This window comes from Bos javanicus, chromosome 26 (assembly GCF_032452875.1).
Source record: "Bos javanicus breed banteng chromosome 26, ARS-OSU_banteng_1.0, whole genome shotgun sequence".
Lineage (NCBI taxonomy): Eukaryota > Metazoa > Chordata > Mammalia > Artiodactyla > Bovidae > Bos > Bos javanicus.
Window position 1 is genome coordinate 41,616,774 of NC_083893.1, and position 72,089 is coordinate 41,688,862.

At 39.6% G+C, this 72,089-nt stretch overlaps 1 protein-coding gene across 16 annotated transcripts; it reads left to right on the forward strand.

The window, feature by feature from the left end:
• The first annotated feature begins 2,521 nt into the window (after positions 1 to 2,521).
• PLEKHA1 (pleckstrin homology domain containing A1) lies at positions 2,522 to 56,997 on the forward strand. 16 transcript variants are annotated; one of them, XM_061403738.1, is made up of 13 exons: positions 2,522 to 2,612; positions 21,844 to 22,004; positions 27,656 to 27,712; positions 30,023 to 30,068; positions 37,850 to 37,947; positions 43,750 to 43,875; positions 45,055 to 45,198; positions 46,726 to 46,794; positions 49,483 to 49,547; positions 50,153 to 50,216; positions 51,878 to 51,967; positions 53,205 to 53,275; positions 54,548 to 56,997. In XM_061403738.1, exons 2-13 carry the CDS (start codon positions 21,864 to 21,866, stop codon positions 54,756 to 54,758), a joined length of 1,182 nt encoding a protein of 393 aa, XP_061259722.1. In that variant the 5' UTR covers positions 2,522 to 2,612; positions 21,844 to 21,863; the 3' UTR covers positions 54,759 to 56,997. The 16 variants fall into 16 exon arrangements, 14 of the variants coding, with proteins under 14 accessions (XP_061259722.1, XP_061259725.1, XP_061259720.1 ...); XM_061403741.1 differs by having other exon boundaries at positions 53,205 to 53,245; XM_061403744.1 differs by having other exon boundaries at positions 2,589 to 2,679; positions 54,472 to 56,997.
• The last annotated feature ends 15,092 nt before the right edge of the window (positions 56,998 to 72,089 follow it).

A 72,089-nucleotide genomic window follows, 5' to 3' on the forward strand; every position in this document is an offset into this window, starting at 1 on the left:
TCCAGAGCCTTCCACACAGAAGGATGCTGACAGGTTCTGGTTATACTGCAGCCTCAGAGTAGCCCCGAGCTTACTTTGTTGTGTGTGTTTGGACAATTTGAGTCACCTCTCTGTTTTTCCTCATTGTCTGTAAAGGTGACTGTCAGAATCAAACCACCTTTGGGGCTTGTTACCCAAAAAGAGCAAAGGAATAATTTAAAACCACTCAGTCAATGATGTCAAATGAGAATAACCATCAGGAGAAAGAGTTGCTCTGGGTCCCATCTGGAGGGAGTGAGAGCTCTCTGCTTTAGTGGTCTGATCTCTGAGCCAGGATTTTCAGATCAAACACAAGATGTTATGTTTGAATTTCAGATAAACAAAGGAATATTTTTCATAAGTTTAAATATGTCCAGTCTAGAATCTTCTAGGATTCTGGAGCTGGAGACCCTTCCAGACCCTCTAGCCAGGGACAACAAGCTCAAATGCCCAGAGAGATCAGGCAAATGACATCTGGTGAAATCTCCCTATTTTTAAATGTTAGCCACCCATTCAGTTAAAAATAAAACCCACTGTGTGGACAAAAGGAAATAGCTCTGGCCAGTTTATAAACTACGATGAGGCCAAATCCTTTCAACCATTGTAAAGATGAGGAAATGCGGCCCTGGGAAGACAGGTGTCAGCAAGGCGACCCAGCTAAGGTTTCTCAAAAGATAACAGAACAGTCATCTTGGAAATGCTGAAGACAAGCAGCCTGAAAGAGCCAGGGCGGGAGCATTCCATGCAGTCTAAAGAGCACTTTCCTCTCTATCAGCTTAGAGGACTCTGAGAACATTTTGGAAGGTGAGCAGTTGAGGTCACTGAGCATCAGAAGGGTAGAGTGTCACTAAGGTCATACAGGGGAATGTCCACAGGTAAGTCTAGGGCTATTTTTAACTCCACCTCTGATTCAGATGAGATAATACCTAAGTTTCCTCAAGGATCCTAAGGAAGGCAAACTCCAAATCTGGTTCTCTGCCTCATAAACAGAATTGAGTCAGGAGGCCAGCCCAAGTGCTGAGACTTTTGACCCAGTCCACAAATAAAGAAGGGGTTAAGTCATCAAGGTTCCATTCGTGTCATCAGGCTCGTCCGCACGTACCTTGTGCCTTTTGCCCCAGCAGCTTGATTTGTCTTCTGGACTTCTTCACATAAGGAAGGATGTTCTGAAAGGTGTTGCTAAAGATTTTGATGGGGGAAGGATGTGATCTAAGGCTGGGCAGGAGAAGGAAAGGAAAAAGGACACAAACGGAACAAATATTTATTGAGAGCCTAATGTTTGCCATGTGCTGCGAAAGCCGTGGCATATAATCCTTTGCCAGCTCTTTGCGTGTCTGAATGATTTTTTTTCCCCTCAGGTTTCAGCTCAAAATTCACTTCCTCAGAGAGTTTTCCTTGACCATCCTGTCCAAAGAACCTCTCCGTCTCCCCGATCCCTCTCTTTTTAAATATATAATTTTATTTGTTTATTTTTGGCTGTGCTGGGTCTTCCTTGTTGGATGGGCTTTTCTCTAGCTGAGGCAAGTCAGGACTGCTCTCCAGTTGCTCTGTGCAGGCTTCTCATTTCAGTGACTTCTCTTGTGGTGGAGCAAGGGCTTTAAAGCCTGAGGGCTTCAGTAGCACGTGGGCTCTAATGCACAGGCCTAACTGCAGAGAAACTCGTCCCCACTACCTATCTCTTTAATTTGCTTGATTTCTCCGTTTCCTAAACAGGGGTGTATATCCTACGGGTTTAAGCACTAGCTACTAACCGCAGGCTCCCTGAGGGCAGGACGACCCTCAAGCGTGTGCCTAATGCCTCTCAAGAGATTTGGCATGACATGGTAGGTTTAGGAACAAATATTTATGATAAGACATCTATGTTCCAACTCGTCAACTAATTGAATACCGACTAACTGAATTTTGACTAATCATTCTTTAAGTTTCCCTAAGCCTCCTGTCCTAGTAAGTAGGAGGCGGAGCTAGTTCTAGGAAGAGAGAAATTCTTAGGAGAAAGAATAATTGGCATGAAGAGCTGGTAAAGCAATTTTTCCCTCAGGTCACCCAGCAGCCTTTGAATTTTACATTTCCCGGACTGATTTATGGGATTGCTTGCAAACAAATTGTCTGCCGCGAATGAAGCCTATTTTTAAAGATCCCTGTGCCTGGGAGTTCTCGGCGGTGACACAAGAGAACCCCGAGCTCCACTCGCGAGCCAAGCCCCGCGTTCCTCCAAAACTACGGATCCCAGGATGCAACGCAGCGCGAGGGCCCAGAGCTCCGCGCGCGGCCCTCCCCTTGGAACCCAGGAGACGCCCAGAGCCCGGCGCGCCACGCCTCCGGGGGTCCGCGCGGTGCCTGCTGGGACATGTAGTCCTCCCCCCGCCGGCTGGGAGTGCCCGCTCCGGAATCTCGGCCGCCGTCTGGGGGGCTGAGGCGGCGCGGGCACGCGTGCGCAGTGCGCGGGCGGGCCGTCGTGGGCGCCGCTCCCGGCAGCTGTGGGTGCGTGTGGGACACCCCGCCTCCCAGGACCGTGGCGGTGCGGGTGCTCCGGGGGCCGAGGGCCGCCCGTGAAGTTCGGCGTGAGGAGTGTGAGGAGCGGCGCCGGGGCAAGGGTGAGCGGGGCCGGGCTCCCGGAGCGCGGCGCCTACTGAAGCGAAAGCTGGGAGGCTTGAGGGGCCGGTGAGTGCGGGGCGGCGGCGGCGGGCGGCGGCGCGGGGTCCCGGGCCCCGCGAGGCGTCTCCTCAGGCGGGGTCGGTCGGCCGGCCAGCGCGGCTGCACCTGGGCGAGGCCGCGGGGGGCCCGGGCTCACCTGCGCGCGCGAGGTCAGGGGCGGCGGGGGTCTCTCTTCCCGCGCAGCTCCCGAGCCCTCATTGTTTTCCTGACCTCGGCCCTCGGCGGCGTCCGGCCGAGGAGGGTGTGGGGAGCGCCCCGGGCGGCCGTCGCCGAGGAGCTCTGTGGTGGCTCCGTTCAAAAGTACCGTCGCGCCCTCGCCTCCCGGTTGGCCCGGCCGGCCGGCCAGCTGTCGGGGGTGGTGGTGGGGATTCCCGGCGGGCGACGCCTGTCGAGCAGGGGTGACTTTCGGGGCTGTGCCTACCCCCACCCCCGGAGGGGGTGCTCAGCTGCTTTGGGCACGGTTTTCTATTCTTTTTCCTGCGCTTTCGCTTTAGGACTCGCCGAGTCAGAAGTCGACTCCGCCCAGTGTCCCCCCGCCGGCATCCTGCAGTATTCGTGCCTTTTTTACCCTCGCACCTTCGTGGTGCGATGACCATAGGGCGGTAAAAGTTGGCAGTGACTCGTCCAGGGTCACGCAGGTAGGACGGATGAGGCAAACTCAGGTCTTGAAAGCTTAAGAGGCCAGCAGCTGCCAGTCGCACCGCTTTGGGACCTGCTTGAATGGTTTGTGGTTTCTTTCGAATGCTTTCTATTGACCGCCCTGGACAGACCATCAGAGGGGAGAGTGTTGTCATAATGAAAGTGGTGTTTGGTAGAATTCTAGTTGTGTTGTGTCCCACGGCTGAGCGTCTGACCCCGCTGGGCACCTCAGCAATGAAACTAGATCGCTCTTGTTTGGGGGCAGATCTAAGAGGAAGTTATAGAAGATATAGCCAGGCAATTTGTGCCATTTTTCCCCCTCCTATTTCACCGTCCAGTCTTAAACTGCTCGTTTTCTTACTTTACGGTTGATCGTTGTCAGTTTTGTTACGATTTTCTTTGCTTTAACGAAGCCATTGCCGTTTGTGAATTAGTTTTTCAACTAGAAAAAATCTTATTTCCTGTGTGCTTAATGACTGGAACCAATAGCGCACTATGCGGTTTATACCTTTGTCTTTTGTCCTAGAACTACTCATCAGTCGGCTTTATTTCCCCCAGGCACTCGGCTTCCAAACTTTCTGGGTTAGTTTAATGCCGTTGAAATACTTCTGAGTAAAATTTGGGTACCCTTTATATGATTCAGACAAAAATTTGAAAAAGTAATTTTGTAAAACTGTTTTTCTTCGCAAAAGACTTTGAAGAATTGTTATTTAAAAAAATAGTAAGATTCTTTCTGAATAAAAAGCCTATTTTTTTCATACTCAAATTTTCATATTAACATGTTTGTGGCAAAAAATATTTCCCCAAAGAGTTTGTTTAAAATATTCCTTAATTTGGTCATATCTCCCCAGGGGAAATGACATGTTAGAATATTTGTAGATTTAAGCAAGAATAAGCTTAGCAGAATTTGAGTTAATAGTCAATTTTGTAGAGCTGTAAACCCTACAGTGTATCCACTGACAGGGTTCTCTTGAAGAGTATACCCATATCAAAGGATATGGCCATGACTTTGTGGTAAGCAGAGGATAACTTTAGTGACATTGAGAAGATGTGATTTGTATGAAACTGCTTTCTACCTCACTTTATCTTGTTAATTAGTATTTTTATTGTTGCTTTGGCTAAAGGCGGGAAGTAGCAGGTTTGTATCCCCCCTCTCCTAAGTTTTAGCAACATAGCAAAATAGGAAAGAACTGGTGTGTAAATTTGAGTTTGTCATAGATTAGGAGAGACAGTGAAACAGGATAAGTAAACAATTGTTAGGAAACTGCCATGAGTTCATAAGCCGGAAGGACCTTTTTAGAATTGTTTAAGGACATTAAGAATACCATTGAGTTATTTAAAAAGTCACTGTGGGCAGTACTCACAGGTTGGTTGTTAATATATAGGATGTGATATTGAAGACTCCTTGAAAAGTACTTGGGAAAGGTGGAAACATTTTATCTTTTTATAGGGCATTTTCTCAAAAAACATTTAATGCACCTTAAAAAAATAAGACTTTTATTTAAGCCTGAAAGTTTTTACAGCCCTACTGCCAAACCCACAGTGAGTTCTGCTGATGACAATTTGTAATCCAGAATAAAATCTGTCAAGTAATTTATTAGTGTAATTTAACTTGGGCTTTCACATTGATGCACTGCTTGATGTTAAATAATTATTCTTGTTTAAATAACTGTCATTTAAGAATGAGGGAGATAAATAGTTTTCTGAACAAAATGTAGTAATTAGTCAGATGTGACAGTAGTTACATTCTGCCTTTATTAGAAAATTCCAAGTTCTGTGGCAGTAACTGCCAAAGCTGTGAACTAAGGTAATATACAAATATTGCTTTTTTACATGCTTGAGCATTTTATTTTTGATAATATTAAAATTTGATTTTAAATTTCAAAATGATTTGCCTCACATTTAGATCTACAATAATACAATAAAATGGCTTTGGTAGGAGATAAATATTAAAATTTAGCTTTATTTCTTTTGAGCATTTGTAAGTCCATAGCATTTGGAAATTTTATTGACTGGTATCAGGAAAGACTTCTTAGAGTAGAAACTTTCTGTGGCCTTAGACACTTGTCTGTAATGCTTAATTATTTTTAGAAATATAAAAGTGTAGGATTTTTCAAATATAAAAATAAAAATTGTTGGTATTTGCTGTAGCCATAGGACTTTGTTGTGCTTAATGAGTGACATCAAACCATTTGAATTCTGAGTGATTTCTTTTCCTAGTAGCTGCTGTATGATAAAGAACATGTGAGTTTGTAATTCCTAGAAGATATTTAAGCAAACATGTGTTTGCTGTTTATTTTGGTAAGCCTTTGATTAGCTGAGTTGCTTTGATTCAGGAAGATGGTATTTTGAGGATTTTATATTGTAAACATTCTTTGAACTGGAATTTCTGTTGAATATAAAAGAAAATCAAAGTCATTTAGGATTTTTTTAACACTTCAATCTATTTAAGTCATGAGAGTTTTAAAAATATTGAAGTCAAATATTTTTTCCTTCATGAAACTCTTATCAGACTTATCAATCTGAGAGTTTTATTGTTCAAAAAGTTGCGGTTTTACTCTGTTGGACAACCTCGCCTTTAATAGTTTAACTATTGAAATCTGGATTCTGGATTCAAGAAGTTTAACCTCTTTTTGAAGAAAGGAGAGTCACAAACGCTTAGAATTGGAAGCACTCTCAGAGGACTTCTAATGTAGCGTCTTACCGGGTACAGTAAATCCCCCTTGGGAATTTCCACATCAGGTGTTGCTCTCATTAGTTGAGGGCAGTGATGCTGTTCCATGTGTCCTCAGGTCATTGAGCAGTCTGAGCTTGGTGAGAACCAGACTTAAGACGATTATATTTTTCAGCATCGACTGCTTTCAACCATGCTTTGTTGGATCTTCCCTCTTGCTACCTCATGACTCCATGGGCAAGTGGTAGTTTTTCTATCATTTACAGCTTTTAAAAGCTCCAGTCTAAACTATTTCAGTTTATACCTTCAGTCTATGAAAGCCCCTCTTCTTTACCCCAGTATCTGGCCACATCATCCCCGAAGCACTTGCAGTGGGGAGGGGTTGTTACATGCTCCCTGGATACCTCTTTTCCCTCTTTGTCGGTCTATTTGGACAGGGACTAGTTAGAAGAAAAATGGGAAAAGGCAACTATTTCTCACCATCTTAATAAAGTTCTTTTTTGATTAACAATGGCAGGCTGTTAATGTTGACTGGTAGGCTTCCAAACTGGAAATTTTGGTGAGATCTTGCAGGGAAACTCCCCACTGCACAGTCCTTGGGTATGACATTTGCTGTGGGTAGACCTTTACTAACCTACACTCCGTCCTCCTTGTTCCTGTCCTCTCAGTCTGCCTGCTGACCGTATGAGTGTTTGGGGATGAGGTGGGTTTCGCTCTGCCATCCAGATTTTTTGATAACAGAAAGACAGCTCAAGTCCAGCTACCTTCTGTAATTTTCACTTAACTCACTGGAAGCTTATTTCCTCTTGATGTCAGATGTCAGCATTCAGGCTGCTTAAGTCTGCTCCCTTTCTGTGCACTGCCTGCCATTTCTCAACAATTCTCCTTGTCCCCCTGCTCATGTAGGCCCTGGGACAGTCACTCAGTCTCCCTCATAAGCCGACATCTAACTGGAGAATGGGGTGATGCTCTCTTCTCCTCGTGGGCACTTCTGATCTTGGTGAATGATTCTCTTGGGGCCCCCTTCTGCAGTTTGTGGGTAGACAGCATCTTCAATTCCCTGTGTTCTTCCTGAACACTGAAATACTTTTCATTTTTTCCCCTGTCTTCTGTCAAGTGATTGTATGGAGTGGAATGATGGTAAGGCATCAGTTAGGGTACCACAGCCCTGGGTTGTGTGTGTGGGGGGGAGGGGGCGCGGGTGTTGGTGCCAGACTTCACGAATGTTTGATCCTTGATCTCTGTATATCTTTGGCTTTGTGTTTGTCAACAGTTTTGGGACAAGAGTACTTCCACTCAACTTCTAATCAGCAAATAGTACTGAAGTCCTGTGGGCCTCATGAAGTCTCACTATGCAGAATTTAATTTTTCTTTTCTTTCTTTCTTTCTAATTTTTGTTTTATTTTTATTTTTTACTCACTTCATGGTTCCTGACTGATGAAGTGTTTTTAACTGTGTGTGTCAATTTATGAGTGTTTGTATGCTCTAACTACTCCTAAGAGCACAAGTAAATCTGAAGGATAGACTTTGTTTTAATACAATTTTATCTGTTTCATCATCTAAGCAAATCAGTTAAATCTAAACAATTTCTCATCAGATGAGGAAAAAGGAGCTTTCTGTCTGGAAACTTAAATGTTAATATTTAATGCAATAATTATGGATTCCTTAATATTTCATTCAGCAAATTGTTACTTAGTCCCTTCCATATTCCAGCCACTGTTTTAAGCACTGGAGAAACAATAGTAAATAGGAAAAAAAAAATGTTGCTGTCATGAAGCCTACTTTCCAGTGTCGGGAAACAGACAAGAAATAGATAAATAAGTAAATGATATTGTTTGTTAGCATTAAATACTAAGAAGAGGAATGAAGCAGAGAAGGGAGATGGGAAGGGGCAGGACAATTTGGAGCATTTTCAGTTTTCAATAGGATGTCAAGAAGGCTTCACTAAGAGAGTGATATTTGAGTGAAAAGGCTTTGAGTGGGGAGCTTGTCTAGTGTAGCAGGCATCCAGTGGCCAGATGTGTAGCTAATCAAGGGCGTTTGGGACAGGTTGAGTGGGGTAGGTGAAGCCTGTGTATCTTTGTAAGAGCTATGGTTTTTACTTTGAATGTGATGGGATTGAGTTAAAACAATGATTCTTAACCCTGGCCGAACATGGGAATTATTGGGGAAGCTATAAAAATGTATCGATGCTTAGATCCCATCTCCAGAGTTTCTGATTTAGTTGGTCTGGATGCCCTAGTCTAGGCATCAGGTAATTCTAATAAGCAGCTGAAGTTGCAGAGTTTTTTTGAGCAGAGTGACATTATACAGTATTGAAGAGCATGGGCTTTAGAGCCAGATTCCCCTGGTTTGGATCCTGGCTCTGCTACTTCTTAATCATGTGACCTTGGACAAGTTATTTTTAAAACCTTCTGTGCTTTGAAAGAGATCTTAGAGAAAGGAATTCCCTGGAGGTCCAGTGGTTAGGACTCCACACTTCCACTGTAGGGGACCCGGGTTCAATGGAACTAAGAGACTCATGGAACTAAGAGACTCATGGAACTCTGCTCAGTGTTACTTAGCAATCTGTTTGAGTTTGGGGGAAAATGAATACATCTATATGCATGGCTGAGATCCTTTGCTGATCACCTGAAACTGTCATATTGTTAGTCAGCTATACCCCAATACAAAATAAAAAGTTAAACAAAAAATCTTCTATTCTTTGGTTTTCTCATCTGTAAAATTGTTGTTATAAGGATTAAATGAAATGAATGTTTAATTGCAGATATTGAATAAACACTTGACTATGTGTTTTAATGAGATCACTGACAGCTTTATGGAGAATGGAGTGAAGTGGGAGGGGAGCCCTTGGAGTAATCCAGCTGAGAGGTAATGATAGCTTGGGCCACAATGGCAGCAATGCATCTGGTGAGAAGTGGTGGGATTCTGGATGTATTTAGAAGATGGAGCAAATAGGATTTGCTTATGGATTGGACATGGAACGAGAGAGGTCTTGATCCAGTGTGACTCCAGATTTTGCCTGAACAGCTGGAAGAAGTGAATGACTGTTTACTGAGATGGGAAGGACAGAGGGGAACAGATTGCCAAGGGGGTATATCTGCACCCAGTTTGTTAAGTGTGAGATGTCTCCACTATCTCCCGAAGTTTGCTCAAATTCATGTCCATGGGGTCAGTAATGCTTTCCAACCATCTCATCCTCTGCCACCCCCTTCTCCTTTTGTCTTCAATCTTCCCCAGCATCGGCATCTTTTACACTGAGTCAGCTCTTTGCATCAGGTGGCCAAAGTATTGGAGCTTCAGGTTCAGCGTTAGTCCTTCTGGTGAATATTCAGAGTTGATTTCCTTTAGGATGGACTGGTTGGATCTCCTTGCAGTCCAAGGGACTCTCAAAAGTCTTCTCCAATACCACAGTTCAAAATCATCAATTCTTCAGTGGTCTGCTTTCTTTATGGTCCAACTCTCACGTCCATACATGACTACTGGGAAAACCATAGCTTTGACTATACAGACCTTTCTCAGCAAAGTGATGTTTCTGCTTTTTAATATGCTGTCTAGGTTTGTCATGCCAGTCCATTTTACTTTGCTGATTCCTAAAATGTCAGTGTTCACTCTTGGCGTCTCCTCTTTGACCACTTCCAATTTGCCTTGATCCATGAACCTAACATTCCAGGTTCCTACACAATATTGCTCTTTACAGCATCGGACTTTGCTTCTGTCACCAGTCACATCCATAACTGGGTGTTGTTTTTGCTTTGGCTCTGTCTCTTCATTCTTTCTGGGGTTATTTCTCCACTGATCTCCAGTAGCATAATGGGCACCTACCGACCTGGGGAGTTCATTTTTCAGTGTCCTATCTTTTTGCCTTTTCATGCTGTTCATGGGGTTCTCAAGGCAAGAATACTGAAGTGGTTTGCCATTCCCTTCTTCAGTGGATCACGTTTTATCAGAACTCTGCACCATGACCCGTCTGTCTTGGGTGGCCCTACACAGCATGGCTCATAGTTAATCACTGAGTTAGACAAGGCTGTGGTCCATATGATCAGATTGGTTAGTATTCTATGATTGTGGTTTTCAGTCTGTCTGCCCTCTGATGGAGAAGGATAAGAGGCTTATGGAAGCTTCCTGATGGGAGAGAATGACTGAGGGGGAAACTGGGTCTTGTTCTGATGGGCGGGAATCATTTTAGGAATCAGCAAACTAAAATGGACTAGAATGGGTGAATTTAACTCACGTGACCATTATATCTAATCTACTACTGTGGGCAAGAATCCCTTAGAAGAAATGGAGTAGCCATCATGGTCAACAAAAGAGTCCAAAATGTAGTATTTGGATGCAATGTCAAAAACGACAGCATGATCTCTGTTCATTTCCAAGGCAAACCGTTCAATATTACGGTAATCCAAGTCTATGCCCTGACCAGTAACGCTGAAGAAGCTGAAGTTGAACAGTTCTATGAAGACCTCCAAGACCTTCTAGAACTAACACCCCCCAAAAGGTGTCCTTTTCATTATAGGGGACCGAAATGCAAAAGTAGGAAGTCAAGATAACACCTGGAGTAATAGGCAAATTTGGCCTTGAAATACAGAATGAAGCAGGACAAAGACTAATAGAGTTTTGCGAAGAGGATGCACTGGTCATAGCAACAACAGAGAAGACTTCCAACAACAGAGAAGACTCTACACATGGACATCACCAGGGGGTCAATACCAAAATCAGATTGATTATATTCTTTGCAGCCAAATATGGAGAAGCTATATATAGTCAGCAAAAACAAGCCCGGGAGCTGACTGTGGCTCAGATCACGAACTCCTTATGGGCAAATTCAGACTTAAATTGAAGAAAATAGGGAAAACCACTAGACCCTTCAGGTATGACCTAAATCAAATCCCTTACAATTATACAGTGGAAGTGACAAATAGATTCAAGGGTCTAGATCTGATAGAGTGCTGAAGAATGATGGATGGAGATTCATGACACTGTACAGGAGACAGGTATCAAGACTGCCCCAAGAAAAAGAAATGCAAAAAGGCAAAATGGCTGTCTGAGGAGGCCTTACAAATAGCTGTGAAAAGAAGAGAAGCAAAAGCAAAGGAGAAAAGGAAAGATACACCCATTTGAATGCAGAGTTCCAAAGACTAGTGAGGAGAGATAAGAAAGCCTTCCTCAGTGATCAGTGCAAAGAAATAAAGGAAAACAATAGAATGGGAAAGAATAGAGATCTCTTCAAGAAAATTAGAGATACCAAGGGAACATTTCATGCAAAGATGGGCACAATAAAGGACAGAAATGGTATGGACCTAACAGAAGCAGAAGATACGAAGAAGAGGTGGCAAGACTACATAGAAGAGCTATACAAAAGAGATCTTCACAACCCAGATCATCACGATGGTGTGATCACTCACCTAGAGCCAGACATCCTGGAATGTGAAGTCAAGTGGGCCTTAGGAAGCGTCACTAAGAACAAAGCTAGTGGAGGTGATGGAATTCCAGTTGAGCTATTTCAAATCCTAAAAGATGATGCTGTGAAAGTGCTGCACCTAATATGCCAGCAAATTTGGAAAACTCAGCAGTGGCCACAGGACTGGAAAAGGTCAGTTTTCATTCCAATCCCAAAGAAAGGCAGTGCCAAAGAATGCTCAAACTACTGCACAATTGCACTCATCTCACACACTAGTAAGTTCAGTTCAGTTCAGTCGCTCAGTCATGTCTGACTCTTTGTGAACCCATGAATCACAGCATGCCAGGCCTCCCTGTCCATCACCAACTCCCAGAGTTTACTCAAACTCGTGTCCATCAAGTCAGTGATGCCATCCAGCCATCTCATCCTCTGTTGTCCCCTTCTCCTCCTGCCCCCAATCCCTCCCAGCATCAGAGTCTTTTCCAATGAGTCAACTCTTCGAATGAGGTGGCCAGAGTATTGGAGTTTCAGCTTTAGCATCATTCCTTCCAAAGAACACCCAGGACTGATCTCCTTTAGGATGAACTGGTTGGATCTCCTTACAGTCCAAGGGACTCTCAAGAGTCTTCTCCAACACCACAGTTCAAAAGCATCAATTCTTCGGTGCTCAGCTTTCTTCACAGTCCAACTCTCACATCCATACATGACCACTGGAAGAACCATAGCCTTGACTAGACGGACCTTTGTTGGCAAAGTAATGTCTCTGCTTTTGAATATGCTATCTAGGTTGGTCATAACTTTGCTTCCAGGGAGTAAGCGTCTTTTAATTTCATGGCTGCAGTCACCATCTGCAGCGATTTTGGAGCCCCAAAAAATAAAGTCTGACACTATTTCCACTGTTTCCCCATCTATTTCCCATGAAATGATGGAACCAGATGCCATGATCTTAGTTTTCTGAATGTTGAGTTTTAAGCCAACTTTTTTCACTCTCCTCTTTCACTTTCATCAAGAGGCTTTTTAGTTCCTCTTCACTTTCTGCCATAAGGGTGGTGTCATCTGCATATCTGAGGTTATTGATATTTCTCCCGGCAATCTTGATTCCAGCTTGTGCTTCTTCCAGTCCAGTGTTTCTCATGATGTACTCTGCATATAAGTTAAATAAGCAGGATGACAGTATACAGCCTTGACGTACTCCTTTCCCTATTAGAAAGCAGTCTGCTGTTCCATGTCCAGTTCTAACCGTTGCTTCCTGACCTGCATATAGGCTTCTCAAGAGTAAAGTAATGCTCAAAATTCTCCAAGCCAAGTTTCAATAGTACGTGAACTGTGAACTTCCAGATGTTCAAGCTGGATTTAGAAAAGGCAGAGGAACCAGAGATCAAATTACCAACATCTGCTGGATCATCAAAAAAGCAAGAAAGTTCCAGAAAAACATCTATTTCTGCTTTATTGACTATGCCAAAGCCTTTGACTGTGTGGATCACTAAAAACTGAAAAATTCTGAAAGAGATGGGAATACCAGACCACTTGACCTGCCTATTGAGAAACCTGTGTACAGGTGAGGAAGCAACAGTTAGAACTGGACATGGAACAACAGACTAGTTCCAAATAGGTAAAGAGTACGTCAAGGCTGTATACTGTCACCCTGCTTATTTAACTTACATGCAGAGTACATCATGTGAAATGCCCGGCTGGATGAAGCACAAGCTGGAATCAAGATTGCTGGTAGAAATATCAATAACCTCAGATATGTAGATGACACCACCCTTATGGCAGAAAGTGAAGAAGAACTGAAGAGCCTCTTGATAAAAGTGAAAGAGGAGAGTGAAAAAGCTGGCTTAAAGCTCAACATTCAGAAAACGAAGATGATGGCATCTGGTCCCATCACTTCATGGCAAATAGATGGGGAAAGAGTAAAAACAGTGTCAGACTTTATTTTTTGGGGCTCCAAAATCACTGCAGATGGTGACTGCAGCCATGAAATTACAAGACACTTGCTCCTTGAAAGAAAATTTATGACCAACCTAGATAGCATATTCAAAAGCAGAGACATTACTTTGCCAACAGAGGTCTGTCTGGCCAAAGCTATGGTTTTTCCAGTAGTCATATATGGATGTGAGAGTTGGACCATAAAGAAAGCTGAAGCGCTGAAGAATTGATGATTTTGAACTGTGGTGTTGGAGAAGACTCTTGAGGGTCCCTTGGACTGCAAGGAGATCCAACCAGTCCATCCTAAAGGAAATCAGTCCTGAATATTTGTTGGAAGGACTGATGCTGAAGCTGAAAGTCCAATACTTTGGCCACCTCATGTGAAGAACTGACTTATTTGAAAAGACCCTGATGCTGGGAAAGATTGAAGGCGGGAGGAGAAGGGGACGACAGAGGATGAGATGGTTGAATGGCATCACTGACTCAACGGACATGAGTTTGAGTAAACTCTGAGAGTTGGTGATGGACAGGGAGGCCTGACGTGCTGCAGTCCATGGGGTCGCAAAGAGTTGGACATGACTGAGGGACTGAACTGAACTGAACTGAGGTTTGTCATAGCTTTCCATCATACTAATTCAGATGCATTGTGTCGAATTTTTCCTTTTGTGTTGCATTTGTATATTTTTTCTTTTACTCTGAAAATCCAGATTCCTAATAACAAATAAAAATTGTTTTATTTTAAATATAATCATAGCATCAATATGTTTGCATTGTCCTATTGTTGAAGTACATGAAATACTATCATTCAAATAAAAGAGTTTGAGAATTACAATAGCAAGTAGGATTGTCAGTCATAGGAGAAATGCACATTTGATTTTGTTAAATGATGTCAAATTCACCTCGGCAGGGCTGTACCATTCTGCATTCCCACCAGCAATTTAAGAGAGTTCCTATTTTCTCACAGCCTTACTGTTATAGCATATTGTCAAACTTTTGAATTTTTGCCAGTCTCATAGATGAGAAATGGTATCTCTGTGCAGTATAGATTTTGGGGGGAACTTTTGTTTTTGTAATGAAGAGCTGTGATATCCACAGATATCACACTCAGATATAACACTTTGTGTAAATAAATATCTCTAGATTATAAGGATCCATTTTCTTAGTAATATAACCACAATGTCATTGCACTGGAAAAAAAAATTAGCTATTTCCTTAATATCTTGAGGCAGTATTCAAATATCCAGTTTCCTTAGATAAGCCAGTGTTGTTGTTATTAACAAGATTTAAATAAGGTCCACATGTTGTGATTACATCTTTTCAGGTCTTTTAATCTATAGGTTCTTCCTCCAGTTTCTTTGCCGCTGCTCCTTTCTAATTTATTTCTGAAGAAACCATGTTGTTTGTCCTGAGAAACTTCAAGAGTTTGAATTTTTTCTATTTGAATCTCTGATATAGTTGAACATGTTCTTTTCTCTGTCTTCTCTGTTTCCTATAAATTGGTAGTTAGATCTTGATTCGGGTATTTTTTACACTTTTTTTCCCCCATAAATGATAGATGGTATATAAATTCCACAAGGAGGCACATGAAGTCTGTTGCCTTTTTTTGTGATGTCAGTAGCAATGGCTATATCTCTGTATGTTATTTTGGGATTTTGTTATATGAGTGAAGTTGAGCATCTCTTCATATATTTAAGGGTCATTTTTATGTTTTTTCTTGTGGAATATGTGTTCATGTCTTAATTGATTTTTCTATTGAAGTTTTGATATATTTCCCTTGACATTTTTTGCAAGCTAAATTTTAGGGAGATTAGCCTTTTGTCATGTAAGGTGCAAGTATTTTTTACTGGTTTTGACTTACTATCAGGACTTGCCACACAAAATATTTTTTAAAAAATTATTTGTAGTCACATTTATCAGTGAATTTTTTGTTCTGGATTTAAAAAAATTTTTGGAGTTAAATCACATACACTAAACTTTTAAAGTTAACAATTGATGAGTTTTGACCATTTTGTTGCATGCATTACGAGTTCCTTTATATTGTAGAGTGCTATTCCATACTATAAATATACTATATTTTCAAAATCTATTCACCTTTTGTGAATACTGACATTTGTGTTGTTTCTGGTTTGGAGCTATTATCAATCAAGCGGCTATGAATATTTATGAATTACTCTTTGCATGAATATACTTTCATTTCTCTTGAGTAATACTTAGGAATAGAATGGCTGGGTTAGGTGTATGTTTGGTTTTATTGCCAGAACTTTTCCCACAGTGCTTGTACCATTTTACATTCTCATCAGCAGTACATAAATTCTGGATGCACCACACCTTTGACAATATTTGGTGGTGTCAGTCTGTTTTAATTTTAGCCATTCTGGGTGAGTGTGTATGTTTCAAAAACATATCACCATTATTGAGGTATAATTTTACATACAGTAAATTTTACTCCTTTTAGTGTACAGTTCTATAAGTTTTGATGGATGCATGTAATTGTTTAAGCTGTACCACAGTCTAGATATGCAACATCTGTGTTGCCAAAAAATTTTTTCTCTAGTGTTCTTTTGTAGTCAGGCCTATGACAAGCCCTAGCAACTGTTGTCTGCTTTATATCACTGTAGGTTTCTTTTTTTTTTTTTTCCTTCATATGCAGTATAGCTCACTCTGTGTGGTATGTGAGCCTACTATTTTTGATAAATGTATGGTTGTGTATCTTATCACAATCATGATCAGAACAGTTTCGTCACTCCATAAATTACCCTTTGAAGTCAGCCACTCTCACTGATCTGTTCTCTATCCCTGTAGCCTTTTGGTCTGACTTCTCTCACTTAGCAAAATGCATCTGGCATTTACACACTTTGTATATATCTCTACTTTGTTCCTTTATTTTGCTAGGTAGTATTCCACTGTATTGGATGTAACACAGTTTCTTCATTTACCAGTTAAAGAACATTTGGATTGTTTCTGCTTTTTGCCAATTATGAATAATGTCGTTTTAAACATTTGCATATACATGGGCTTCCCTGTGGCTCAGCTGGTAAAGAATCTGCCTGAAATGCAGGAGATCTGGGTTCCATCCCTGGGTTGGGAAGATCCCCTGGAGAAGGAAAAGGCTACCCACTCCAGTATTCTGGCCTGGAGAATCCCATGAACTATATAGTCCTTGGGATCTCAAAGAGTTGGACATGACTGAGTGACTTTCACTTTCACTTCACTTTGTGTAAAGGTAAGATTGCAATTCACTTGGATTAATACCTAGGAGTGGGATTGCTGGGTTGTATTGTTAAGGGTAGTATAACTTTCTAAGAAACTGCCAAAGTGTCTTCCCAAGTTGCTTTGCCATTTTGCATTCCCTTCAGTAATATGAGAGAACGTGTTCATTTGCTTCACATTCTTGACAGCATTAGGTATTGCCAGTGTTTTCTTTGTTTTTGTTGTAGCCATTTTAGTAGGTGTGCAGTGGTATCTCACAGGTTTTATTTGTAGCATCTTCTTGACTAATGATGATGAGCATCTTTATATGCTTATTTATTATTTGTATGTCTTTTTTCTTTTTATTATTTTTAAAAAACCATTATATCTTCTTTGTTGACTTGTCTGTTCAGATTTTTTTTGCCTATTTTCCAGTTTTTTTGTTTGTCTTATTGTAATAGTTCCTTGCCTATTTTTGGATATGTGTTATGTGATAGATACATGTGTACTGAATTTTTTCTCATGTTCTGCAGCTAATCATTTGACTTGTTAACTGGTGTCTTTCAAAGAGCAGTTTTTAATTTTTATTAAGTCCATTATATTAACCATGTCTATGGTTTAGGCTCTTCGTGTCTTACCTAAGAAATCTTTATCTAACCCTAAGGTCATGAAGACTTTCATTCATATATGTATATATTCATGTATGTATGTGCACTCTCAGTCGAGTCCGAGTCTGTGTGACCCCACAGACTGTAGCCCTCCTGTCCTTGGGATTTTCCTGGCAAGGATACTGGAGTGGGTTGCCGTTTCCTCCTCCAGGGGATCTGCCCAACTCAGGGATCCAACCCACATCTCCTGAATCTCCTGCATTGACAGGTGGATTCCTTACCACTGAGCCACCTGGGAATCCCATATATTCATAAAATATATATCGGTATATATTTTATATATGTGTATATATAAATGTATTAGAATTTTAATCGTATATTAGGTTTCCAATCCATTTCAGGTTAATTTTTTTTTGACATGACTCACTAATTGTTCCAACATCATTTATTAAAGATGTTTGGAATTGCATTGACATCTGTTGAAAATCTGTTGACGGTATATATATGAGTCTGTTTCTGCATGCTATTCTGTTCCCTGTATTTATTGTTATCTTTTCACCAATCCTACACTATCTTCATTGCTGTAGCTCTATGGTTAGTCTTGAAATCAAGTAGTATAAGTCTGTTCTTTGAAAATAGATTTAGCTTTTCTAGATCTTTGCATTTCAACTTACAGAATAGAATCACCTCATCAGTGTTTATAAAATATCTTGGAATTTGACTGAAAGTATTGATAGCTCATTCCTTTCTGTATCTGGATAATGTTCCATTGTATGTATTATACATGTTGATGGACATGGGTTGTTTACACTTTTTGGCTCTTGTGGTTAGTATTGCTGTCAACGTTCATGTATAAGTGTTTGAGTATAAGTTGAGTATAAGCATAAGTTCATGTATAAGTGTTTTAATTCTTTTGGATATATACCTGGGAGTGGAGATGCTGAGTCACATGGTAATTCTGTGTTTAACTTTTGAGGAATCACTAAACTGTTTTATGCAGCTGTTGTGCCATTTACATTCCCACCAGCAATGTAGGAGGGTTCTAATTTCTCTCCTTCCTTGCCGATACTTATTATTTTCCTCTCTTAATTATATTCATTCTAGTGGGTGTGAAGTGGTGGCTCATTGTGCTTTTGATTTACGTTTCCCTAGTGACAAATAATATCGAGCATCTTCTTGTGTTCTGGTTGGCCATTTGCTTCTCTTCTTTGAGAGAAATGTCTTTTTAAGTCCTTTGTCCATTTTTAAACTGGATTTGTACTTTTGTTGTTGAGTTTAAGAGGTTGTTTTTTTTTTTTTTGTATATTCTGGATATTAGATTGTGACTTCAAAAGTTTCCTCCCATTCTATATACAGTTTTGTTTCATTTTCCTGATGTCCTTTGATGCAAAAAATTTTTTAATTTTTGTGAAGTCCAATTTGTCTTATTTTTTCTTTTGTTGCTTGTGCTTTCAGTGTCATATATAAGAATTCATTGCCAAAGCCAAGGTCACGGATTTTCTTTTGTTTTCCTAAAGTTTTATAGTTTTAGCTGTTATATTTTGATTAATTCATTTTGAGTTATTTTCATTCATTTTGAGTAAGACAATTAATTCATCTTATTCAATTCATCTAATTCAACAATTCATCTAATTCAACTGAAAATGAATGATTAATTCATTTTGAGTAAGATGTGAAAGTGAAAGTTGCTCAGTCATGTCCGACTCTCTGTGACCCCATGGACTATACAGTTCATGGAATTCTCCAGGCCAGAATACTGAAGTGGGTAACCTTTCCCTTCTCCAGGGGATCTTCCCAACCCAGGGATCAAACCCAGGTCTTCCTCATTGCAGGCGGATTCTTTACCAGCTGAGCCACAAGGGAAGCCCAAGAATACTGGAGTAGGTAGCCTATCCCTTCTCTTGCAGATTTTCCCAACCCAGGAATCAATCTGGGGTCTCCTGCATTGCAGGCAGATTCTTTTTTCTTTTTTAATTAATTTATTTTAATTGGAGGCTAATTACTTTAAAAAACCTCTTGATGAAAGTGAAAGTGGAGAGTGAAAAAGTTGGCTTAAAGCTCAACATTCAGAAAGCAAAGATCATGGCATCTGGTCCTATCACTTCATGGGAAGTAGATGGGGAAACAGTGGAAACAGTGTCAGACTTTATTTTTTTGGGCTCCAAAATCACTGCAGATGGTGACTGCAGCCATGAAATTAAAAGACGCTTACTCCTTGGAAAGAAAGTTATGACCAACCTAGATAGCATATTCAAAAGCAGAGACATTACTTTGCCAACAAAGGTCTGTCTAGTCAAGGCTGTGTTTTTCCTGTGGTCATGTATGGATGTGAGAGTTGGACTGTGAAGAAGGCTGAGCGCCGGAGAACTGATGCTTTTGAACTGTGGTGTTGGAGAAGACTCTTGAGAGTCCCTTGGACTGCAAGGAGATCCAACCAGTCCATTCTGAAGGAGATCAGCCCTGGCATTTCTTCGGAAGGAATGATGCTGAAGCTGAAACTCCAATACTTTGGCCACCTCATGTGAAGAGTTGACTCATTGGAAGAGACTCTGATGCTGGGAGGGATTGGGGGCAGGAGGAGAAGGGGACGACAGAGGATGAGATGGCTGGATGGCATCACTGACTCGGTGGACATGAGTTTGAGTGAACTCCGGGACTTGGTGATGGACATGGAGGCCTGGCGTGCTGCAATTCATGGGGTCACAAAGAGTTGGACATGACTGAGCAACTGAACTGAACTGAACTGAATTACTTTACAATATTGTGGTGGTTTTTGCCATACATTGACATGAATCAGCCATAGGTGGACTTGTGACCCCCATCTGCAGGCAGATTCTTTACCAACTGAGCTCTTAGGGAAGCTCTATAAGATAAGGGTCCAGTTTAATTCTAAAGCATATGAATAGGGCTTCCCTGGTGGCTCAGGTGGTAAAGAATCTGCCTTCAATGCAGGAGACCTGGTTTCAATCCCTGGGTTGGGAAGATTCCCTGGAGGAGGGCATAGCAACGCACTCCAGTATTCTTGTCTGGAGACAGAGGAGGAGTTACAAAGAGTTTGACATGACAGAGAGTAAAAAATATAACAGTTTCATATGAATAGCCAGTTGTCCCAGCACTGTTTGTTAAAGAGGCTTTTCTTTCCCATTGAATGGTATTGACACCCTTGTTGAAAATCAGCCACAAATGTATGGGTTTGTCTCTCGTCTCTTAATTCTGTTCCTTTGGCCTGTGTCTTTCTTCATAGCAGTATACCACACAGGTTGATAGTTTTTACCTGTTAATATGTGTTAGTATAGTGTATTGATTTTTCAAGTTTTGGTTACATTTTAGAAGTTTTTAAAAACTTTGGGTATGTTTATGAAAAAATTGTCTCCAAGTGTCAGATTTATGATAACACATGTATACAAACTTAATGGATAGTTTTTTTTTAAACATTTTGGTGTGTGTCATCATTTCTCTAGCTGCATACAGTTAAGTGATTTAGATAGGCAGTGTATCAGGGCATATTCTAACTGAATTTTCGCCATGAGTTTAATGAAGAACTAGTTACGTAAATAATTCAATCCGTCACAAGATGTTGACACTGGCTCTAGAAGGACCAGAGTAAGAACAATCTAGAGATTTGCATCACATCAGGAGGGAATCACATATCTATAGTTCTAGAGAAAAATGGATGGAAACACTGCCTTTTACCCAAGTCATGATTTTTAACTTTAATCAACACAGCAAAAATTTCAGTCCTTCAGAATCAAAATATGATATACCTCTGAAGTTTCTTTTCATCTGTAACTTCTCTCTTCTTTTTCCTTTAATAATTTATTTGCTGAAGAAAATGGACTTTTGGTCCTAATGTTTCCCACTTTTGCAGTTTGATATGTTCCTCTGTGTTCTTTATTTCCTATGAATTATGAGTTGACCTTATGGAAATCTAGAGACTTGATCAGATTGTGATAAAACATTTTTGTTGTTGTTGTTATATGCACTTCATTGCTGATGTTTGTGTCTTCTGTTAGGAGGCACATAATACCTGCTTCACTGGTGACTCAGACAGTAAAGAATCCACCTGCAATGCTGCAGACCTGTATTTGATCCCTGGGTTGAGAAGGACTCCTTGAGGAGGGCATGGCAACCCACTCCAGTATTCTTGCCTAGAGAATCCCCATGGACAAAGGAGCCTGGTGGGCTGCAGTCCATGGTATTTCAAAAAGTCAGACATGACTGAGTGACTAAGCATAGAATACCTGCTTATCTCTCTTTTTATCATGTTAGCTTACTTTATTTTGATTCGTTTTGGTTTAATAATTCTAAGGGTTTTAGATGGGAAGGTTAAGATACAAGCTCTAGAGTCCAAGAATCTTGGTTCATGTTTTGTTTCATTACCTACTAGTTCACTAATTTTGGAAAGTCACTTCCCCTACTCAGTGTTAAATTTCTTATCTGTTAACATGAAGAGGGGATGATGGTGCCTACTCTTGGGGAAAAAAGTAAGTAAATTATTCAGCTGAGATGAATAGTTCTCCTTTGTCCCCATCAGTGTACAGTTGCATATAGTAACCACTCACAGTAAACTTAATTGCAGGTGATTTTTGCCCTTGCTTTTATGTATTCACATTGATCAGCTCCCAACTAATGTTGGAAAGTAGGCTCTTTGTTGAATAAATTGTACCATAGCATATTTTGTGCTTGAAGTCCACTGAGAAGTACTTACTGCTAATTTTTTTTTTTTACAGTGTAATGTTCAAGCTCAGAAATGCCTTATGTGGATCGTCAGAATCGCATTTGTGGTTTTCTAGACATTGAAGAAAATGAAAACAGTGGGAAGTTTCTTCGGAGGTACTTCATACTGGATACCAGAGAAGATAGTTTTGTATGGTACATGGATAATCCACAGGTTTGTAAAATCCAAAAGGTTCCCTCTTCAAAAGCATATGAATTTTAATTATTAATTATTAAAGTATTTGATATACTATTCAGGTGTTAGGATTTGTCTCCTAAACAACATATATTTAAATTTATTTCTACTGACTACTTATTTCTACTATTCTCCTTGCCCTGTATACCCCCAAATCCTACTGTGATAAAGTTCAGAAGATGAAGCTCAGTTTATTTGATAAAAATTTAGGCATGTGTTTGTTTTTCCTTCCTTGGGAGAAACAACTCTAACTCTGGTAGAAAGTTTTTGGATTATTTAGATTTAAGATACTGTCTCTAAGATAGAGACTACTGCTGCTCTGCTAAGTCGCTTCAGTCATGTCCGACTCTGTGCAACCCCATAGACGGCAGCCTAGCAGGCTTCCCCATCCCTGGGATTCTCCAGGCAAGAACCCTGGAGTGGGTTGCCATTTCCTTCTCCAATACATGAAAGTGAAAAGTGAAAGTGAAGTCGCTTAGTCATGTCCGACTCTTCGCAGCCCCATGGACTGCAGCCCACCAGGCTCCTCCGCCCATGGGATTTTCCAGGCGAGAGTACTGTCTTCTGGTAAATAAGCTGCTTAACCAAGTTGACACTCTTGCACTTGTGTAGTCCTTTCATTTTTTAGTGTCAGATTTGAGTGACAGCCATTTGTGAATTTGGTTGTTGTTGTTGTTGTTGTTGTTGTTACCTTGCAAATTATTGGGGGCAGATGTCATCTATTAAAAATTAGAATACCATTTTTATCATCTTTGAGAGGCCTTGGCCTGGAGATCATCTGTTGAGAAGTTTTAAATTTTCTTTACCCGTGAAACTCTTAATTCAAATTGAGATGTATATTGCAAGAAAGTAAGTGCAAAGCAAGAGATGAGTCCCTAGCAAACTTCTAAGCTGATCTGGTCTAGGGGATGACCTCTACAGGTGAGGAATGAAAAGTTGAGGAGAGCAGGGACTGGTAGGAGGTTCTGTTCTGTTTCACAGAGAAGGAACCAGAGCCCCTAACAACGAGTGTGGTGTTCTTTTCTCTTCAATATTGATTTTAGATTAGGCAAAATGCATATTGCTAATACATTTATATTTGTTCATATAGAATTTGAGTTGTGGGGAACTATATTTAATACTTTCAGATAAACCATAATGGAAAAGAATATAAAAATGAATTCATTTTCTTTCATTTTCTTCATTTATGCAGAAAATATGTTCATTTTGTGCACACGTGTGTGTGTGTGTGTGTGTGTATATATATATATATATGCAGCAGAAATTAACACAGCATTGTAGATCAACTACACTTCAGTAAAAAAAAATCAAAGAAAAAAGAGAATAAGATAAATACTTGATAACTGAAGAAGTAGTAAGTCAGGAGTACCCTTGAAGGCCACAGGGTGCTGAGTAATCCCAGCAGGACTTTGTGAAAAGCAAGTCCAGTCCGGAAGCAAACATCCCCTCATCGTCTCTTCTGCTGGGGACAGACCAAGGAGAGATGGTGAATTGGACCTTGATAGTGATAGGTTTTTTAAAAAATTCTCTTATATGAAAGGTAATAAGATGATAATCAGGGCCTCTAGGGGTTTACAGTGTACACAAGCTCACACAGTGTAACTGGAAGTTGATCATCAGCCATTATTTTAGAAAATATAATGTCATATATCTTGGGTTTGAAGTTCATCCATTTATCATTTACTATACCAGATATTACTGACAACTTCTGCTGATAATTAAAAGAAATTATAAACTTCAAACTAATTTTTTTGAGTTGTAAGGGATCTTAATCCTTAGTATTAATTCAGTCTCCTCCTTAATGCAAGAGACCCATTTATCCCTGATGTTCACTATGTTGTTTGAACTACACATTACTAAAAGGTATTTATTATATTTGAGACAGCTTTAATTATTGTTTTGCATGCCAAAATCTAGTTCTTTGTATCTTCTATTTATTGATCTACTTTACCCTCTGATTCTCTATACATTTGGTCCTGTATCCACATGCAGCCTTTCAAATTTTGGAGGATTATTTGTATTTTAATTCAGTTTACATTATTTGATTGCTGACCTTGTATGAGGCTTTTTTTTTGCTAGGAACTGTGTCTTCTCTACCCTTGTCCTTATTGAACTTATCGATACCCTGTTTTACTCTCTTATCTCTGAGTATGACCAACTTCCTTGGGTGACAGTAACCTGTCTGTGCAGCTACATGATTAATACCTTTATTTACTTGATCAGAGTCATTGGGAGAAGGAACCAGTCAGCAGAAATCAGAAGTTCATGTTTACCCTTTTTTCCCTTTTTTTTAAAAACATGAATCCAGTTCTCCTTTTTATTGCCCATCTCTTAATCTGTAGCACAATCCCACTCCATGTTTCCAAGGTGGGGAGTAACTTGGCCCCTCTTGACTCCCTCTGATTACCGTTTACTAGATTCCAGTTTCTGATTTTCCTTCCCACACAAGCCATTGCTCAGTTCTACCTATGAGCTTCCCTTGATTTGTCTCTTTCATAAGATCTGGTTGACTCTTGTACAGTTTCTCCTGAATGTTATTTACAACTGCTTGATTGTTTCTCTGTCTTTATATAATAGGTTCTTCTCCTTAGAATTTCTCCTTTTGTCAGTACTTCCCACTTAAACAGAACTAAAGGAAAAGAACAAAATAGATTATGTATATTACACCAAAGGAACAATAAACTTGGATTTCAGAGGAAAGCTGTGATTGTAGCTAGCAGAGGGAGTGAAGGTCCTCCCAGAAGTGGTAGTAACATTTGGAATTGACCTGGAAGAAAGAGTATGATTTTGGCCAGGATGTGGAGAAATGGGTATTCAGTGCTCACCCAGTAGTGTGGGGCAGGAAATCAAAGTAAGGAACCCTGTGGCGTACCTGGAAAACAGTTGGCTTTGGCTGTAGCAGGGAGGGTATATGTTAAAGTGTGTACTTAGCTAGATCTTTTTCACGTTAACTCTTTTTTTAAAGCCAGATTTCTGTGGTGTAATTAATTAGCCCATTAGTTTTTTTGAATGGAGTGCAGAATTTTAAATTTGTCTTTTTATTCAGTTTGTTCTTAATAATTTTATCTCTTCATTCCAACTGATAAGAATCTTTTACAATCTGTGTTCTATCATCCAGTGTATTAGCCTTCAATACCAGCTTTAAAGTGTCACTTTAAAATGTATTAAGACATATCTCTTTATGAAAACTTTAGTAAAATGTCTTGCTAACATTATTGTGGTTGAACCACATGAAATTGTCATTTTACTACCATTTTGATCTCCTAAAAAAAAAAAAAATGGCGATTTCATATGATTCAACCTGGTTGCACACTGTTCTACTGATTTAATAGCCTGTACTTAGGGAGCCATTCTTCCTCTGATCACTGCTTTCTTTACATTAACCATTGGTTTAAAAATCCGTTCTAGAGTATTACTAGGGAATCAGTTTGGGGCTTTCTGTGTTTTGTTGATGGTGTGAGAAATGGTGGAGAGTTAATTAAGTAGCTTTATTAGAAAGTGAATTTGAAAAAACCTGAAAGAGGATTTTCGCAAAATGAGTAGAGGAACTCATAAGAATAGTTTGTTTCTCTTTTTATCTTAAATGTCATACTAGTTTATTATTTCTTGTTCATTGTCAAATAACAGATTTGAAACCCATTTCTTTCCTGATTGAAATTGGCAGCAATCATACCACTTTGTAGAAACTAGGTATTTTGAATATCCTTTATCTGCCAGGTACTTATATTTCATTGTACCGTGTCACTAATTTATGACCCTTTATGTCATGCAGTCAGGACATAGTTGCTCATTTCTTTTTCTCACCCATGGGATTAGAGCTGTAGTCACCTAGTTCAAATGATAGAATTATGGAGGACTTGAAAAATAATGATTTCAAATTGTGGAATAGCAGTATTTGGGGAAAAAAACTGTTTGATAGTGGTTAGAAGAGCTTGAAGACATTTTAACATTTCATTTCCTTATCCAAATTGAAAAGAAAAAACCCTTTAAACATAAAACATTTTGTATAAGGACAACCATTTAAAGATACACATTAAAAGTTATAATTTTATGTACATATTTATGATATAAATTTAGAAGCTTGTATCAATATATAGTCTGGAGTTTAAAGCAAAACATAATGCAGTTTTACTTTGCATAGAAGTGAGTTTTGAAAAGACATGCCCCTATAAACAATAATCAGTTTGTGTTTGAGAATCCCATCTTTTAAATGTCTAGGCTTCCATATCATTAACTGTTTCCACTAAGCTTACAGAGGTTTGAGACAGGTACCTCCTAATCATTCATGAGAATAAACCCATAGATTTTTTTCTTTAATGTACATTATTATAAAGGAAGTTAAAAATTGATCCTTAATCTATAGTGGAGGAAACTTTCAAAATCAGGATTGTTTTACTTTTACTTTTGAAATCATCTATCAGTCTTTATGTTTATTACTTTTTTGCAGATTCTTCTGTCTGGTTTTCCCATCTCCATCTTCCCTGATTATTATAGTCCAGTACATTTTAATTAAAGCACAGTTTTCGTTACAGAACTGCTTAGAAGCCTTCTTTAATGGTGTATGTATGTGTGTGTGTGTATATATATATATAATTTTTTTTTTTTTGGCTGCTTGCAGGATCCTAGTTCCCTGACCAGGGATTGATACCCAGCTACCACACTGAAAGGACTGAGACCTAAACACTGCATGCCTAGGGAATTCCCTCCAAGTCTTAACAGTATAAATTCCTTGCTACTTTGTTTCTTATTTAGGTCCTCTATAATTAGGTTGTTAGTTTAAGTTCCTAAACCACTGTTTCCTACTTCAACCCTGTGTGACTCCGTTTTACAGCCCAGCACAGTCTCTTTCCCTTTTCAGTACAGAACATCCTCATCCACTTGGTGAAACTCATCTGTTTCTCTGCCTGGAATATTCGCTGTCCTGTTCTTTGTGTTTCGAACTTTTTCTTTATAAAGTCTAGCTTCAATGCTTTTCATTCTTCCACTGAGTCTTTTCTGATAGCCTCAGGCAGAAATGATTCTCCTTCTTTTAAGACACATACCATATCCCAAACTTGGAAGGGAAGAATAATTATATTTTTAATGAATGTGCCAATATATACATTCCCTGTTTTAAAAGTGTCAATAATTTTCTTGAAAAATGGTATCAATGTAGATTAGTAATGGTATAATAAATACTAACATAATTTAAATGGGGGAAAATCCAGTCTTTTTAAAGCCATATATGTGATTTAATAATTTTAATAAAACAAAGTAGTATATGTACTTTTTTGAAATTTCTTACCTGTTTGTTTTATGTCTAAATATTTTTTCCCCATTGCTTTCTGAAACAAAATCTGATCTTGTTTATGGTTTGTTAAGCTCATGAAAAAAGTTTAGATATAATGATAACAAGATAGCCTTTAGCTATAACAGAATGTGTTGTGGTGGAACAGAAAGAGTTCATTGTTGTTATCCTTGTTGTCCACTTGATTTCAAACCTAGTGAATACTTGAACTGAAAAGTTAACTTGTAAAGTGTGACATCTAAACATCTGATTTCTTAACTTTTTTTTAGTGTGTATAGGATATTTTATGTTAAATAAATTTGTAATGTTGGATATTAATTACATGTTAATAATTTGTTTACAGAACCTACCTTCTGGATCATCACGTGTTGGCGCCATTAAACTTACCTACATTTCAAAGGTAGTCTCTGTGTATTGTCTTACATTCATGCTTGAATGAAGATCCCTAAGAATGAGAGTATGAATAAAGGGAGCCGACTCTTCTCTTTGTCATTTAAGATGATGATGTAGTTCATATCACACTGAAAACACTACCTGATTACTACGTTTAGGAAGTTCTTTGGTAAAATTAGGAAATTTCATCAAATTTAGAAAGAGTACAGAGTTAAATTATAGAATGTAGCAAATTGGGAAGTTAACATTAACTTTTATGATTAGGCATATGAATGTCAGAAGTGGATTGATCTGTTAATAGTTAGGTTCTGTCTTTGGGAAATCTGGTTAAGATTTTTCTAAATCTGTGTTTATTTAAACTAATTTTTAATCTCATTACCTTTGACTTTTTGTTTCTTTACATCTTACTTTGAGGAGAATACGAACTATCTTCATGATGAAAGATGATTTTTCCCTCATTTGACTTTGTCTCTACTGATTTCTTTTCATGTTTGTTGACTTCTCAGAAATTTTTGCAATACTATTTTTCTTTTCAAGAATTTAGATTTGTATTAGGTAGTTTTCCCCCTCTTATTATCTTTTATTACTGTTTTGGGAACTGAGATAGAGAGATGCTGAGGAACTATTAATAGCTTTGTTTTACAGAAAGTAATAAGCTTAGTGATGACTTGAGATATGAAAGTAGCAACACAGTATGATTAAATAATATGCATATACATACTATTATGCATATATTGGGATTTGTTAGCAAAGGTCTTCATCAGAGGACCAGTTTACAAGAATGCCTCTGTTTAAAAGAAAAAGATATTTTTGATAAATAAAAAGCTTTGTATTCAGTATTATAATAGAGCTATTCATTCTCATTGACCAAAAAATAAAATAGTCCTTGGACAACAAAAATTACATATTTAAAGGGAACCATTTTACTTTAAAATCGTTATTATGTAAATTTGCAGAAGACAAATTTTAAGTATACCTCAAGTGTTCCTATAAATTTAAGACATTTAGTAATACTTCAGGGTGGCTTGCAACTTAAATTCTATAACTTTTGTTAGGAAGTGTAGGATTCCATTGTGGAATAAACTGTAGATGCCCCCCAACACCCCACCCCCTCATCAGTTTACTTGATTGCCTGCAGTATACATATACTGCAGTGTAAACGTGCTGCCAGGGATTTTTGACTCTTAGTGAAATGATGTGGAAAGGCCTATTTTATTGGAATAGGCAGTTGAGGTAGAAATTGCCTATGTGCCTGTGTCTCTTCAGTTGCTTATTGCCTGGTCTTTTTAAAAACGGGAGGTCTTTTTAAGGATTAAGATATTAATTCAATAAAACAGGCAGACTGACTGGCCACTGCTTTCCCCTCTTCCATTGCTTCCTTTTTTAAATATAACCTTCTCTATGTGGTGAAGTTTCACCTCTGCCCCATAGCGTACTGAAGTTTGAATTGTACCCTTGTACTCTACTTTAGACTTGCCACTTCTCCCTCAGAATTTATCCCTGGAACAAATTTCATTGTGATTCAGTGCTCTGAATTTGTAGTTGGGATCAGTCAGGACACCTAAACTTAGAATTCCTTCTGAAGGTACAGAACAGATGCTACAATTCTAAGGGCACTGGGCCCTTAGACACTGGGCAGCAGCGTGGCAAACAGCCCTGGATGGTGGCAAACAGCCCTGGATGGGCTTCCATGTGAGCTGCTTTATAAAGGCTAGCAGCAACCAGGGGCAGCTAGTTGTTCACTTTCCAGATGGAACCACGTGCTGCATGTAGTAAAAGGGGTCCCTTATCCTAGGGTATTCTAATGTACAAGTGAGGATCCAGTGCCGTTGGTTTCCTCATTGCAGATGAGTGTCTTCTGGATTTTTGGCCTTTATTAAATATACAATCTGGCCCTTACCCACCACCATTTCCTCATGCAGTTAATTTAGAAATATGCAATTTGGGAAGAATTCGTGGTTTCTTTGGAGTATTCCTTGAGGGTATTTTGAAAATTACATGAAACCAAAAATGTTTATATGTGTGACATAAAACTTACTGGTTTATTTTCAGTTTCTTCATACTTCTTTTGAAGAAAAAACAATTTTGTTAAAAGAGAGCATGGAAGTATCATTTGTTTTTGCGTATCTTACATTTGGGACCCATGTTCTAAATTTAATTTATAGTTGTTTTTCATTTGCCTTAAAGTTTAACTTTAGATCTGTGTTGCTAAATGTGTGTGAGTACTGGGAAATTGTACATGTGGAAGTTCACAGTGTTTAAGGTTGATTATAATAGCATATGAAGAAGTGAGTGATTCATTTCTCTCTCTTGGTAGGTTAGCGATGCAACTAAACTAAGGCCAAAGGCTGAGTTCTGTTTTGGTGAGTAGCTGTATTTTATATATTAGTAATTTTAAGTTAGACTAATATAATTACATCATATTGCAAGAGAAAACAGTCACAGAAGGCCCACGACTTAGTCCTGCGGGTTAATGAATTATTCTAAGGCAGATTGCCTTGAAACTACAGTCTGGTGAAGAAGTAAAACTGCTCCCCTACCCCTGAAGCCTCTTCCTGTGTCCCATCCCAGTCACAACCTCCTCCCACTCTGCCCATGTGTAATCATTATCAGCGATTATGTGTAATCATTATCAGTGATTACAGTGATCACATCCAGCAAGATTAATTTTATTATCATTTGATGTTCAGTGCTTAAATAATGGAAAGGATTTAGTTTACAGCTTATGGGAAATGAGAAGTTCACAGCTTGGGAGCAAGGTAGTTAAGGGTATTTGATTAAGTGCTCAGTAAACATTTAATGAAGGTCCAGTATATATGCACTTTGCTTGGCACTGGGGGCTGTGAGAGTAATAAGAAGCAGTTGTTGCCCTTAACAGTCTCCAGGCTGCAATCTCACAGACGGGTACAGTTCAGTTCAGTCACTCAGTCGTGTTCAACTCTTTGTGACCCCGTGGACTGCAGCATACCAGGCCTCCCTGTCCATCACCAACTCCTGGAGTTTACTCAAACTCATGTCCATTAATTCAATGGTGATGCCATCCAACCATCTTATCCTCTGTCATCCCCTTTTCCTGCCACCTTCAGTCTTTCCCAGCATCAGGGTCTTTTCCACTGAGTCAGTTCTTCACATCAGGTGGTCAAAGTATTGGAGTTTCAGCTTCACCATCAGTCCTTAAGGATGGTCTGGTTGGATCTCCGTGCAGTCCAAGGGACTCTCAAGAGTCTTCTCCAACACCACAGTTCTAAAGCATCAATTCTTCAGCGCTCAGCTTTCTTTATAGTCCGACTCTCACATCCATACATGACTCCTGGAAAAACCATAACTTTGACTAGATGAACCTTTGTTGGCAAAGTAATGTCTCTGCTTTTTAATATGCTGTCTAGGTTGGTCATAACTTTTCTTCCAAGGAGCAAGCATCTTTTCATTTCATGGCTGCAGTCATCATCTGCAGTGATTTTGGAGCCCAAAATCAGGTACAGGGCCAGGGAATTATCATTGCATTTATCACAGGTGGTAGATAAAGGGGTGGCAATCTATTTAGTAGAGTCACAGAAGAAGAGCTTCAGATCCTTTTTTGGGGATCTTGGGAGTCAAGGGAGCCATACTACATGAGGCTAGTGTGATCATCCTTTATCACACTAGGGATAAAAGGTGGGAGGACCCCTGGACAGAGGGGTACAGGGGAGAAGAACGTGGTGTATGGGGGGATCTGAACACTGAATGAAGCTAGAGAGAGTGGTGAGAGACTGAAAAGTGAAAAGGCAGGAGTTAGGGTGTAATATGTTGACAGGTGATTTTTTTCTTGATGTGTTTTGGAAAATGAGAGGTAAGAGATTAGAGACCATCTAGAGAGATGATTGGAGAAGGCAATGGCACCCACTCCAGTACTCTTGCCTAGCAAATCCCATGGACAGAGGAGCCTGGTAGGCTGCAGTCCATGGGGTCACTAGGAGTCGGACACAACTGAGTGACTTCCCTTTCACTTTTCACTTTCATGCATTGGAGAAGGAAATGGCAACCCACTCCAGTGTTCTTGCCTGGAGAATTCCAGGGACGGGGGAGCCTGGTGGGCTGCCGTCTATGGGGTCGCACAGAGTTGGACACTACTGAAGTGACTTAGCAGCAGCAGCAGAGAGAAGATAGAAGGTGAAGGAAGTTTTGTTGTGTTGATAGGAGAGTTTGATGCAAGGAGATGGGTTAAGTGGTTTTTAAACTACTGTTCCTAACATGAGCCTGAATTAGGATAATGGCAATTGAGGAAAAGAGGAGGAGTGAAGAACATTAGAAGGAAAAGCACAAGGACTTGGTGACTGGACCTGTGGGAACTGAAGGGAAGACAGAGATATCAAATAGGTTTGCTTCAAGGAAAGAAATCGAGGATCTAGGAGACCTGATTTGATAGGTTGAAATATTTAATATGGGGTGAAATATTTAGTGTGGAGTTTGAATGGTGGAGAAACATCCAAATGGAAATACTCTGGTGACAATAATTAGGGACGAGATGGAGCTTGAAGATCAAGAATAGAGAACGTTAGAATCTGTTATTATAGTGGGTATAGTTAAAACTGGGAGAATCTGTATGCCCTCAGTGTGTTAGTGGACATTAGTGAGGAAAGGGACAAAAATTAGTAGGAGTTTCCAGCTGACCTCAGAAGAGACTCTTTTACATTAAAGTAGAAGATATTTGTTAAATATGTTTTTTTTTGCTTGGGAAGGGCAGGTTTCTTCTGTAGGCAGTATGGTAGGGATAGCATTGTATATGTCCAGTAAGAAAGTGTCATACAAGCAGGATATAGTATGAGGATCCTCTGTAATGCTTTTATCACCACTAAGAAGCTATAAAAAGTCATGTGTTTTTTACAAATTTATAATTTTTGGTTGCTAAATCGGAAAACGCCTCAGAACCTTGTTGAGTGAAAGGCTCCTGGGGGTAAGTCACATGACAGAGAACGTTGTATTTTAGAGTATATCATGCACACACTCTTGAAATTCATTAATGTAAAATCTCAAACATACAGTTTGAAGGGCTAGCAGTAAGTATACAGGGAAAGATCTGACATTAAGTTATCGCAGTATTTAGAATGAGGGATTTTCGTTGAAATCAGAGATTAAGATTAGTCATCTATTGCTCTGCCAGTAGTTTATTAGTCTTCTGTTAAAGGGAGTGTTGGTCAGTTGTGTCCAAGTCTTTGCAACCCCACAGACTGTAGCCTGCCAGAGTCCTCTGTCCATGGGATTTTCCAGGCAAGAATACTGGAGTGGGTTGCCATTTCCCTCTCTAGGGGACCTTCCAGACCCTCCCCCGTCTCCTGGTCTCCTGCATTGGCAGGCAGGTTCTTTTAACACTGCACCACCTGGAAGGCCCCATTAGAGGAAGGAAGGATTCATAACATGTTTACCTTCAGAAAGAGGCGCTGACTTCTAAAATGGACCGACAGCTTCCATAAAAAGGGCAGCATAAAGACTTTCTCACTTTTTGTTCTTATTCAGTTGCTAAGTCATGTCCAACTCTCGGCTACCCCATGGACTGCAGCATGCCAGGCTCCCCTGGCCTTCACTGTTCCCCAGAGTTGCTCAGATTCACGTCCATTGAGTTGGTGGTGCTCTCTAACCATCTCATTCTCTGCTGCTTCCTTCTCCTCCTGCCTTCAGTCTTTCCCAGCATCAGGGTCCTTTCCAATGAGTCAACTCTTTGCATCAGGTGGCCAAAGTATTGGAGCTTCAGTATTCAGCATCAGTCCTTCCAATGACTATTCCTCCCCCTTTTCTTCTCAAATTGCCCCCAAACAGTGAGAACAAGAAACATTCAAACCATATTCCCTGAAACGAGCAGATTTCTGTAATTCACAGTGTAAAAAGGTGGGAAGTGGATGGAGGAGGAGGAAATAACTTAGCAGAGTAGAAGAGGCCCCTGAAAAGCTAGTCATTTCCACATCCTGCCCCCGTGCCAGCTCCAGACAGACTAGGTGCTGGATCCTGTCTAGGGAAGCATCAGAGAGGAGGGACCCAGCACAGGGACTTTGTTTGCATGTCTCTGTAGAAACAACCTCTGGTCCCTACCTCCAGCTGGCTCAGGCAGGCGGCCACCCTTCCCCCATCCCAGCAAGGAATGGCATGTGTAGTATCTCCCGAAATAGCATCAGTCAGGCTATGTGCCTGCAGACAGTAGTCCTGGAGAAGAGGGGGGAATGAGGCATGAAACGGAAAACGGGAGGATTAAATAAAAGTCAGCACACCAAATGCAACTCTTTCCTGTGTCCAGGCCCAGAGCATCAGCAGCCAGGTGGAAATGGGGCAAGAATCTGAACAGCCCAGAGAAGACAGCCATAGGTACTGACAGCTGGCATTTCTACCAGAGGGGCTTGCTGTACAGTGATGCCCACCAATCAGAATCCCTACATAATATTCAAGAGAACTTCCAAGGAGTTTTTTGGTATCTTGTTTTTAAGTATGAATGGCTAGCCCAGAATTACATGACATTTGAGAAGAAAAAACTGTCAAATAGGAAAAAGAACATGAGACTATGAAAAAACTCAGAAGAACAAGGCAAAGAAAGCTAAAAATGAAGCAGGTAGTAGAAGAGAAATAAAATTAAATTAGAGGCTCCCTTCAGAAAACTGATGTATGACTAATAGAGAAAGAACGGACAGAGAAAGGAAAGAGGGAATAGAGAAAACAGAGGAAAATTGGCAAAGAAATATGATAAACTGTCTCATAACTATTTGATCCATTACCGTATTTGAACCAGAGCAGTTAATTCTTGGTTGTGAGATGATTTTTATTTGGAATCAAGCTAATGTTTGTGCTTCAGGTTTTATCCATTTGGTACATTCACTCTGATGGTAAAGATTTGAAATGAAGTAAGGAAAGTACTTAAGTGAAAAGCTAGTAAGTGCTCAAGCCTCTGCTCTACATTCATTATGCACAATGAAACCTTTGCTTTAAAAGTGTGGAAACTTAACAGGTTTCATACAGTTTATCATTATTCTTATTAAAAGTTTTTTTCCTTTCTTTGCCTGTTCCCATCACTGCTAGTAAATTTTTTTGTAATTTGCTCCAACATTTTGCACAGTGCTTCCTTACTTGGAAATCTCCAGCTGATGCTGACTATCATGAAGGTGATGAAGACGGTGACAGGGAGCTTCTGTTCTCTCCCAGGCCCTGTGCTGGCTGCTTTACACACATTGCCTCCACTCTCAAAGGAGGGATGTGTTATGCTCCATTTCATAGACGAGGAAAACGAGTCAGAGACTAAATAGATAGTATAAGATGGGATTGCTAGTAGGTGCATGAGCTCGTTAGGTTTGGTTAGCTCCAGGCTCAGATTTTCCCTCCTATCAAATCACTATGCCTCTTCCTGCCATGAAAATAATTCTTAAAGCACATGATTTTTTATTTAGACTGCAAATTGTTTTAAGAGTCTTTTTAGAGGTATATTTACCTCTCTTCTTTCCCTGAAAAGATACCTTTCTATAAATGTTACTTATTCAAAAAATACATGTATTAAGCACTTCCTTTATAGCAGGTATAGTGTATTACCAAGTGCTTAGAATTTTAAACTCTTCAGATATTCTAGGCAGATGCCCAGAATAATATTGAGGGGCGAAAAAGCCATTATGAGGGGAGCGCAGCTTCAGCCTAAGTTGGAAAAGCTTATAAAGGATGCTTTACTGAATGTTGGAAATTAAAAACAAAAACTATATATTGACATATGTAATAGCCTAGTGAGTTACTCACTTAATTTATATTTATGGCATTTATAATTTCTCCAGTCACTAGTAGGATATAAAAGAACAGATTTATAGTGTGTTAAACTTCTTTAGGTCCAGACTAATTGTTTTATAGCCCTTCACAAGATAAGACTTGAATCAATTCAAGGAAGCTCTGGTTTAGTATCTTGTTCTCAGTCTTAGTTTCATAATCTAGTGAGTTTGAGAAGTAAGCGTTTTCCCCCCTTGCCTTAGTCACGTTCAGCTGAGTGTTAGTATGCTATTTAAAATTTTGTTGGAGACTTATAGAAGTCATTAAAAAAAGTATATTAAAAACAAAAAATTACAGCACCGTAGTTGTTCAGATGCTTTAGCTCTTAGAATAATGGTTTTTTTTTAAATAAATCATGTAATATATAATTAATAAGCTTTAATTTGAACATGGACTATAGTAGTTTGTTGACCACTATATGCAGGAATGCTTTGCTTTATAGAAGTAGTAGTCACTAAATGGGTATATGTAAATGAAACTGTATAAAAAGTCCTAAATGTATTAAGATTATAAACATAAAATGAATAAGTGCTAGAAAAATAAAGGTTTATTTTTATAATCTTGAGTCAGGGAGATTTTCTAAGTACCATGTGAAAGCTAGAGTCTTTAAAGAAAAGAAAAAGATTGATAGGCTATTTCTGATTCATCAAAATACCATGAACTAAGTGACAAAGACTAATGACAGACAGGAAAGTACTTGAAATAAAACTGAAAGGGTTAACATAAAAGCTCTTCAGTTCAATTCAGTTGCTCAGTTGTGTCCGACTCTTTGTGACTCCATGGACTGCAGCATGCCAGGCCTCCCTGTTCATCACCAACTCACGGAGCTTACTCAAACTCATGTCCATTGAGTTGCTGATGCCATCCAACCATCTCATCCTCTGTTGTCCCCTTCTCCTCCCATCTTCAATCTTTCCTAGCATCAGGGTCTTTTCCAATGAGTCAGTTCTTCGCATCAGGTGACCAAAGTATTGGAGTTTCAGCTTCAGCATCATTCCTTCCAATGAATATTCAGGACGGACTTTAGGATGGACTGGTTGGATCTCCTTGCAGTCCAAGGGACTCTCAAGAGTCTTCTCCAACATCACAGTTCAAAAGCATCAATTCTTGGGTGCTCAGCTTTCTTTATAGTCCAAGTCTCACGTCCATACATGACTACTGGAAAAAACATAGCTTTGACTAGATGGACCTTTGTTGGCAAAGTAATGTCTCTGCTTTTTAATAGGCTGTTTAGGTTGGTCATAGCTTTTCTTCCAAGGAGAAAAGTTCTTATAAATAAAGCTTTTACAAATCAAGAAAAAGTAAATGAACGACTCAGGAGAAATATGGGTAAAGAAAATAAACAGAGCTTACAAAACAAGTGTAGACAACCAGTAAACATAGAAAACTAATTTGTCTCAGTAATCAAAGATTCAGATTTAGACAGGCTATAAGTTTTTACCAATTAGGTGGACAGAGAGTCAGGAAAACACACCACACTTAGTGTTTCAAACCCAAGGGATTTGTTACAGGGAATCGGTTGACCAGATGTTGAGAGGCTGAAGGCGCACGAAAGGAATGCTGAAGTAACCCAGTGATTAAAAACTATATGAAGCAGCTTCCATCACCAGGCTGGAGAGAAGAAAGGGAAGAGGTGATATTACCAGAACCTAGGACTTCCTGAGGGGACTTCAAGGCTGGTGTAGGGAGCAGCAGAAGAGCTTGGAGCCATGGCTGGTTGTGTGTTGTTGCTACTGGAGGGGCGTCAGCAAGAGCCATCCCCTCCCCCACTTTCCTCCTACCTCTCATCTCCCACCAGTACCACCCATTAGCAGGACATGCCCAGGCTGGCAAGGAAGTCTAGGAAATAATGTCACAGTGTCTCAGGGCTGAAAACAAAAGAGGTGCTAGTGAGGAATATTAGATAATTTAGGCCTTTGGATACAGTATTGGTTGGATTCAACCTTTGGGGAAGACAGTTTACTAATATCTGTAAAAATGTTAAATGTGAATTTTCTTATTATTGAAGCCTATGGTAAGAAATCTGTCCTATAGAAATGCTAGCCAAAGTGTGGAGAAGTGTACGTACATGATGTTTCATTGGGATATTTTACATAGTTTAAAAAATCAGAAATAACCAAAATGTCCGTCATTAGAGGATTGGCTAACTATATTGTGATATTTTTACATATAGTGAGAAACGTGACCATTAAAATTAGAGTCTTACTGATAATACTCTATGTTATTGAGTGATGAAAGCAATATCATATATGGTCTAACATTCTGTCAAATTCAAGAGTCACAGTACTGAAGCTGGCAAGGTTTTTCAGCTGTCGCAGACATAAGTTTAGGTAATAAGTACACAATTTCACCTGTTGTAGTTTGTTTTTTCTCTCAACAGTTATGAATGCAGGGATGAGGAAATATTTCCTACAAGCCAATGATCAGCAGGACCTAGTAGAATGGGTGAATGTGTTGAACAAAGCTATTAAAATTACAGTAAGTATATGTATTTTTTGTGTGAAAAAAATGTATTATCTTCATGTGATCTTTACAGATTGTGCAATATACCTACTGAGCGTCCTTAGCTTACCAACAGTTTATCCCAGAGTTCCTCAAAGTTTGTTTAAAAGACAGGTTATAATATGAATGCTTTTTCTTATTTTAATACATGGTAACTATTAGCCCTTAAAAATCGGCCCATTGATGCCTTTTTAACCCATTGTATACCAAATAAAGGTCTGATTACTGTAGATTCTAACTGCTGTTTACACTAAAGTTTCTAAGGGAAAATGCAGATAGGGTTCTACCTTTCGGATATGTTTCCCCCCCTCTCCCTGCAGGGAAGATTAAAAGACTTCTTACCACCTACCCAAGGAATAGAAATGGCATTCTGTCTGCCTTTTAAGCCATAACTGGGACTGGTCGTAGGTAGGTAGGAGTTGAAGATAGGAGCAGGACAAGATAGTGAAGGGCTTAGAAATGACTTCAGGGGTAGGGACTGATCTGAAGAACTGTAATATCCAGGCGGTCCTGCCCACGTGGTCCTTGGGGGTTTGTCTCAGGCTTGAAACTTTTTGTCACACTGTTTTTTCCCCTCCAGTTCCTGGGCACTCATTTTCTTGTGCTGCAGTTTCCTGCTTCCAACTCAGGCTTCTCTTTTTGGTTTTCTGATGAACATTAATATGTGTTGTTTGTCTGTAGTGTGCCAGGCCTTGCACTGAAGGTTTTACCTGAAAGTACCTGAAAAAGTGAGGCTTAGAAGGATCGAGTGACATGTATAGGTTTGACAGCTGTTAAGTTGTGGAGCTGTGAGCCACACCATCTGCTTGACTCTGCAGCTTAACTCTGAAGCTCAGTGCCTCACTGCTTCCTGAAAGAATGAGCCTCCATCCTTCTTCTCTGACCCTAAAGCAGAACACAGATTTCTGGGAGAGTTTAGTACTGCTGCTGAGCAAGTGACGGGAGCTGTTCCCTGATGAAGCCTCTCCTTCCCTTTCCCCTCTTACACACTGGTGGAGAAGCACACACAGCAGGCCCATATGGGAAGGATAGGGAAGGAGGTCCTGGGTGAGGTTGTGTAAATGGAAGGGTGTTTTTACTAAAATGAGGTTATTTACTGACCCAATATGACTTACTCTTTAAAGACATATGCCCTGACAGTCAGCATATGTTCGTTTCCATTTAAATGAATAAGCCATATTTATGTCATAACACAATAAAGAGTTAATATAACTAAAGCTGTTCTCAGAGTTAGGTCGATTTTTTTGGGTCTTGCACCAGAACAGCTTGTTACCACATGACAGAAAACACCCACGCACTGCATCTGATCTGTACATGAAGCAGAAGTTATTTTAGGTTTGTGCAGTTTCAGGAAAGCAGTTTTTTTCAACTGATTCAGAAGTGCATTTTCTTAAAAGGCTTTAACTGATTGTTTTTGACTCTTTGCAAATATTCCCTATTTGGGAAATTTTTTATAAAGACAATATGTAGTAATTTCATGGAAGTAATCCATTTTTCTTTTTTTAACAATTTGCAATGAGCAGCAGCATTGTTTCTTAGTGCTTTAAGAGAAAAAGTAGTGAATTGAATGGTTTCAGACTTTTTACCATTTGGGAGGTCTTTTGAATTGCTGTATCTAATTTATTAATGGTATGAAACTGTCTTATACAAGTGACACTTTAAGCTTACTCAAATGCAAGAGAAACTGATAAGGAATTGGGTAATGTGTCAAAGTATGTGGACTCTTAAATAGCTTTTGTGGTCTTGCAGCTGTTGAAACTTTTATAGTTTAAAGATGAATCTGTTGTATATGTGTTTTTATAATTCACGTTTAAAAATATAAATTTAAGATATAGAAATCCGTGCTTGTCAACAAAGTGGTTATAGCTGTTAAATTGAGTATAGAATTGGTATCACTTAGTAAAAATTGGTTTTCTATAGGTACACATTAACTCATAGGATAGCAATGAAAGAATTTCCCATGCTTTAATAAGAAATGTTTTATTTCACTGTTCTTTAAAAAAAAATCTTACCAGTGTTAAAATTCCATATGCATTTAAGTGCAGAATCTTTAACCTGGTGTACTTCCCTATGGAAGTTGCTTGTAATTTACATGTAGATTTCTTTGTAAATTTCAAGTTTCCATTTTAATGTATGTGTAGTTTACCTTTCTATGGAATCACTCCAAGTGACATTTGGTAAACTGTGTAATTTAGTAGTCTGCTGAGTACAATGTAATATATAAACTTGAAAGTTTTGGAAATTCAAAATTAGGTTTTGGAAGTATATGGTTTCAGAATAGAGGTGATTAGAGGACAGTGGGTAAGGGAATGGTGATTATCTACTTACTAATTATAGTACCATGCCATCTTAATGGACCATCCTCTAGCACCATAGTTCATGGCTTTCCTCACTTTGATGAATTCTGTGTGACTGTGTGTTGGTGGCTGTCATTAAAACAATTTTCCTCTTACTTACAAAAAAGAGAGAAAGAGCAATAGTAGAGAAACCAAGAAGCAAGAGAGTTCCAGAAAAACATCTGCTATATTGACTATGCCAAAGCCTTTGACTGTGTGGATCACAACAAACTGGAAAATTCTTAAAGAGATGGGACTACCAGACCACCTGACCTGCCTCCTGAGAAATCTTTATGCAGGTCAGGAAGCAACAGTTAGAACTGGACATGGAACAACATACTGCTTCCAAATCAGGATAGGAGTCTGTCAAGGCTGTATGTTGTCACCCTGCTTATTTAACTTAAATGCAGAGTATATCACGAGAAACGCTGGGCTGGATGAAGCACAAGCTGAAATCAAGATTGCCAGGAAAAATATCAGTAACTTCAGATATGCAGATGACACCACCATCATGGCAGAAAGTGAAGAAGAACTAAAGAGCCTCTTGATGAAAGTGAAAGAGACGAGTGAAAAAGTTGGCTTAAAACTCAACATTCAGAAATCTAAGATCATGGCATCTGGTTACATCACTTCATGGCAAATAGATGGGAAAACAGTGGAAACAGTGGCAGACTTTATTTTGGGGGCTCCAAAATCACTGCAGATGGTGACTGCAGCCATGAAATTAAAAGACGCTTGCTCCTTGAAAGAAAAGTTATGACCAACCTAGACAGCATATTAAAAAGCAGAGACATTACTTTGCCAACAATGGTCCATCTAGTCAAGGCTATGGTTTTTCCAGTGGTCATGTATGGATGTGAGAGTTGGACTATAAAGAAAGCTGAGTGCTGAAGAAATGATGCTTTTGAACTGTGGTGTTGGAGAAGACTCTTGAGAGTCCCTTGGACTGCAAGGGATCCAACCAATCCATCCTAAAGGAAATCAGTCCTGAATATTCATAGGAAGCACTGATGTTGAAGCTGAAACTCCAATACTTTGGCCACCTGATGCAAAGAACTGACTCATTGGAAAAAAAACCCTGATGCTGGGAAAGATTGAAGGCAGGAGGAGAAGGGGATGACAGAGGATGAGATAGTTGGATGGCATCACCAACTCAATGGACCTGAGTTTGAGTGAACTCTGGGAGTTGGTGATGGACAGGGAGGCCTGGTGCGCTGCAGTCCGTAGGGTCGCAAAGAGTTGGGCATGACTGAGCGACTGAACTGAACTGAGAGGAACCAACCTTGAAGGAAGTATTGATGACTAGAATTTGGAAAGTCAACTTTCAAAGTACACTTTCAACTATTTATATTGATAACTATAAATATGATGGGGTCTGGTCCCCTGTTGATTATTAAGGAATATCCAAGATGCATATGGCATATTCCTAAATAAACCTACTATTTTTTAAAATAGTGTCTTTCCCACTGTAGGTTTTGATTTAAAAAATCAGTATTTGATTTTAATCTAAAAACAAGTGTTTTGAAATTATGGCCCAACTTCCACACTTTTTTTTTTTTTTCCATTTTAATTGGCAACTGGGAGTAGATAGAATAACCTGAATACAGAACTTCTGTCTTACCAAGATGGTGTATATATGTAATCCAAAGTGTAAGGCTTTATACTTGTGTTTTTCAGCCTGTAGGTAGAGCCCTCAGAAAGCTCCTAACATCCAGGAGTTTGTTCTTGAATGTTTTAGGTTTCAGTCTTCAGGCTTGCCATTTTGTTCATCTCTTCTGTAGTCACTTTTACCTTTTCTTTTTCTGCTGTTAGAATTTCCTATCATTAGGATCATGTGCAGATGCTTGCCAAAAATACATGCAGATCTCTCACAGAAAAACCATCACAACAATCAGGGATGGGAAGCAGGGAAGAGTGGATAAGCAATCGGCAGTGAAACCAAGCATGTTCAGTGTCTGACATTTCCCATCTGTCTAGTGAGGTCACTTTTCTGATTCTTATTACAAGTTGCCTGACTGGTTTTTTTTTATTCTGAAAATGTGTTTATTTTAATGACTGCCTTGAGAGCTCACTTTCCATTCAGAATTTTTAAGGGAGTTAACTATATTCATGAGTATTCTGCTTATATTTTTCTTGCTCTTAGAAATGTTTGCAATTTAGATAATTTTGATTGTAAAATGCAATTCTAAGTCAATTGTTGAGCTATTAACATTGGACTTAGGCTGTACTTAGCATTCTGTTATAAGGATAGATGAGAAGCGGTGGGTTTAACGGTATAGGCAAGGGTTTTTTAATATACTATCATTTCTAGAAGAAAAATGAAAAAAAAGTAAATTTTAGTATATTTTTAAGGAGATATTAGAGGTATTTTCTTAGGAAATTCTCACATATGACTAAACCCTCAACTTCTTGAAATAGGGAGTAGCCACTTTTCGTATGGGTCACCTTTCAGCAGCACATTGCAGCTAATACAAATGTTGGAGAGCTAATTCTTTCTCTGGTTTCAAATTCTTTTAGTACATTTTTCTGTTCTTATGGCTAACATGGCCACATTTTCTCTGTCAGAATAGTTGAAGTAGATGATGCTCTTCACTAGAAAACACTGGGACTTCTTTAGCAGATTGTTTCTGGGTATAGTGAACTTTATATAGCCCTTTCACTCTTAAGTATTTTTGCGAATTTTGGCAAGTAAAATTCTGTCTGTAGTCATATTGTCTTTAAAAAGCTCTCCAAAACGTGCAACCTCTTAGATAAAATCTCTTAGAAGAATTTAGGAAACTTCCCCCTCCAGAATTCATTTCTCTCCCCTGTCCTTCTTATTCCCTTCATTCTTTTGTTTCTGCCCACGACTGGTATTATAGTTTAATTATGGATGAGAGGGTGGAGGGTTGGCCTAAGGCCTGGGGAGAAAGCCATTAGGGGGACATCTGAAGAGACGGGATCCCCTGTCCTTGGGATGTTGCACAGTCGGGCAGGACTGGAGGGATGGGAAGGGTAACAGCACAGAGCTGTGACCCATTCTCAAGTGCTCTGATAAAATGGGGATGTCGTTATAGTGGTTAAATGAGAAAGAGAGTTATACGAACTGAGCTAGAACGTGGACCAGCCAAGATCAAGAGTTACATTCCCTGGTGCCTCTTGAGCCTGTTTTCTTACAGCTGTGGTGATGCTCCTCCTATGCATAGGATTGACAGGAGGATTAAAAGGGAAAATATATGAGATAGTACCTGCCCAAGGAAGCACACGGTAAATGATGGCTGTGTCATAAATACTGTAAAAGAAAAACCAGTATGAAAACTTAAAGGGTTTTATATATATATATATAAAATAATTTTTATATATACCAGTTATATATAGACTTATGATTGGTTGGAAATTCTGTGATAAAAGAGGATGTCAGATAATGCTTGTTGCAAAATGATTCATCAAGTTACTGTTTTAGGTCCCAAAGCCATTAGACTCACAGCCTCATCCTGATAACCCAAGTCGCCAAGGCGAATGTGGAAAGAAGCAGGTCTCTTACAGAACTGACATTGTTGGTGGTGTGCCCATCATTACCCCAACTCAGGTAAGAAGTCAGTTCTTCTATTGTGTGATGGTTTAGCTACTGCATATTGATTTTTGTATTGTTATCAAAAGTCAAATGGTACATCTTTATTGAATAAATGCAGTCACTAAAACATAAAACTTTTATACTTATTTCAAAAGTATGTTTTTATTGTAAAAAATCTGGAAAGCATTAGGTAAACAACATTTAACACTTTACATGTTTTCTTCTGAGTCTTTCTTCCAGGCCCTTTTACCCCCTAGACATGGAAATACTTTGTAAACTGCTTTTTTTCCTTAGGTCTGAAATATTTTCTAAGTCACCAAAAATTATTTCACATTGTTTATCATGACTATGTGGTAGCTTTATTCCTAATCACCCAAACGTGGTAGTAACCCAAGTGCCCTTTATGGGTGATTTAGCCAATGGGACGTCCAAACCGTGACATTACTGCTCTCAGTGAGAAGGGTCGAACAATTGGTACAAGGACCAACCTGAATGAATTCCCAGGAGAATAATACAGAGTGGCAAATGCCAGTCTCAAAAGCCCACGTACTGTATGATTCCATTTGTATTAAATTCTCTAAATGTCATAATAATAAGGATGGAAAACAAATTAGTGGGGGCCAAGCAGTTGGGGATGGAGGCTCTAAAGGGGCAGCCTGAGGGAGGCTTGTGGTGGTGGACACTTCTGTGCTGTGGTGGTGGCGGGATCACAGATATGGTAATAAAACTGCATAGAATGATGCATGCACAGAGACAGGCGTGTGAAACTGGGGAAATGTGGACAAGGTCTGTGACGTGTTTCAGTGTCTGTTTTGATAATGTGCCATAGAATAGTTTTCCCTGTTTGGAGAAACTGGTTGAAGGGCACATAAGACCTCCTGTACATTGTGTTTTTACAACTTCCTGTGAATATTTATAATTATTTCAAATTAGAAAGTTAAACCCCAGCATCCCCTTCCAAAAAAAAAAAAAAAGTGCTGGTGGCAAGACTTTTGCAGAAAAAGAGAGATAGAAATCTGGGTTTTAATCAGTGTTGTTAAAAGTTATGATTAAGTATCTCAAATTAATTAGAAAATACTTGAAGATCTGTTTTCCTCACTAATGGATTTTAAGATTGCTGGGATAACAGCATGAATTGCAAGCATGCTTTTAAGCTAAACAAGCAAGAAAAGACTTTATTTTGCTTCATTTTAGAAAGAAGAAGTAAATGAATGTGGTGAAGCTATTGACAGAAATAATTTGAAGCGGTCACAAAGCCATCTTCCTTACTTCACTCCTAAACCACCTTCAGATAGTGCAGTTATCAAAGCTGGATATTGTGTAAAACAAGGAGCAGTGGTGAGTAGTTTAACACAGTATGTGAAATAATGAAAAATGAGTATGCATTAGCAAACTGTCAACATACACATGGTTTGCTTTGTTTTGTGAAAGACCAGCTTGCTGACCAGGAGTCAGGAGAGGGCATAGGGGTTATTGTGTTCAAAACTCAGTGCTATTATTTTCTTGGTCCGTAGGCGGCTAGGTAAGTTAATGCCCATTACAACTAACCTGCAATTTTAAGCGAACTTTCCTAACAATTTAAATTTATTCCAGGAAGGGTTTCTGTTGATTTTTTTTACCCCCTTGGGAGTGGGTCAGGGAAAGGGAACTCTAGTAGGGAGATGGCAGAAAAGGAGGGCAAGGAGGGTGGGGTGTGGATCACTTATTTGGTGCAGGGTTGGGCTGACCCGAGTTGAAAATGCTGAGACCTTGGGTTACTGACTTAACATCTCAGGCTCTCAGTTTTTTTTTTTTTTTTTCGGTGTGTGTGTATGTAGAAAATCATATTATAAAGCCTACCATCCAGAAGGTTTTTTGAAAGATGCAGTTGAGAGAGGTCACAGCATAGCACCTGGCCATTAGTAATAGCTGGTTGGCCCAGATAACAAATCGATGATAAGAAACTGTGGAAAGAGCAAGTACATTCACCAGTATTATTACAGTTCCAAATTCCCTTTCTAAAATATGAACTAAATCTATAGATTTTCATGAGAAAATAAACTTCAAAGTTTAGAAATAAAGTTAAAAAATTTTTTTACTTAAATATCTACTGGCAATTCTGCTTGATCTTATATAGTAACTTCTGGCAGCTCTGATGAGCTCAGGCCAACCAAGGCAAGTTCTTTCACTGCTAATTGTTTGACCCTCTTTAGGCTACAGGAAATGAAGGTGAAAGCTGAAGGTTTTTCGTTCTTGCATGTCTGTAGATCAAATCAGAATTCTCATCAGGCTGTGTGTTAATTAGGGCTCTTGAGACATTCCTTTCTGTTGCACTCTTAAATCCAAAATACTGACCCTTAGAAAATCTGAAGTGCTTTCACAAAAACTATTATTTCATTGACAAAAAATGTTTATACAGAGTAGGTTCACTTTATTAAACATGTTACTTTACTAGTTAGTATTATAAAGTTCCTGTTGAGGATTCATGCATGTTATAGATGAAGAAGCTTGATATAGTTTAATAACATTTCCTGTGCTTGCTTGTTGAACTCTTAACAGTCTTTACTTTGTGGGGGATGCAGGGCATAGGGAAGTGCTTTCTTTGTTTTGTTTTGTTTTTTAACTTTCAGAGCATCAAAAATATAAGACTATATTATAAAATCATATAATAAGAGCTAAAAGCCAAGCACCAAAGTTGAATTAGAAGTTCAAGGCCTGAGTAGCAAAAGAGATGAAATTTCCTGTATCTCCTCTTCTAAGGGAGGGTGGTGAGGTTTTCCGGTGCTTGACATTTCTGATTGTGGGTTCATATCAGAAGAATTAAGTGGTTATTAACATTTGACATCTTAGAAACAGAAGTCTCATGTCTGTGTTCATCTCTGGTAGATGAAAAACTGGAAGAGAAGATATTTTCAATTGGATGAAAACACAATAGGCTACTTCAAATCTGAACTGGTATGTTGCTTTGTCATAAATGTTGCTTTAAAAAGGTTTTAGAAGTGTTACACTGTGGTAATTATATAGTTTCTTGTCCTGTTTTCTATTTTTAAAATAATTAAATTCTGGTTTTTGGAGATATATACAGTGTATTTTGTATTATCAAGTACCTGTGTTCTGCAGTAGATTGTTGGATAAACTGAGCGCAGTTCTACCTCTTCTCTGATGGACATTTGACAGAGGAACCATATGCCTTGATGACGGCAAAGATATATTCAGTGTATTTTGTTGTGATGCTTTTGGTTAACAGTATTTTCGTTCAATACATCTTAGGTAAAAAGAGTGTACCTTCAAAGGCATTCTACTCGGAAAGAATTAAAAACATCAGAACCCCTCAGTCTACACATTTCCTCTACAGGGGCTGTGGAGGAAATGGGAGAAAGTCCACATTTGACCCTCTGTATTTCTGCCTTCTCTTCCCTGCCCTCCCTTGGCATTTTCTCTTCCTATTTCAGGTTGACTTTTTTGTTTCTTCACATAAGATGTTTTCGTCCCATCTGAAGGTAGAATCAAAGACTGAAGTTCCCTCTTTCACTTGTTTGAGTAGCATCCTTATTTAAAATACTCTTGTCACGTGACCTGTGTTCTGCAGTAGATTGTTGGGTGAATTGAGCGCAGTTCTACTTCTTCTCTGATGGACATTTGACAGAGGAACCATATGCCTTGATGACGGGTCAGAGCAGCACTGCCCAGGTGGACTTTGCACTAATAGAGATGTTCTGTTATCTGCCTTGGCCAGATCTAGTGGCACCTGTGACTGTAAAATACAGCTGGAAATATGGCCACTGTGACTGATGATCCTGACTGTATTTAATTTTAAAGTTAAAACTGGTCATATTTAATATTTTAATTCAAATGGTTAGGCAGAGCTAGTGACTCCTCTTGGACAGCAGAGCATTGGAGAATAGGAAGGGCATGTTTTAAAATTCATCTCAGGTGTCTGTTCTTCTGGAAAACTTGTATGCCTTTCCTTTACACATGTGTTACCCGATACCCACCTCGGTCATAACACTTCCCACTATGGTTTGTTACTGTGTACGTATTTGTCTTTACCAGTTAACTGCACGAGCTTCTTGAGAGCAAAGATTCTCTTTTGGACCCTTTTATCAACACAGCGCCTGGTACTTAGAAAATAATCAACAAGTATTTTTGAATGAATTGAAAAATGGCATAGCATAACAGGAATAGCCATTTTAGCTTGGGACCCTTTCTTAGACTTCAAAATCTAAGAGCCTTAGCTGGAAGCAGTAGCTACTTGGTTCAAAAAGTACCAGCCTTGGTGTCTCAGAAGCTGCACTTGTGCTTGGTTTGATGATTTTCTTAGTGCTGCATAGAATAATGGTATGTCTTAAACTCAGTGGTGTGTCATTTTCAGTGAAATACAGTATATAGTATTTCATGAAATGTTTACTGTGAATACTGTGCCAACTAGGAACTGGTTATGTCATACTTGAATCTTGTATCTGGTTTTGTAGCCTTAGTTGAGGTAATTAGTATGTCTAATCCTGTTTGCTCAGGTGAACAATAGTGCATGTATTCTAGAATTGTGGAAAGTGACACATTTAAAACCTAGCACATGTCCTGCCACTTCAGTTCAGTTCAGTCGCTCAGTTGTGTCCGACTCTTTGTGACCCCATGAATTGCGGAACGCCAGGCCTCCCTGTCCATCACCATCTCCCAGAGTTCACTCAAACTCATGTCCATCGAGTCGGTGATACCATCCAGCCATCTCGTCCTCTGTTGTCCCCTTCTCCTTCTGCCCCCAGTCCCTCCCAGCATCAGAGTCTTTTCCAATGAGTCAACTCTTCGCATGAGGTGGCCAAAGTACTGGAGTTTCAGCTTTAGCATCATTCCTTCCAAAGAACACCCAGGACTGATCTCCTTCAGAATGGACTGGTTGGATCTCCTTGCAGTCCAAGGGACTCTCAAGAGTCTTCTCCAACACCACAGTTCAAAAGCATCAATTCTTCGGCGCTCAGCTTTCTTCACAGTCCAACTCTCACATCCATACATGACCGCAGGAAAAACCATAGCCTTGACTAGACGGACCTTTGTTGGCAAAGTAATGTCTCCACTTAGTACATGTTTTGGAGAAGGAAATGGCAACCCACTCCAGTGTTCTTGCCTGGAGAATCCCAGGGACAGGGGAGCCTGGTGGGCTGCTGTCTATGGGGTCGCACAGGGTCAGACACGGCTGAAGCGACTTAGCAGCAGCAGCAGCAGTGGCAGCAGTACATGTTTAATAAACTCTGTTTTTTAAAATGACAAATTTAACTCGGAGAAGCTGGCTATTTACTACTCTGGTCCCTTCTATATGAAAAAAAAAAGAGGAAATACTCGCTGGGTCCATAGCGGTTCATCGAGGAAAAGATGGATGGTTGTTGGCTTTTAATAAGCTTACAGTATCGTTTAGGACATCAGTAGTGTGAACATGGGTTATATGTCAGTTCCCTTGTTTCAAACCACAATGTGTATACAGTTATAATACTTGAGCCCTTCTAATGCTAGATGGTTCAAGAAGGTAGATTTATGTCGTAGATGTGCGTCAGGAAGGAAGCATGATTTTCACAGATCTCCAAATAAGACAACTAATGATCAGAGAGATTTTAAAAATGTATGTCTGTTTATCTGCCCTTTTTACGATAGGAAAAGGAACCTCTCCGCGTAATACCACTTAAGGAGGTTCATAAAGTCCAGGAATGTAAGCAAAGGTAAGCACCCCCTCAGACTTGGTGCCTAACACAACTATTAGCCCACAGTATATAGTTCCTCAGCTTAATCGATGCACTTTCAGATGATGTTTTCCTATATTACTGCCAGTGAGTTTGGCTAAAACTTTCAAAGCCTTCAGATTAAATATTGAGATTTTTTTGTTTGTTTGAAAACTACAAATTAGGGAACAATTCTTAAGCTTATTAATGGAAAGGACAGAATTTAATATGAACAACTTCTGTCATACTTGACAGATGGATGTATTAATAATTTTAATATTTCAAGGTTGCTGCAAAATAGAGCTTTAATAAGAAAGTATGTTAACTGTACCACTGTTTCTTTGAGCACACTCTTTCTTCACAGTTGAAAACTTTGGATTTTAAAGTTGTTTTTGCACTTTTCTAAAAATACATGTAACTGTATAAAATGTATAGAATTCAATGCAAGAATAAATTGAAAAATGATAATTTGGTATTTTTTAAGTAAATTAATATTTTACCTTTAATATTTATTAACACATATTTGGTACTGGGTAAATAAGTGAAAAGAAAACTATCAAATAATTGCTTCTTGAGTACAATTGGAAAATTTGTTTTGTTAACAGTGACATAATGATGAGAGACAACCTCTTTGAAATTGTAACATCGTCTCGAACTTTCTATGTGCAGGTAGGATACTTCTTTGGAGATTATAGATCCTCCTAACAAGGAATTAATAATTTTAGAGGTGAAAATAACATAAATAAACGTGTTTCTCATAGAAGTAAGGAAAAATATGACAAATGTAATTGCCAACTTAATAAAAATGATGCTGTATCTAAGGTTATTGGTAGATCATATGTTCAGCAAAGAGATATTCTTCGCTGTAAGTTAATTGAATAGAATTAAGTTTTATATGGAGGAAGGGAAATGTGCTATTTAGATGCTGTCTGTATTTTCAATTTGGATTATATTTGCACATATTTTGGAATTTCAATTATATCACTTTTTTGGTAATTTTCTAAAAAAAGGGACTCAAATATCCGTAATAAAAGTAAATAGTAGATCTTATTTCACTAATGGTGGATAGGTATCCTATGTTTAAGTTTAAAATATGCTTTTTATTTAACACATTGATTTACTTAAAAGTTTTTTTTATAAGAACATTTAGTTTTGTTTTTAGAAGTTATTACATGTGCTTTTTGCAGAAAATATAGAAAAATACAGAAATATGAAGAGAAAGGTACTTTATAAAACATAGAATTCTACATTCAGGCAGCTGTTCTTTTTTTTGTTTGTTCTTATTAGGCTATATCTTTTTATACCAAGTGGGATCATATGAAATATAGTGTTATATCCTATTTATTTACTATATTATGGTCACTTTTTCCCACGTCATTAAGAATTCTCTGAAAGCCTTTTAGAACTATGCTCTCTCATATGAGTGTTTTACCATTAAACTATTTCTGTACTGTTACTGATCATTCATTAACATAGTTTTTGTACATTTACTATGGTATAAAGTGTTAGTGAACATTTTGTGAATAAACTTGTCTGGATTTCTTACTTCCTTCTGATCAGTTTCTAGATCAGGAGTCACTATTAGAGCACGAGCTTTTTTAAACCTGTCTTTTACCAAACTGATTTCTAGACTGGTGCTCTTGTTTGTAGTGAACGAAAGTATACTCTACCTCTGCCTGCTTTGAATTTTTCCCTTTTAAAATCTCTTTGTTATTATCATTGGTTCAAAAATATTACTTGTGTCTTTAGAATTTTTAAACTTAATCGAGAAGAGGCCCTACCTCGCCACCCCTCTGAGGGCCTTGTTTAATTGAAGTCATCGGAAGGCTTCTAATGCACATTGGAAGCCACAGTCCTATCAAGGAAGAGCCTGCTTTGGCATAGGACTGCCGATACCGCTTTTAGGGTTTTAGGGTACAATTAGAAATTGTTTTTAGAAAAATAACATAAAATGATGTCACAGTGGTTTTTGTTTTTTTTACTGCACAATTACATAAATAATCCATCTTGAAAATTCAGACAAGTACAATGATTGGAGAGCAAAATGAGAAGGTCTTTGACTTCCTCCTCTTGTTTTCTCTCCAAAACTGTTCATGTTGACACTTTTTGACATGTCTCATCTTAGAACATTAAGTGCCCAACTTACTTCTGTGTGTTATAATTTACCCGGCAAAACCTGGTTCAAAAAAGCGATTTCTAAAATTTCTTAGAAACCATTGCCTTAGGCTGATTTTGTTGTTGATGGTTAATTACCAAGATGAACACATTGGATTTATAGACACAAGAGCTGATTTTGAGGAAAACTTGAATGAATGCTTCCTTCCCCTTAGGCTGATAGCCCTGAAGAGATGCACAGTTGGATTAAAGCAGTCTCGGGTGCCATTGTAGCTCAGCGGGGACCCGGCAGATCAGCGTCTTCTGTATGTTTCCTGTTCTCTGGGGTGATACTCCCTTGGATCCCCAATCCTGTCAAGTTATTTTTCTTCCTCTCCCCCTAATCCTTTTGATTTCTTTCTGTTTTGAGATTTATCTGCATGTTGACTTTCATACCGATTGGACTTGCAAAAAAAAAAATAATGCATTTCTAATTTAATGCTTCCTATAGTGTTATGTATACATAACTTTTCTGTGCATTGTATTGTCTTAAATGCACAAACAGGGCAACTAAAGAATGAACGTTTCCTTGTTTTGTTTTAGGAGTTCTTACTTGTCAGTAAGTCCAGATTTGGTATAATTTTACCAAGTCTTAGTGTGGTATTTGACCTAATCATTTAAGGCACCTTTAGTTGTAGCATTACACAATTTTGTGAAGTTTTCTCGGTTTCCTTTTTAACTTCCTGTAATTTCAGTTTAGGTTTTTGCCTTAATAGCGCCATAAGACAGTTGAGCAGCTTGAACCTTAAATATAATGTTCTCTTTGCATTTCATTCTCATTTTTTACTTGGTTAATTTAAAAGGCTTCTTTTCACTATGTTAATTATCTTTGTGGCAGTATAGTAGATTAAACCAGCTAAACATTCTCAGTAAGGAATATGTTTTTACTTTTTAACTTAACATGTACATCATAAGAATAAGATTTAGCTTTAGGATACTTTGGTCACTGATCTGTGGTCTGAAAATACAAATCTACTAAGGAATGAAAAACTTGCAAGCATCTTAAAATGCAGTATGTTTGTCTACAGAAGGCAGTCTAACACTAATACACAGCATGATAGCCTTTATTACTGGGACTCATTGTCAGTGCTGATATTCTGCACTTCTAGTATTTTCCTGCAGTGCTAGTATTGCAGTAATACTGTCTTTTAATCTTTTCTTGTTAGAAATGACTCTAGGTCAGTAAATATAAAAAAAAACCCATCTTTTCTCACTTTTAAAGTTATTCTTCTTATATCCTTTTTGGAATAGCTCAGAAATTATTTTTAGAGGTGTTAATTTTGTAACCACCTGTGTTTTATGTGACCTTTTCAGCGGTCAAGTATGAGACTCTCTGCAAAAACAATATCTGTTGGGAAGAGGAAAAGCTGGAGAAGGGTGTTTGTGTTTTGTGCTTTGTGGTGGGGGCAAAGTGGACTCTCTGTCTCTGTCAGCAGAACTGTCTCTTTTCCTCCCCTTCCCAGGATAGGTTAACTCTAATCTTAGCTTTGCACTGTGTTCCAGATGCGGCAGGCCAGAAGGCTGTCGAACCCTTGTATACAGAGGTATACGTCAAGAACTGGGGAATGCAGCACGTATGTGGGCTCTCACGCACACATGCCTTCTTACTAGAGGGCCCGGACTTACTCACTACTCACAACTGATTCTAGAAAGTTGAGTTAACCAAACTGCCTTCTGCAGTTATCGTAACTGACTTTGTCAACACTAACGCAAACTATTTCACTATAGTTATCAGGTTGAATATGTCTATTAAAAAAATAATGGAAAAAAATAGAACTTTACTAATTTAAAAAGTCCTGTCTATTTTCTAAAGCTTAATTTCCTGAGTTGCCACAAGAATTTTGATTTCTGTATTTCATGTATTTGGGAACTTTTTTATACTACACCACTTGACATGCACCTTTGTGGTAATATGTACAAACTCACAGGTGCACATGCATTGGATAAACTCTATATTACTATAGTTTGCATGGCTTATTAGCTCTTAGGTGAAATTTAGCCATGTAATGGGAATCTGTAGTGTTTTGGTGGTTTGTTTATAGCCCTTTTTTTTTCAAAGCCACCAATGTCACAAATGAACACAATGAAGTAGGAACTATATGGCAGTGCATTTGGAATGGTCATATTTAAGGTTAACTTCAGATTTGATTTAGTCAGAAGCGTGTTGAATACTCACAACTCAAATTATCTTATAACAGTTTTAATAAATGCTTAAGTATGTACCCTTTGCTCTCTTTAAAATGTCAAGCCATGTGAATGTGTGCCATATGCAAAAATAAATAAATGCAGTTAAATAAGAAGCAAAAGGACTATGATATCAGGGAAGCAAAAACTAAGTTTATGAGGCTACCAGATAAAATAATGGGTTTGAAAAATGTTTAATTCTGCTTATTAAAGAAATAATTGCCTTTTATTTTTATATTCTACATTTTCATTGTTTAATCTTTCTAAAACATATGGGATAATTCCTACTGTTTATTGAGAATAAACTCTTAAGTAAAAATGGTAAAGCTGATAGGCCCCCTGTTAAACACAGTTCAGTTGCAGTTGGTACACTGCATTCCAGTCTAGGCTGACTGAGCCTTTGAAGTGTCAAAGCTGCCAGATTGGACTTTGGTGACAGAACTGGTTTCTCAGTGGAAATGGTTGTTGGCTGTCATCGCTCTAAACTCACCCCTAAAAATGCACTGCTTTGGGAAAGAACTTGCACACGTATGCTGCACGGCTCATGCTTCTGCTCTGTGTGTGTCTTGTTCTGTTTGTTTTTCAGAGAATAAAGTCTCACACTGAGTTACTAACCCTGTCGTTATTGATTGCCTGTGTCTGACCACCACTCCTCTTTGCAGGAGCATTCCAACAGTCCTTCCGAGCCCAAACACGCTCTCCTCTCTGCCAGTGCCGCAGCAGCCACCCCACATTCCACAGCCTCTCGCAGCAACTCTTTGGTCTCAAGCTTTCCCATGGAGAAGCGAGGATTTTATGAATCTCTTGCCAAGGTCAAGCCAGGGAACTTCAAGGTCCAGACTGTCTCTCCAAGAGAACCAGCTTCCAAAGTGACCGAACAAGCTCTGCTAAAACCTCGAAGTAAAAATGGCCCTCAGGAACAAGATTGTGACCCCGTGGACTTGGATGACGCAAGCCTTCCAGTCAGTGACGTGTGAGGTGGAAGCTCGTGGAGCCTGACCCGCCTCATCAGCCCTCAGTGTCCTTTTCACAAGGCTTCTCGCCAAAGATGATAAAGGGGAAGTGGGTTTTAATGCGTAGAATATCCTGCCTCGTCGCTGTCTTCTTTATAAGCTGGTAAGCCAGGAAGCTAGCAAGTGGCCAAACTAAATGTAATTTCTTTAAAAGAAAGAAAAAGAAAGAAAAATGCCCTGTTAGTATCAACTGTCTGAAGCTTTGTTCTCATTGGGATGATAACAGTGTGTGTGTGTGTGTGAGAGAGACACTTTTTCCTAGTGAATTTGACAGTTTAGCCGCTTCACAATTTAAAACATGAAAAATGCTTATAATTACTTTGGTTGTTTTAAAAACGCTACTGTGACTTCCTATTAGATGTTCAGTCTCTACACATTCTTACTGGTTAATATTATTGACTGAAATATTGCCAGACAAAGATGTCTAAACTCGTGATGTCTGTGGTGCTGTAAAATTTATACTACAGTGTGGACAGTTTTGAAACGATAACCATTTTTGTTGCTCTGGATCTCAAGGTGAGCAGTGCATTTTGCATAGAGAGGGTATTATTGAACTGTTAGTGAGGGTTGTGGGTTGTACTGTTGGAGAAAAGGGGAGAGTTAGAATTCAGATAGGTAGATCTTGGACATTTGTTTGTAAAATCTTAGTCAAGATGTGCAGCACAGTCATTGCTTTTTATTCAGTGAAAATTATTTGGTATGAAATTTCTTGGAGGCCTGATTTTCTTGTCAAAATTTTGTAAATAGTTCTTCTATATTTGAATCAGTGGAAGACCTCGTTTATATGTAAAGATACTGCCCTTAGTCATGTGGTTGTAGCCTCTGCTTTTTGTCACTAGTAACCTGTATTCAAGTGTTCATATTGTTTAGGAATGTTTTGAGATTAATGTGCGTAAAAGTCCTATGTGATTGGTTTTAAACAATTGGGATAAAATTAATTTTTAGTAGCATAAGTTAATGTGCTAAATAGCATACCATTTTGTGTTAGAGATACCAGAATATTGTTATTCTACTGTCTGTGCAATACATGTTTTAAGCACAAATTTGAGTATACATTTAATCATGGGGATGTCAAAAACATAAGCTCCTCTCTAAAAAACATCGTTAGTTTCAGGTGTTGAATAACAGACCAGTTTGACCAAGTACTGTTTCTACGGTTCAGTCTTAAACATTCGCTTTAAGAAAATAGTCTTGAATTTCATATGCTGCTATTTTTTATGATATTTTGCCATATTACAGTACTGTTTTGTTTTGAATTCATACATGTCGCTGTTTCTCCTTTTCATTTTCTCAGAAGACTTTTTGTTTGAGAGCGAGAAAGTGGGAGTGGATTTCTTAAATCAGAGTGTGGTCCAGAGGTTACTATCTGTTACACTAGAATTATCATAGCATCAGTTTAAAAATCCAAATGCATAAAGAATGCACCACTCAACATTTTTATTCATAAGCTATTATTTTTGAAACTTATATTTAGATTTTTCTTCTTTTTTTGCAGCTACATTTGAAAATGGTAGAATGAAAAGGTTTTAAGTTGTTATTTTCTCTGCAGATGCATCCATTTCGTCGGCTCTTTTAGAAAGCTCTTTTCTCATGAGCACGCCTAAGAAGTCTTATGCAGACAGTGGGCGATATTCAGGAGCCTGATGCTGTTTTCTTTGGTACAGCTTCCACACTGCATGTTCATTTTAATATTTTGGTATTGGTAATTTGATATATTTCATAGTGGCAAAATATTAGCTCTATTTTGGGACTTTTTATAGAACTACCCTTGCATTCAGTAGCATAGGAAAATGTTCTTGTGATTGTCAGGGTCTTCTAATATTTATCTCAATACTTTTATAATTCTATGAAAATTATTTAATTATTTTAAAACATATACTTTTCTTGTAAATATGTCACATCCGAATTGTCAAAGAATTACTTTGAATACCTTAATATTTGCTGCATTTTTTTCTGTATATGTAACATGTCTTCTCTCAGAATGGGAATGTATGTGTGCTTCCCAATGTTTACTTTTATGTCTGGTATGGTATCTTTATACGTCAAACTGGTTAAACACTGTAATGCTTCAAAATAAACTCAGAATTAATTCTAACTTATTTCTCAGGACTGATTCAGTTCTTGTGTAAACAATGAAATAAAATGAATACAAAATATGTTTGGTTAATTGACGTGAATTTACATGTTTAAGAACAGGCTAATTAGTTGGTAGCCTTGGAAAGGCATGACTTGATAAGAAATTGTGCAAGGAAAGATGAGTGTTTTGGGGAAAATGAGCTTATTTTTGCTTAATTAGAAAACATATTCTCAAAGGCAATATCAACAATGTTGGATTCAAAGCACCGTTTGAATCATCCGGGCTGCACTTGTATTGCGTGGTTATTAGTTAGATGGGTGTGAGATGACTACAAATGAGTGCAGAGGACGTGCTGATCCACACGTGGGCTGTGGACACGACTTGTAAAAACACCCCATTAAGTGCTGGAGGCTGCTTCTCGCAAACCTGCTACTAATAACAAATAGGCCACCTTTGCTGTGTATCCAGCATCTAATGAAACTGGCTAAGGATATATTAACTGGTGCAACTTAATTTCTTTCTCTGAAAAGTATTTTAAATGTTTTTAAATTAAAAAAATGAGAAAGTTCTAAAAACTTCGTTACTTTTACAAAAAAGGAAAAAATAGATCCCTTTCTCAGTCGTCTTTTTACTTGTAGTTAAAGCCGTACTTGTGTATGAACAGTTCTAACAGTGAGGCAGAAAATGTTCATATAAAAATGGAATGGTGTAACAGCTTAGTACCAGATTTGATAACAATCTTCCTTGTTATGGGGGGGTTTGACATTTCACACAGGACATGGCTGTAAACTCACTTAGATGGGTTTGTATTTGCCATACGTCAGCTTCCCTGTTAAGCGGGTCTAGAATTGATTGTATGAGTTGTTTATTTTTTAATGACTTAATGAAAATCACGTTTTTGTCAAACTTCATTTAAAACATGTATTAATACTGCTGAATTTACAGTATTCAGTGCAATTTACTGTTGCATTTACGATTTTGATCCATAAGGTCCTAGTGTGGTATTTTTGTGTCAGTGCCTAGGTCTGTGATGTGGCATATTCATGGAGTAATAGCGCCACCTTCTGGTTGTATCATTGTTAAATTTGAAGTAATTTGAAATCTTACTTTATTTCAGTTAGAAAATTAAAACATGTAATTGCCTAGGATGACTTAGAAATTAATATAAAATTTAATGCAACATTTGTGAGTGACTTCTTTAAACCTTTTATTTGAAAATAAGCATAGATTCCTATGAGGTTGTAAGTAATAATCCAGGGCTCTTGTATACCCTTCACTCAGTTCTACCCATAAAACAGAACGATGCCATCACCACAAGGATCTCTCATTGTTGCCCTTTTATAATCACATTTACCTCCCATTTTACAGGAGGAAAATAAAAGTCATTTGCTTAAATTCACATTAGGTTTAAAATCTAGTCTTTTTTATTCCAAGATCTGGGCTCTTAACCATTATGGTATTGCTGCCAGAGTAGAAGTCTTGAGAATTGCTCTGTTAATATGGTACTATCTCCAAAGAGTTGAACTTTCCTTCAACTTATTTTCAGTGTTTTTCAGAACCATAATATTTCAAATGATAGATTTCTTTATACATGCATTTGCATCTAATATTTGAGAATCAATAGTAGATAAATATCCTGATCATAACCTCCCTGAAAGATTTTAAGCCCTGACATTGCCATTATATAAATTAATAAGGTTACCAAAATAAGGATTTTAAAATAGCTTTAGGATGTTGAATTCTTGAATTGGAAAGAGTGTGGAAACTGGTTATAGTCACTGGGTATAAGGTGAGAATGAGGTGTTTTTCCATGTGGAGAAACTTTGGAACTTCTGATAAAGTCAGGTCAAATTGGTGTCTTCAGTGTGTAGTATGAAGTGCACAGGGAACCTGAGAAGATGATCACATCAGTCGCTCGGTCGTGTCCGACTCTTTGCGACCCATGAATTGCAGCATGCCAGGCCTCCCTGTCCATCACCAACTCCCGGTGTTCACCCAGACTCAGTCCATCGAGTCAGTGATGCCATCCAGCCATCTCATCCTCTGTCGTCCCCTTCTCCTTCTGCCCCCAATCCCTCCCAGCATCAGAGTCTTTTCCAATGAGTCAACTCTTTGCATGAGGTGGCCAAAGTACTGGGGACTTGGAAAGGTCCCAGGAGAGAAAAAGTAAAAATTACGTGACCAGACAGTAAATTTGGAAATGTTGATCTGAAATTTGAAGTATCCAAGTTGATGCATAAAATTTAAATTGTTCTCTTGAAGTTTCATTGCCCCTTTCTCCCTTCCCTTTTACCCTGTCATACTGGTTTTCTTTAGCATTGGTCAGCGTTGGGTGGGGGATCCAGGAGAATGGCTGAGTGGGTGGGAATGTGGGGAACTTGCCATGGGCTTCCCACATGGTACAGTGGCAAAGAATCCACCTACCAATGCAGGAGATGCAAGAGACGTGGGTTCCATCCCTGCGTCAGGAAGATCCCCTGAAATAGGAAATGACAACCTACTGCGGTATTCTTGCCTGGAGAATCCCATGGACAGAGGAGCCTGGTGGGCTACAGTCCACAGGGTCGCAGAGTTGGACATGACTGAGCACACACGCACACTTCATGATTTAGGAACTTAACCACCTCAGGCTCATTTTTGCCTGTCTTTGGTAACTTCATGACGAACTTATTCTGTTCCCTGTGGATCCTTATTATTATTTCCAAGTAGAGACCATTGGTCCCAGTAACATCTTTTCCTTTGTGACTTTCATATACAACATGCTTTTCGTCTTGCCTCATGTTAGCACTATCCTTGTTTCTCACTCTCCTTTTGCCTGTCTGTATTGCAAAGGTGGAAGATTTCCTAATGGATTAGAAATGACGAGTGAAAGGAAGTGATGTATTAGAGGTGAAGGCAAGTCCTATGGCCTGAACAACTGGAGAAACACGTAGTCCATGATCTGAGGTAGCCAAGATTGCAGGTAGGATAGGTTTGGATGCAGAGGCTGTAACTGAAGTATTGAGTGTGATGGTTTGAGATGACTATTAGATACCAAGGAGAAACATCAGGAAGGCAGTTGGATATACAGATTTGGAATGGAGGGAAATCTTCATTGGAGATAAAAACTGGGGAGCCTTCAACATACTAGATGGCGTTTGAAGCTACGAGACTGGATTAGAGGGACGAAGAAAGAAGAAAAGAGGACCAAAGAATGGATGGGGCATTCTAATGCTGAGAGCTCAGAAGAGGAACCAGTGGTGGAAAATGAAAAGGTGTGGTTACTGGTCAACTGAAAGCCAAGGGATGCATATGAGTCAAGGGGAAGGGGTCAGACGTGTCAATGATGCTCACAGGTCTAGTAAGAAGCCAGCTGAGCAATTGGGTTTGTCCATGTGGAGGCCACTGGGAATCGATAGGAGCAGTTTTGGTGGAGTGGAGCCACACACAGCTGCTGTGAGGAGTTTTGCTGTAACAGGAGCAGAGAAGTGGGATGCTTGCTGTTAGCAAAAGCAGAATCAAGTTTCGTTTTGTTTTAAGATGGAGCAGTGGCATTTGGTTGATGGGATGACCCAATAGCAAAAGGAAGACTGGTGATGCAGGAGACGGGAAGGATTGTTGGAGCCAAGTCTGGCGGGGAGGCGAGAGGGAATCTAGTGCACAAGTAGAGGGCTTGGCTTTTTATACAACAACGTTGCTCTTTGTCTGTGGTAGGAGGGCAGAGTAAGCGGAGGCATGAGTGGGAGGAAGTCTCGGCGAATCAGGAAGTGACCCTCAGCGGTGAGTGAGGTGGGGAAGGCAGTATTACGGAGCTGAGGGAAGAGTAGGTGTGAACTGTCCCTGCTTGTGGGGAAGGAAGGGACCAGGGACATAGAGGACATCTTGGCAGTTCTGAGAGCCCACCTGAGCCTGTGCTCACGGATTGCAGGTTACAGTTAAATAACAGGTCATTGCAGTCATTTTTGTCATGCTCCTGTTTTGAAAAGCCCTCTAGATTCCCACGGAAGGGCATGGTGCTGGATTCCCACTGAAGGGAACATTTGATTCAACTATTCATATTTTATTTTTTTAAATGAAGAAGGACAGTTAAACTTTATTAATACCTTCAGAATCTGTTGGGCTCCCCTGGTAGCTCATAGGGTGAAGAATATGCCTGTAATCCAGGAGACTCAGGTTCATTCCCTGGGTCAGGAAGATCCCCTGGAGAAGGGGATGGCAACCCACTCCAGTATTCTTGCCTGGAGAATTCCATGGACAGAGGAGCCTGGCGGGCTACAGACCATGGGGTTGCAAAGAGTCTGACACAACTTGAGTGACTAACATGGAAATAATCTTGTTTCTCTCCTTAGATCAGTTAATTTGATGAATCATATTAGTTCATTTCCTATTATCCATCATTACATTTTGGAAATAAATACCATTTGGTCAGGATATGTTATATTTAAATAAGCTGCTTCTGTTTGCTATAATTTTATCAGGAATTTTTGCATAAATACAAGTGATACTGGTTTGTACTTTTCTTCTGTATGGGTCTCGTCTTTGTAGGTTTTGTGGTGTTAAAATAGCTTCATGGAAAAAACTTAGTAGATTGTCTTCTTCTAAACTGTTTTGGAACGACTTGAAAAGAATTGAAATGATTAAAAAGTTGGTGAACTTTCCCCATTAAACATTCTAGACCCTTTTGTGGGGGTGCATTCTGACAACCTCATTTCCTCCATGAAAATTGATGCACTTAGAACCAATCTTTTCTAGAATTCATTTTAATAAATAATATTCCTAGAAAATTAGACAAGTTTTCAAATGTATTTGCATGAGCCGAGCAAAATATACAGGACAAGAACTCACTATGTCTTCAAAATAAATGAACTAACACGAATACTTCATTTATATGACAAGTTGTGATATCTGATTCTTATTTGGCACCAAGATAATTACAGACGTAAACAAGGACCCTAAAATAAAGTGGTGGTATTCAGGTGTGAGAATTCAGGTAAGAGAGTTTCAAAAAATACCTGCTTTACTGACTACGCCAAAGCCTTTGACTATATGAAGCACAACAAGCTGTGGAAAATTCTTCAAGAGATGGGAATACCAGACCACCTTACCTGCATCCTGAGAAATCTGTGTGCAGGTCAAGAAGCAGCAGTTAGAACTGGACATGAAACAACAGACTGGTTCCAAATTGGGAAAGGAATATGTCAAGGCTGTATATTGTCAACCTGCTTATTTAACTTATATGCAGAGTACATCATGTGAAATGCCGGGCTGGATGAAGAACAAGCTGGAATCAAAATCACCAGGAGAAATACCGATAACGTCAGATATGCAGATGACACTACCCTTATGGCAGAAAGCGAAGAGGAACTAAAGAGACTCTTGATGAAAGTGAAAGAGGAGAATGAAAAATCTGGCTTAAAACTCAGCACTCAGAAAACTAAGATCATGGCATCTGGTTCCATCACTTCATGGCAAATAGATGGGGAAACAATGGAGACAGAGACTTTATTTTTGGGGGTCCAAAATCACTGCAGATGATGACTGCAGCCATGACATTAAGACTCTTGCTCCTTGAAAAAAAAGCTATGACCAACTTAGCATTTTAAAAAGCAGAGACATTACTTTACCGATAAAGGTCCGTCTAGTCAAAGCTATGGTTTTTCCAATAGTCATGTATGGATGTGAAAGTTGGACTATAAAGAAAGCTGAGTGCTGAAGTATTGATGCTATTGAACCGTGGTGTTGGAAAAACTCTTGAGAGTCCCTTGGACTGCAAGGAGATCAAACCAGTCAATCCTACAGGAAGCCAGTCCTGAATATTCATTGGAAGGACTGATGCTGAAGCTGCAACTCCAATACTCTGGCCACCTGATGTGAAAAACTGACTCATTGGAAAAGACCCTGATGCTGGGAAAGATTGAAGGTGGGAGGAGAAGGGGACAATAGAGGATGAGATGGTTGGATGGCATCACTGATTTGATGGACATGAGTTTGAGCAAGCTCAGGGAGTTGGTGATGGACAGGGAAGCCTGATGTGCTGCAGTACATGGGGTCACAAAGAGTCGGACATATCTGAGGGACTGAACTGATTCAGGTGTGAGGAAGGCATCTAAATCAAATGTCAGTGAAAGTGAAAAGTGAAAGTCACTCAGTCGTGTCCAACTCTTTTTGACCGCATGGACTATACAGTCCATGGAATTCTCCAGGCCAGAATACTGGAGTGGGTAGCCTTTTCCTTCTTCAGGGGATCTTCCCAACCCAGGGATCGAACCCAGGTCTCCTGCATTGCAGGTGGATTCTTTACCAGCTGAGCCACAAGGGAAGCCCAAATCAAATATCAGGGTCTTCTAAAAATTCAAGTGTGACATGTATAATTTCTCATAAGGAATCAGTGATCCCAGGAGAACAAGTCTGGGTTTCCCACTTGAGAAACACTCTCCTTATGGGAAGTGTTTAAACGTCTTAGCTTCAGGCCCTCACATTTCCACCTCCTAATACTGCTCCTTGTGTCTCCTGCACAACAAACAGGTCCACTGAATCATTCTTCCGTTCCTGATTTTCCCACCTCCCTGCCATTCTTGCTGTCATTCTGCCTGAATGCCACTTCTAGATGTTTAATTCCACTCATTGTTCAATTTCCATTAAGATGCAACTTTCTCCTTGAGATGTTGAACTTGCTTTCTCACCTTCCCCACAACACAAGCCATGATGACCCCAAAATACCTGATTGCCTCTCCCTTCCTGTGCCAATGTTCAATTCAGTTGATTGGAACTGGAATTCAATTTAAGATTTTGTTCTTAAACTCTGGGCTGATTATATAGCTTTTTCTCTCACCGCTGTAGTCTTAAAAAAAAAACAAAACCCAATGACTTCAAAATTTGGAAGAGATTAGAAAATGGAAACACCCCAATCTAGCTTTTGGTTGATTAGATTGGCCCCAAAAAGAAGTAAATAAGACAGGAAGCAAAATTTAAACAGATCCTGGTATTAATGGCAGTTCTGTAAAAATACTCAAGTATGCATGATTTAAGCAGTCACACCCAGCTGTTGGAGGTCAAGGGTCCCTTTCACACTCATCACGTCCAATTTTACATTGACTTTCAGGTCACCCATAATCACCCAATGGCTCTTCTGAGCCTGCAGTGAAAGTAAACTCTAATTCTTGAAAGCAGTGGCTCTTAAAAGTGTGGTCGAACACCATCATCATCATCATCAGAGAACTTGACATGCAACTTTATCTGTCCCTCCCCAGTGCCTGTAGGGAGGGGACCAGCAATTTGTTTTAACATCTCCAGGCGATTCTAGTGCCAGTAGTTTGAGATCACTGCCCTAAAGCATCCATTGTGCGTAATGAATTCTCTCCTGGGCATCTCCTTAGGAGAACTGAGAATACAGTCAACCCACATCACCATCTGGGTTTTGGGGTTCAGTTAAGGAACCCCACTGAGAAAGGCTACTTGGAACCACCTACTTTGAGAGATTACACTCAAATAGGAATAAAAATTTTTCTTTGTTTGATATCATCTATGGGTGCTAACGGAGAAGGCAATGGCACCCCACTCCAGTACTCTTGCCTGGAAAATCCCATGGATGGAGGAGCCTGGTAGGCTGCAGTCCACGGGGTCACTAGAGTCTGACACGACTGAGCGACTTCACTTTCACTTTTCACTTTCATGCATTGGAGAAGGAAATGGCAACCCACTCCAGTGTTCTTGTCTGGAGAATCCCAGGGGTGGGGGAGCCTGTTGGGCTGCCGTCTATGGGGTTGCAGAGAGTCGGACACGACTGAAGCGACTTAGCAGCTTAGCATGGGTGCTAAGTCACTTCAGTTGTGTCCAACTCTTTGCAACCCTATGGACTGTAGCCCACCAGGCTCCTCTGTCCATGGGATTCTCCAGGCAAGAATACTGGAACAGGTTGTCATTTCCTTCTCCAGGGGATCTTACCAATCCAGGGATCAAACCCGAGTCTCTTAGGTCTCCTGCACTGGCAAGTGGGTTCTTTACCACTAGTGCCAACTGGGAAGCCTGATATCTTCTATAGAAACAGAATTTTACCAAGAATCTAAAAAGGTGCTTACACCATCTAGCTTAGCCTCCTGGCAATGGAAGAACCAGGTGTTGAGTTCTAGAAGTCTTTGTTGTTTGATGGAAAGAAGCATGTCACCTTTTCTGAGCCAGAGAACCTTCTTGACATAGAATATTCAGAAGCTCCTGTCATGTGGATGTGTTACAAGTTGCAAGAGACGCCGAGTGAGATGGGACCAGTATCCTTAACACAAGCACAGGAGTTCATCCAGTTTTCTCTGTGTGGTTAGTATTTAAAATCTATTTCTTCCCACTGATTTGAAACAAGGCTTTTATCAGTGTCTTAGCTTGGGTGGCTACAACAGAATACTTTAGACTGGGTGGCTTATAAACAATAGAAATTTATTTCTCACCATTCTGGAGGCTGAGAAGTCCAAGATCAAGCTGTCTCAGTGTCCAGTAAGAATCATTTTCCTGGTTCATAGGCGGATGTCTCCTGACTCTTCTCTCATGTGGTGGAGGGAACTCCCGGGGATCTCTTATAGGGGTGAGAGTGGAGCCCTCATGACTTACCACATTGCAAGGGCCTCACCTCCTAGCATATCTCCTTGAGGGTCAAGTTTTGACACATGAATTTTGGGAAACACAGACATTCAGGTTCTAGCACTAATCACTCATGAAAGTGAAAGTCGCTCAGTCATGTCCGACTCTTTGTGACCCCATGGACTTTAACAGTCCATGGAATTCTCCAGGCCAGAATACTGGAGTGAGTAGCCTTTCCCTTCTCCAGGGGAATCTTCCCAAACTAGGGATCGAACCCAGGTCTCAAGCATTGCAGGTGGATTCTTTACCAGCTGAGTCACAAGGGAAGCCCAAGAATACTGGAGTGGGTAGCCTATGCCTTCTCCAGCAGATCTTCCCAACCCAGGAATTGAACCAGGGTCTCCTGCATCACAGGCAGATTCTTTACCAACTGAGCTACAGGGAGGCCCTGATATGATAATCACTCATAGTGGAGTGCATTTCTGAACTTCCTGTAACCTGAATATGGGTATTTCTCTGCCAGAATCATATGAGCAATTACAATGAATAATACATTTTAATAGCACATAAATATTTTTCTATTCAATTTTTGAACTTCTGGATCTTTATTTTGGAGTTCAAAAATATCCTACCTTTTTTTAAAAAATTGGAATTACATCAAGTTTATCGTATTGTGAGGTGCTAGTTCACCTAAGAAGAGACACCACCTGTGTTTGGTGAATCTGGGCAGATGAGTCTTTCCCGCCCCCAGGGATCTTCCTGGTAGCTGCATTTGGGGAGAAGGAGGTTGCAGATAGGAGGCCCTGTGCACCATGAGAGAGGAAGCCTGGGTGTGGGCTCTGAACACAGAGAAGGCTGTGAGTAACATCTGCCTTTGGAGATAGGATGGTAAGAGATGCTTCTGCTTTAGGGCCAGACGGCAGAGCGGGTGCAGACAGGGGCCTTCTCCCCAGTTCTGCAGAGCCTGGTGTGGACCTGGCCCAGAGGGCTGACATCTGTCTGCCTGGCCATGAGTCACTCCAATCGGTGAGGTGCTGGGGCTGGCTCTGGAGAGTCAATTGTGAGTTTGGGGTAATTGTGCAAGCTGGCTGTTGTCAAACAGCTATAGTTGAAAATCAGACTTATAAACTTAAAATTACATAAATTTCATTAGGAACAAAGGTAATAAAAACTCAAGCTCATCACTTTCTAGTTTTACCACACTTTGCTTTCGCCCAGTGGGTTATTTAGTGGGTTATCTAGGGGTTATTTACAACTCCTGGACCTGAGGGGATGCTGTGCCCTCTCTCACCCCAATTCCACACTCAGTGACGTCATGTTGGCAGCTTGGCGGGGGTATTTACACCATTGGCAAATGCTGCAAATTAGGCCTTGACTTATCCTTTTATTGATTGTGTAAGTGAGACGTTACCAACTTTTTCTGTAAAAGACCAGATAGTAAATGGTTAGGCTCTCCATACAACCCCTGCCTCTTTATTTTTATTTTTCAAATTTAGGTCTATGATCCACTTTGGATTAATTACATTTTATGTCTGTATGGCACCAATGTTCATTTCCCCTCCACGTGAACAGCCAATTAATCTAGCACCATTTATTGAAAATAACATATTTAATTGCAGTTATGCCTTTGTGAAATCAGGTGATTTACACATGAATCTGATTTGGGCTCCTTTCTGGTCCACTGATCTATACTTTCATTTGTATGCCAATACACAGCAGTTCTGATTATTGTCAAATTATGCTGTGATATCCAAACACCATCTTCAAAGGTATCCTGGGAGTTGCCACCTCTATAGATTTTGCAAGGGCAATTTCTTGCATTGGGACATAGAGCACTGGCCCTTAGGAATGGTGACAGTGAAACAGGGAAAACAGAACTGGAGGGATAAACCATGTCCAGATACCAAAGGCTCCTCTGGTGGCTCAGATGGTAACATATCTGCCTGCAACACAGGAGACTCAAGAGACATGAGTTCGATCCCTGCCTGAGTCAGGAAGATTCCCTGAAGAGGGGAATGGCCACCCACTCCAGTATTCTTGCCTGGGAAATCCTATGGACAGAGGAGCCTGGCAGCTACAGTCCATGGGGTTGCAAAGAGTTGGACATGACTGAGCAACACTTTGACTTTATTTCAGACATGAAGATAACTGATATTTCAGATATCTGAAAGATGTTAAGCTTTTTTATTTTTTAAAGATGTATAAAGACTTCCTTGGTGGTCCAGTGGTTCAGACTTCATCTTCCAGAGCAGCGGGAGTGGGTTTGATCCCTCGTTGGGAAGCTGAGATCCCACATGCCTCGTGGCCCAAAAACCAAAACATAAAACAGGAGTAATATTGTAACAAATTCAATAAAGTCTTTAAAACCGATCCACATCAAAACAAATCTTGAAAAAAAAGATGTAGAGATGTTCTGATAGATTAAAAAACTTACAAAGGCACCCTCATATTAAAAATGTCAGAAAATATAGTTTTGGAACACTCTGTAAAATTTTTGTATTTATTTGGTGCTAAGCACTTGACACTTTTTACTCCGTGTCCAGTCATGGATGGAAAGCAGTCATGGATGGGGCAGAAGCTGAGCTCAGAGGAGCGACAAGGTGTCTGAAATGCCTAAGGGACTAGGAGTGACCCCAGCCCACTAGGAATGGAGCACAGCCCACAGCTGGCAGGCCCCAGGAGAGCACGACTGGGCGGGTTGCCCCCTCTTCAGAGCTTTGGCTTTCTTGACATTTCCTTCCTTCGACTCCTCTCTCCCCTCATATTAATGGTTAGTACAAAAAATAAAAAGAAGCAGAAACTACCTTCCACCACTTGTCACGCCTCCACCCAAAATGGACCACTGTTAACACTCAGACTTTGTTCCTTCCAGGTTTGCGTCTGATGATTTAAAAAAAAAAACACAACAATCGGGGGCAAACAGCACGCACAGTTTTATATCCTGCATTTCTTGTTCGGGGTATAAGTAACCCCCTGGGGTCTTTCTTCTGTTTCCTTTTGAGTCTCAAGCTAGGGAAATTGGGCTGTTAGCGGGAGGATTTCCTGAAATCCCTTTGAATGATCGAAGGAGTCGCACTCAGTCTTCCTCCAGTTGAGAGTTCTGTTTTTTTCCTCCCTCCTCTCCTATGAAGCTACAGGTCATGAAGGCAGACGGAGACTCAGCTTGCGAGTCTGATTTCTAAAAGTGGTGGTTATTCTGTTTTTTTTTTTTTAAAGGAATAGAGAATCAATTTACTAACAGAGTGCCAGGCAATGGCTAGGCTTGAGCACCCAGAAACTGTCCCTAAGAAGTGGAGTCCAGGAGGAGAGAGAGACGGAAGTCTCTGCAGGGTGAGGTGACTACAGAAGGATGGAGTGGAGGAGGGGCTGTGGCCGCGGGCCCAGTGGAAAAGTACCTCGTTCGTGAGTCATCACGGATAACACGTGTCTGGTGCCCCGCCATCAGCATCCAGGAGTGCGGTAGTGACTGCTGGAGGCCACATCAAAGACGGAACCATGCGGAAGAAAGTAAAGGAAAATCAAGATGAAAATGTAATACCTGGCTTCAGCTGCGAGCGAGCATCTCCAAGTCAGCCAGCATGAGCCCAGTGTCTGCTATGTGGCTGGCGCTGTCTGGCTCAATGGGCAGGCCAGGCAGCCGATGCAGGAAGCTTCCAGTCTTGAAGTGGGGCGGGGGAATGGCATGGGACGACCCATCAAACACAGTTTGGCTGATTAAAGAAGGGCTGTGGCTTAGACAAATGGAATTCCCAGTGCCACCGAATTTTGGATCTCTAGGGATATTACCCTGATTATAGAATAACTGGATGGTTTAAACATGTGTTTGCATAGTGTCAATATATAGGAATGGCCTGCGGTCGTCAGCTGGGCTGCTCGTTAGAGTTCTTGGAAGACCCTGAAAACTAGACACCAGGGATTTTCAACCACGTCCCAGAGGGTTTTTTTTTTTTAAAACAGTTTTATTCAGATATAATTAAAATAGCATCCCATTCTCCTTAGAAAAGTGTACAATTCAGTGGGTTTTAGTATCTTCATAGACACGTGCAGCCATCACACATAGTCAATTTTGTAATATTTTCAAAATGAAACCTTGTATGTTTTGGCTATTACCTCTCTATCTCCTTGTCCTCCTCACAGCTAGGAACCTACCTTCTGTCTCTAGATTTCCCTGTTCTAGGCTTTTCGTGTGAATGGAAGCATATAATACAGTCTTTTGTGACTGACTTCTTTCGTTTAGGGCAACGTATCCAGTAACCCCACGGAAGGTCTTGTGAATCTCTCACAAGGATAATCCATGTTATAGCATGTAACATGGACTGCGGCATGCCAGGCTCCTCTGTCCTCCTCTGTCTCCTGGAGTTTGCTCAAATTCATGTCCATTGAGTTGGTGATGTTATTTAACCATCTCATCCTCTGTTGTCCCCTTCTCCTCCCACCTTCAGTCTTTCCCAGCATCAGGATCTTTTCAAATGAGTCAGCTCTTCACATAAGGTGGCCAAAGTATTGGAGCTTCAGCTTCAGCATCAGTCCTTCCAATGAATATTTAGGACTGATTTCCTTTAGGATTGATAGGTTTGGTCTCCTTGCTATCCAAGGGACTCTCAAAAGTCTTCTCCAGTACCACAGTTCGAAAGCATCAATTCTTTGGTGCTCAGCCTTCTTTATGGTCCAACTCTCACATCCATAACTACTAGAAAAATCATAGTTTTGACTATGTGGACCTTTGTTGGCAAAGTGCTGTCTCTAACTCCATTTAATTATTTGTGCAACAGATGGATTCTTTTTCAAAATGACTGTACCAATTTCCATTCCCAGTAGTAATATATGAGGGGTCCCATCTCCCTACATCTTTGCCATCTTTTCTTATCATCTGACTTTTCAATTCTAGCCACCCTAGTGTCTGTGAAGTGGCATCTCATTGTGGCATTGATTTGTTGATGACTAACAATATTGAGAATCTTTTCATGTGCTTACTGGTGCTTTTTTCCCTTAACTTTTTAAATTTTGAAATAATGTTAGGTTTAGAGAAAAACTGTAAAAATAGTACAAAACCCTTAGCCTAGATTCCTCAAATGTTAACTATGCGTGCTTGATCATTCTCCATCTCTGAATCATTTAAGACTTGCAGACATGAAGGCTCTTTACCTCTAAATATTCCAGTGTGTATTTTCTTAAAACAAAAACCAGCTTTCTCTTATGCAACCACAGTAAAATGATCAAAGTCCCTTCGCTGTTCTGAAACTATCACAACACTGGTAGTTGTCTATACCCCAATGCAAAATGTTTTTGGTGTTAAAAAAAATAACAATAAAAAAAAAATCAGAAAATCAACATCGACTCAATACTATCAGTAACTGAATGTATCCAAGTTTTGCCAAATTTCTAGGCACCAGCATCTTAAAAAAGCTCTACAGATGATTCTATTGGATATCAGGATCTCTGTCACCTCCTCTCATCAATGAGGACCATTAATTCCAAGGTCACCATTGATTTAGAGCAGAGTTTTCAGAATGTCCCATCCCCCAGGGCACCTTTATGTGACCTAGGGAAAGATGTTTCTCTGCTACAGCTAAATAAATAAATTCGAGCAGTGGCCATTTCTGCCCTGTTCTTTCCAACTTCGATTTAGCCTCATCACATCAGAAACATTGGGGCGGGGGGTGGGGTGCAGGGGTGGAGCTCAGCCATCTGAGTTTTCACCAGCCATCCAGGTACTTCTAAAGCATGCTCAGGTTTGAGACCCCCTGGCCTAGTAGCTATGGCCACAGGGAAGTCCAGGAAAGACCAGCCCTTTTCTGTTTCTAGTTATTCAAAGTATACGTTCTCTACAGCTGGTGAATCAAGAATCATGACAAATTATTTCTAGTGTGCCTCACTTCAGTTCAGTCGCTCAGTTGTGCCTGACTCTTTGTGACCCCATGGATTGCAGCACATCAGGCCTCCCTGCCCATCACCAACTCCCGGAGCTTGCTCAAACTCATGTCCATCCAGTCGGTGATGCCATCCAACCATCTCATCCTCTGTCACCTTCTTCTCCTCCTGCCTTCAATCTTTCCCAGCATCAGGGTCTTTTCCAATGAGTCAGTTCTTCGCATCAGGTGGCCAAAGTATTGGAGCTTCACCTTCAGCATCCGTCCTTCCAATGAATATTCAGTACCGATTTCCTTTACCATGTACTTGTTGGATCTCCTTGCAGTCCAAGGGACTCTCAAGAGTCTTCTCCAACACCACAGTTCAAAAGCATCAACTCTTCGGCACTCAGCTTTCTTTATAGCCCAACTCTCACATCTATACATGACTACCAGAAAAACCATAGTTTTGACTAGATGGACCTTTGTTGGCAAAGTAATGTCTCTGCTTTTTAATATGCTGTCTAAGTTGGTCATAATTTTTCTTCCAGGGAGCAAGCGTCTTTTAATTTCATGGCTGCAGTCACCATTTGCAGTGATTTTGGGGCCCCCAAAATTAAAGTGTCTCACGGTTTCCATTGTTTCCCCATGTATTTGCCATGAAGTGATGGGACCAGATGCCATGATCTTGGTTTTTTGAACTAAGGAGCTCAGATCA

Bases quoted from the DNA above. Each gene is read 5' to 3' on its own strand.
- PLEKHA1 (XM_061403736.1), top strand. From the start codon at position 21,864: ATGCCTTATGTGGATCGTCAGAATCGCATTTGTGGTTTTCTAGACATT. The intron at 45,199-46,725 runs GTGAGTAGTTTA...CATCTCTGGTAG, and splicing joins GTGTAAAACAAGGAGCAGTG to ATGAAAAACTGGAAGAGAAG. The intron at 46,795-49,482 runs GTATGTTGCTTT...TTTTTACGATAG, and splicing joins GCTACTTCAAATCTGAACTG to GAAAAGGAACCTCTCCGCGT.